General features: G+C 39.9%; 1 protein-coding gene across 1 annotated transcript; it reads right to left on the bottom strand.

Annotated features, from left to right (window-relative positions):
- Positions 1–15,660: 15,660 nt before the first annotated feature.
- Positions 15,661–27,847, bottom strand: LOC140203743 (homeobox protein ARX-like). The gene is made up of 5 exons (XM_072269777.1): positions 27,484–27,847; positions 26,753–27,224; positions 25,865–25,910; positions 23,557–23,837; positions 15,661–16,448 (listed from the first exon to the last, which is right to left on the bottom strand). The coding sequence occupies exons 1-5, from the start codon at positions 27,680–27,682 to the stop codon at positions 16,223–16,225; spliced, it is 1,224 nt and encodes a 407-aa protein (XP_072125878.1). The 5' UTR covers positions 27,683–27,847; the 3' UTR covers positions 15,661–16,222.
- Positions 27,848–72,089: the final 44,242 nt, after the last annotated feature.

Raw genomic sequence — 72,089 nt, 5'->3', positions numbered from 1 at the left:
GTCGTTGCTCTAAAAGAAATAGATCCATACATTACACTTCCTCCCTCTTTAGATGAATGCAACATAAAACTGTGTATGTACAATTTCCCTTTCATAAATCCATATTCCAAATAAACATGCTTTCACAACAACAGTCTGAAACAACTTCACAGTTCTAAAGTTGTCTTTTGGGGGCACTCTGTATCTTTCAGGATAGCACCCCTGGGCCTGTGGAGTGGCATCAGGTTTGGTCAGTGTCTTGTCTAAGGCAACGTTCTCGGTTTCCGGTGTCTTATTGCCGTCAGTGACATCATCACTGAGAGGTAAGTCCGGTGACTGTAATGTGTCCATCTTGTTGGATGCAGTCGACTCAGGTGTGTTCTTCGGTTGAGCATCCAGCATCTGGTCAACATGACATCTCCATGTCTGATCTCCAACATCCACTGTGTACATCAGTGTTCCAGCTCTTGTAGCTAACCTACTGGGTGTCCACTTATCTTCTTGGTAATCATGCGCTGTCCAATATTGAAGTTCCTTGCTGCTTCACTTGGCAACTGACTGAACTGTTTATTCTGTACTTCCCTCCAGAAGTCTGGTTTCTGGAGGTCTATGCGAGGTCTCAGATTCCTGTTCGTGAATAGCTTTGCAGGTATTTGATTTGTTGTCACATGAACAAAGTTCCAATACACAAAAAGGAAATTGTTCACCTTGCACTGTAGAGGAACGTCCTCCATGTCCACCGCTTTAATGGACTTCTTGAAGGTTTGGATAAACCTTTCAGCTCACCCATTCATTGCTAGGTTGTGAGGAGCTGACTTGAAATGTCTGATGCCATTTTTCTTCATGAATAGTCAGAATTCTTCTGATGTGTATTATGGTCTGTTGTCACTCACAGTTTGTACTGGTAAGCCGCTTCTGGCAAAGGTAGTCCTCAGAGCGGAGACAGTCTTTTCTGATGTGGTTGACTCCATTGGTATGACCTCCGGCCATTTCAAATGAACATCCACAGCAATCAGAAACATGGAGTCCATGAATGGCCCAACAAAGTCAATATGTACTTTTTGCCATGGTGATGATGGCCACTCCCATGGGTGTAATGGTGCCTGTGAGGGTGCTTTTTAAACTTTTTGGCAGCCCAAGCAGCTTTAGGCTGTCTTCGATCTGTTTATCTATTCCCTTCTGAAACACCTTCTGATTAGCATTAAGCAGCCATGACAGCCTCTGGTTAGTGCTACCATTTGGGCTGCCATTGCCTGTTGATGCCTCACTGAGAGCTTTGACTGTGTGTTAGTCTAGTTAGATTTTTCTCAGCCATTCACATCCGAAAATTGCTGGCCCACTTTTCAATACATAAAGCTCTATGTGTCATATTTACCTTCATTTTGCCTTTGGGAGACACTTTTTCATCTGTGTAGATCTTTAGCATCATCGAGGTCTTCTGTAATGGTATCTTAGAAAACAGTTTGTTGTAGTCAGCCTCTGAAATTATATTCAAAGCTGACCCTGTGTCAGTTCCATTTTCAGTTTTACACCAGACACATCTATAGTGATCCATATGATTTTGCGATCTGCTTCAGTAATACTATGCAATTCTCGGCATAACAACTCACCTTCGTACAGGCAGAGACTGAAAACTGCAGAATGATTAGAAAGGCTGGCTCTGTTATAGGAGCCAAACTGGACACACTGGAGGCTGTGGTTGAACAAAGGACGCTCCAGAAAACCCTGGCAATTCTGGACAATGTTTCTCGCCCTCTGCATACCACCTTTAGCTGAACAGAGAAGGGTTTTCAGTTATAGACTAAGACAACTGTACTTCTCCAAAGAGTTGATTGTGGATTTCAGGAAGGGTAAGATGAGGGGACATGAACCAATCCTCACAAAGGGATCAGAAATGGAGAGAATGAGCAATTTCAAGTTCCTGGGTGTCATTATCTCTGACGATCTAACTTGGTACCAACATATTGATGCAGCTATAAAGAAGGCAAGACAGCCGCTATATTTCATTAGGAGTGTGAGGAGATTTGGTTTTTCACCTAAAACACTCGAAGGCTTCTACAGATGTATTGTGGAGAGCATTCAGACAGGACTGAAAGAAGCTACAGAAAGTTGTGAAGTTAGTCAGCTCCATCATGGCCTCTGTAATATCCAAGATATCTTCAAGGATAGTACATCCTTGAAAGGTGGCATCCATTATTAAGGACCCCCATCACTTAGGACATGCCCTCTTCTCATTGTTACCATTAGGAAGGAGGTACAGAAGCCTGAAGGCACACACTCTGTGATTCAGGAACAGTTTCTTCTTCCCCTCTGCCATCCGATTCCTAAATAGATATTGAACCCATGAACAGTACCTCACTTTTTTACTATTTCTATTTTTGCACGACTATATTTTATTTAACTATTTAATATATACTGTATACAGTGCCTATAAAAAGTACTCACCCCCTTTGGAAGTTTGCATGTTTTATTGTTATACAACTGTAAGGGGTTTCGTCTTTTATGTTACTGCGGAGGCTAATTAAAATGGCTTCTTTGTTATGTTATAATCGGGAATCCTTCTTTGTTATGTTAAACGCTGAGAAAGCTTTGCGCTAGCAGCTTGTTGTGGGCTTAGGGGGTGATAAGAGGATGTTATGAACCAATTGGGATAGTTGTTATGACTTTGGTGTATCTGGAAGATATGCATGAGCGGGGTTTTGAGGCAGAAGGCGAGAGAGCGAGATAGAGAATGGACCAGGTACTGTGATGTCCGCTAACGGGGTCGGACCCTGAGGAGGGTGTTTGGCGAGGAGACAGAGACGGACTCGTGTGGAGCGTCTGGTCGACCACCGTTGTTGGTCCCAGGCGGCCGGTCAAGGTGGTCCGAGGGGCCGCAGGGTGAAGAAGAAGGTTCTAGAGCTCCAACTGTTTTGTGCACAAAGAGATTGAACTTTGATAAGTGTGGTGCCTTTTATTTTCCTTTTATATTTTATTCTGTATTAATTATATAGTTCCAGTAATATCTATAAACTGTAAATCATTTAATTGCACCTGGTGTATTGTCTATTATTTGGGCGGGGTGGGGTACATCACACAGCATCCACACAAACTAATTACCCAGTTTGGCGGGGCCAAGGCTGTTTCCCTAGACGACAGCGAGCCGAGCGACCCTGTGGGTGGCCGGCGGGGGGGCTACACAACACTGAATCACAGTGGATTTAATTTGGCTTTTTTTGGACACTGATCAACAGAAAAAGACTTTTCCATATCAAGTAAAAACAAATCTCTACAAAGTGATCTAAATTTAATTACAAATATAAAACACAAAATAGTTGATTGCATTAAGTATTCACCCCCTTTAATATGACACACCAAATCATCACTAGCGTAGTTAATTAGTTTCAGAAGTCACATTAGTATCGTGGCGCAAAAACTACACCATAAAGACAAAAGAACACTCCAAGCAACTCCATGAAAAGGGATTGAAAAGCACAAGTCAGGAGGGGGGTATAAGTAAATTTCCAAGGAACTGTATATCCCTTGGAGTACAGTTAAGTCAATCATCAAGTGAGCTATGACAGCTCTGGAGGGGTTACAAGCTTCAGTGGCTGAGATGGGAGAGACTGCTAATACAACAGCTGTTGTCTGGGTGCTTCACCAGTCGCAGCTTTATGGACGAGTGGCAAAGAAAAAGCCACTGTTGAAAAAGACTCACATGAAATCTTGGATAGTTTGCCAGAAGGCATGTGGGAGACTCTGAAGAGGTTCTATATCTGATGAGACCAAAATTGAGCTTTTTGGCTATCAGACTAGGTGCAATGTTTATCATAAGCCAAACACCACACATCATCAAAAACACACCATGCCTACTCTGAAGGATGGTGGTGGCTGTATCATGCTGTGAGGATGCTTTTTTTTTTTTTAAGTACAGCACAGTACAGGCCCTTCGGCGCATAATGTTGTGCCAACTCTCAAACCCTGCCTCCCATATAACCCCCCACCTTCCAATTCCTCCATATACCTGTCTAGTAGTCTCTTAAACTTCACTAGTGTATCTGCCTCCACCACTGACTCAGGGTGTGCATTCCATGCACCAACCACTCTCTGAGTAAAAAAACCTTCCTCTAATACCCCCCTTGAACTTCCCACCCCTTACCTTAAAACCATGTCCTCTTGTATTCAGCAGTGGTGCCCTGGGGAAGAGGCGCTGGCTATCCACTCTATCTATTCCTCTTATTATCTTGTACACCTCTATCATGTCTCCTCTCATCCTCCTTTTCTCCAAAGAGTAAAGCCCTAGCTCCCTTAATCTCTGATCATAATGCATACTCTCTAAACCAGGCAGCATCCTGGTAAATCTCCTCTGTACCCTTTCCAATGCTTCCACATCCTTCCTATAGTGAGGCGACCAGAACTGGACACAGTACTCCAAGTGTGGCCTAACCAGAGTTCTATAGAGCTGCATCGCGACTCTTAAACTCTATCCCTTGTCTTATGAAAGCTAACACCCCATAAGCTTTCTTGACTACCCTATCCAGCTGTGAGGCAACTTTCAGGGATCTGTGGACATGTACCCCAGATCCCTCTGCTCCTCCACACTACCAAGTATCCTGCCATTTACTTTGTACTCTGCCTTGGAGTTTGTCCTTCCAAAGTGTACCACCTCACACTTCTCCGGGTTGAACTCCATCTGCCACTTCTCAGCCCACTTCTGCATCCTATCAATGTCTCTCTGCAATCTTCGACAATCCTCTACACTATCTACAACACCACCAACCTAGTGTTGTCTGCAAACTTGCCAACCCACCCTCCTACCCCAACATCCAGGTCGTTAATAAAAATCACGAAAGTAGAGGTCCCAGAACAGATCCTTGTGGGACACCAATAGTCACAATCCTCCAATCTGAATGTACTCCCTCCACCATGACCCTCTGCCTTCTGCAGGCAAGCCAATTCTGAATCTACCTGGCCAAACCTCCCTGGATCCCATGCCTTCTGACTTTCTGAATAAGCCTACCATGTGGAACCTTGTCAAATGCCTTACTAAAATCCATATAGATCACATCCACTGCACTACCCTCATCTATATGCCTGGTCACCTCCTCAAAGAACTCTATCAGGCTTGTTAGACACGATCTGCCCTTCACAAAGCCATGCTGACTGTCCCTGATCAGACCATGATTTTCTAAATGCTTATAGATCCTATCCCTAAGAATCTTTTCCAACAGCTTTCCCACCACAGATGTAAGGCTTACTGGTCTATGATTACCCGGACTATCCTTACTACCTTTTTTGAACAAGGGGACAACATTCGCCTCCCTCCAGTCCTCCGGTACCATTCTCATGGACAATAAGGACATAAAGATCCTAGCCAGAACAATCTCCTCCCTCACCTCGTGGAGCAGCCTGGGGAATATTCCGTCAGGCCCCGGGACTTATCCGTCCTAATGTATTTTAACAATCCTAACACCTGCTCTCCCTTAATATCAACATGCTCCAGAACATCAACCTCACTCATATTGTCCTCACCATCATCAAGTTCCCTCTCATTGGTGAATACCGAAGAGAAGTATTCATTGAGGACCTCACTCACTTCCACAGCTTCCAGGCACATCTTCCCACCTTTATCTCTAATCGGTCCTACCTTCACTCCTGTCATCCTTTTTTTCTTCACATAATTTAAGAATATCTTGGGGTTTTCCTTTACCCTACTCGCCAAGACCTTCTCATGCCCCCTTCTTGCTCTTCCCAGCCCCTTCTTAAACTCTTTTCTTGCTTCCCTATATTCCTCAATAGACCCATCTGATTCTTGCTTCCTAAACCTCATGTATGCTGCCTTCTTCCACCTGACTAGATTTTCCACCTCACTTGTCACCCATGGTTCCTTCACCCTACCATTCTTTATCTTCCTCACCGGGACAAATTTATCCCTAACATCCTGCAAGAGATCTCTAAACATCGACATGTCCATAGTACATTTCCCTGCAAGAACATCATCCCAATTCACACCAACAAGTTCAACCGCAGCAGGTGCTGCAAGGCTTGTGAAGGTAGAGGGTAAAGTGAATGTGGCAAAGTACCATGGAAATCCTGGTGCAGTCTGCAAGAGAACTGTGACTTGGGAGAAGATGTGTGTTCCAGCAAGATAGCGGTCCCAATCACCAGCCAAAGCTACACAGGAATGGCTTAAAAACAACAAACATGATGTCCTGGAGTGGCCAAGTCAGACCTATCCACACAGACTCAATCAAGGCTGTAATTGCTGTCAAAGTTGCATTTGACTTGAAGGGGTTGAATAATTATGCAATCAATTATTTTATGTTTTATATTTGTAATTAATTTAGAGTACTTTGTTTTCACTTTGACATGGAAGAGCCTTTTTTCTGTTGATCAGTGTCAAAAAAAATTAAATCCACTGTGATTCAATGTTGTAAAACAATAAAACATGAAAACTTCCAAGGGATGGTGAACACTTTTTACGGGCACTTTTTTTCTATATTTATCATGTATTGCATTGTACTGTTGCTGCTAATTTAACAAATTTCATGACATATGTCGGTGATACTAAACCTGATTCTGACCTTCCAGGCCATCAACAGATGATATAGAAGATGATCAGATGATACTACATCTGCATGAAGTGCACTGAACTGCTGCTCCTTAGAGACCATGTTAAGGAACTGGAGCTGCGGATCGAAGACCTTCAGCTCATACAGAAGAATGAGGAGGTGATAGATAGGATCTACAGGGAAGTAGTCACCTTAAGTTGCAGGAGGCAGGTTCCTGGATGACTGTCAGAGAGGGAAGGGGAATAGGCAGTCAGTGTGGAGTATCCCATGGCAATTCCTCTCACTAAGTATACTGCATAGGATACTGTTAAGGAGGACAACCTTTCGAAGGGGGAACTGTGGCCACTGAATCTGGCACTGTGATAGGGGATTCCATAGTTAGAGAAATAGACATGAGATTCTGCGGATGTGAAGGAGACACCCAGTGACATAGGATTGGAAAATGTAGAACCCTTGGTAGAGTTAAGAAACTGCAAGGATAAAAAGACCCTGATGGGAGTTATATACAGGTGTCCAAGTAGCCAGGATGTGGACTATACATTTTAACAGAAGAAAGAAAAGGCATGTAAAAAAGGGTAATGTTACTATAGTCATAGGGGATTTCAATATGTATGTAGTTTGGGAAAATCAGGTTGGTGCCGGTTTCCAAGAGGGGGAATTTGTAGAATGCATATGAAATGGTTTTTAGAGCAGCTTATGATTGAGCCACTAGGGGATCAGATATCCTGGATTAGGGAGCTTCAAGCAGTGATCATAATATGATAGAATTCACTCTGTAGTTTGAGAAGAGAAAGTAAAAACTGATGTATCGGTATTACAGTGGAGCAAAGGCATGAGAGGAGGAGCTGGCCAAAGTTGATTGGAAGGGGACTCTAGCCAGGGATGGCAGACAGTAATGACTGGAGTTTCTGGGTGCAACTCGGACGGCGCAGGATAGATACTTCACAAGGACGATGAAGTATTCTAAAGGGAGGATGAATCAACTATGGCTAACAAGCAAAGTCAAAGAAAGCATAAAAGGTAAAGTTAGGGCATATAATATAGCATAAATTAGTGGGAAGGTAGAGATTGGGAAGCTTTTAAAAACCAACAGAAGGCAACTAAAAAAAAGCCATAAAGAGAGACATGATGAAATATGAAGGATATAAAAGACGATGCAAGAAGTTTCTTCAGTTATATAAAGTATGAAAGAGAGGCAAGAGTAGATACCAGACCCCTAGAAAATGATGCTGGAGTGGTAGCAATGGGGTAAGAAGAAATGGTATACAAACTTAATGATAATGTCTCCACTGTGGAAGACACTAGCAGAGAGCCAGAAATGCAATAGCATCAGGGAGTGGAAGTGAGTGCAGTTGTTATTACTAGGGAGAAGGGTGTTTGTGTGGCTGAAAGATGTTAAGGTAGATAAGTCACCTGGGGACAGTGGACTACAACCCAGTGTTCTGAAATAGGCTGCTGAAGAGTTTGAGGCGTTATTAATAATCTTTCAAGAATCACAAGATTCTGTAATGGTTCCTGGGGGGGGGCTAGACAATTACAAAAGTCACCCTATTGTTTAAGAAGGGAGGGAGTCAAAAGAAAGGAAATTAAATGGGTCAGTTAGCCTCACTTCAGTTGTTGTAAAGATGTTGGAGTCTATTATTAAGGATGAGGTTTCGGGGTACTTGGAGACGCATGACAAAATAGCCAAAGTCTGCATGGTTTCCTGAAGGGAAAATCTTGTCTGAAAAATCTGTTGGAATTCTTTGAGGAAATAACAAGCAGGATAGACAAAGGAGAAACAGTGGATGTTGTTTATTTGGATTTCCAGAAGGCATATGAGAAGGTGCTGCAAATCAAGCTGCTTAACAAAATAAAAGCCCATTGTATTACAAAAAAGACATTAGTGTGGATGTAAGATTGGCTGACAGGCAAGAGACAGAGTGGCAATAAAGGGGGCCTTTTCTGGTTGGCTGCCTGTGACTAGTGATATTCTGCAGCGGTAGGCGTTAGGACTGCTTCTTTTCATGTTATATGTCAATCAATTGGATGATGGAATTGATGACTTTGTGGCCAAGTATGTGGATGATATGAAGATAGATGGAGGGGTAGGTAGCACTGAGGGAGTAGGGTGCCTGCAGAAGGAGTTAGACAAATTGAGAGAATGGTATTGCACTTTGGTAGAAGGAATAAAGGCATGGACTATTTTCTGAATGTGGGAGGAAAAAAATCAGAGGTGCAAAGGGACCTGGGCGTCCTTGTGCAGGATTCCCTAAAAGTTAATTTACAGGTTGAGTTGGTGGTAAAGAAGGCAAATGCAATGTTAGCATTCATTTTAACAAGACTAGAATACAAAAGCTAAAATGTGATGCTGGGTACTTACAAGGCATTGGTCAGATGGCACTTGGAATATTGTGAGCAGTTTTGGGCCCCTAATCTAAGAAAGGGTATGTTGGCATTCGAGAGGGTCCAAAGGAGGTTCAAGAGAATGATCTCAGGAATGAAAAGGTTAACAGATGAGGGGCATTTCATGGCTGGTCCTGTACTGGCTGGTATTTAGAAGAATGAGAGGGAATCCCATTGAAACTTAGTAAATATTGAAAGGCCTAAATAATGTTTCCAATAGTTGGGGAGTCTAAGACCAGAGCACACAGCCTCAGAATAGAGGGATGTCCATTTAGAACAGAGATGAGGAAATATTTTAGTCAGAAGGTGGTGAATCTGTGGAATTGTCAGTGATAGCTATGCAGGCCAAGTCATTGGGTATATTAAAGATGGAGGTTGATAGGATCCTAATTAATCAGGGTGTCAATTGTTACAAGGGGAAGGCAGGAGAATGGGGTTGTGGTGCATGATAAATCAGCTGTGATGGAATGGTAGAGAGACTCGATGGGCCAATTGACCTAATAGTGCTATAGTCTTAAAAGGAAGGTCGTTTCCAAAGAAAATGCCTATCAATATTTTTGTAAAGGTTACATAGAACATAGAATAGTACAGCACAGTACAGGCCCTTCAGCCCACAATGTTGTGCCGGCCCTCAAACCCTGCCTCCCATATAAACCCCCACCTTCCAATTCCTCCATATACCTGTCTAGTAGTCTCTTAAACTTCACTAGTGTATCTGCCTCCACCACTGACTCAGGCAGTGCATTCCACGCACCAACCGCTCTCTGAGTAAAAAACCTTCCCCTAATATCCCCCTTGAACTTCCCACCCCTTACCTTAAAGCCATGTCCTCTTGTATTGAGCAGTGGTGCCCTGGGGAAGAGGCGCTGGCTATCCACTCTATCTATTCTTCCTATTATCTTGTACACCTCTATCATGTCTCCTCTCATCCTCCTTCTCTCCAAAGAGTAAAGCCCTAGCTCCCTTAATTTCTGATCATAATGCATACTCTCTAAACCAGGCAGCATCCTGGTAAATCTCCTCTGTACCCTTTCCAATGCTTCCACATCCTTCCTATAGTGAGGTGACCAGAACTGGACACAGTACTCCAAGTGTGGCCTAACCAGAGTTTTATAGAGCTGCATCATTACATCACGACTCTTAAACTCTATCCCTCGACTTATGAAAGCTAATACCCCATAAGCTTTCTTAACTATCCTATCCACCTGTGAGGCAACTTTCAGGGATCTGTGGACGTGTACCCCGAGATCCCTCTGCTCCTCCACACTACCAAGTATCCTGCCATTTACTTTGTACTCTGCCTTGGAGTTTGTCCTTCCAAAGTGTACCATCTCACACTTCTCCGGGTTGAACTCCATCTGCCACTTCTCAGCCCACTTCTGCATCCTATCAATGTCTCTCTGCAATCTTTGACAATCTTCTACACTATCTACAACACCACCAACCTTTGTGTCGTCTGCAAACTTGCTAACCCACCCTTCTACCCCCACATCCAGGTTGTTAATAAAAATCACGAAAAGTAGAGGTCCCAGAACAGATCCTTGTGGGACACCAATAGACACAATCCTCCAATCTGAATGTACTCCCTCCACCATGACCCTCTGCCTTCTGCAGGCAAGCCAATTCTGAATCTACCTGGCCAAACCTCCCTGGATCCCATGCCTTCTGACTTTCTGAATAAGCCTACCATGTGGAACCTTGTCAAATGCCTTACTAAAATCCATATAGATCACATCCACTGCACTACCCTCATCTATATGCCTGGTCACCTCCTCAAAGAACTCTATCAGGCTTGTTAGACACGATCTGCCCTTCACAAAGCCATGCTGACTGTCCCTGATCAGACCATGATTCTCTAAATGCCTATAGATCCTATCTCTAAGAATCTTTTCCAACAGCTTTCCCACCACAGACGTAAGGCTCACTGGTCTATAATTACCCGGACTATCCCTACTACCTTTTTTGAACAAGGGAACAACATTCGCCTCCCTCCAATCCTCTGGTACCATTCCCGTGGACAACGAGGACATAAAGATCCTAGCCAGAGGCTCAGCAATCTCTTCTGTCGCCTCGTGGAGCAGCCTGGGGAATATTCCGTCAACACCTCCTCTCCCTTAATATCAACATGCTCCAGAACATCAACCTCACTCATATTGTCCTCACCATCAACTAGTTCCCTCTCATTGGTGAATACCGAAGAGAAGTATTCATTGAGGACCTCGCTCACTTCCACAGCCTCCAGGCACATCTTCCCACCTTTATCTCTAATCAGTCCTACCTTCACTCCTGTCATCCTTTTTTTCTTCACATAATTGAAGAATGCCTTGGTGTTTTCCTTTACCCTACTCGCCAAAGCCTTCTCATGCCCCCTTCTTGCTCTCCTCAGCCCCTTCTTAAGCTCCTTTCTTGCTTCCCTATATTCCTCAATAGACCCATCTGATCCTTGCTTCCTAAACCTCATGTATGCTGCCTTCTTCCACCTGACTAGATTTTCCACCTCACTTGTCACCCATGGTTCCTTCACCCTACCATTCTTTATCTTCCTCACCGGGACAAATTTATCCCTTACATCCCGAAAGAGATCTCTAAACATCGACCACATGTCCATAGTACATTTCCCTGCACAAAACATCATTCCAATTCACACCCGCAAGTTCTAGCCTTATAGCCTCATAATTTGCCTTTCCCCAATTAAAAATTTTCCTGTCCTCTCTGATTCTATTCTTTTCCATGATAATGCTAAAGGCCAGGGAGCGGTGGTCACTGTCCCCCAGATGCTCATCCACTGAGATGTTAAACTTGGATGATTGATTGGCATCTCCCTAGAGTGAGAGGTTTAGATGGGGTAGAGTTTGTTAGGTGTGTTCAGGAAGGTTTCTTGACACAATATGTAGATAAGCCTACAAGAGGAGAGGCTGTACTTGATCTGGTATTGGGAAATGAACCTGGTCAGGTGTCAGGTCTCTCAGTGGGGGAGCATTTTAGAGATAGTGATCACAATTCTATCTCCTTTACCATAGCATTGTGGTGAGATAGGAACAGACAAGTGAGGGAAATGTTTAATTGGAGTAAGGGGAACTATGAGGCTATCAGGCTGGAATTTGGAAGCACAAGTTGGAAACAGATGTTGTCAGGGAAACGTACCAAAGAAATGTGGCAAATGTTCAGGGGATATTTGTGTGGGGTCCTGAGTAGGTACGTTCCAATGAGACATGGAAAGGATGGTACGGTACAAGATCCGTGGTGCATTAAGGCTGTTGTAAATCTAGTCAAGAAGACGAGCTTACCAAAAGTTCAAAAAAGTAGGTAATGATATGAACCTAGAAGATTATAAGGCTTGTAGGAAGGAGCTTAAGAATGAAATTAGGAGAGCCAGAAGGGGTCATGAGAAGGCCTTGGCAGACAGGATTAAGGAAAACCCCAAGGCATTCTACAAGTATGTGAGGAGCAAGAGGATAAAGTGTGAGAGAATAGGACCAATGAAGTGTGAAAATGGAAAAATGTATATGGAACCGGAGGAAATAGTGAAGGTACTTAATGAATACGTTGCTTCAGTATTCACTACAGAAAAGGATCTTGGCGATTGTAGGGATGACTTGCAGTGGACTGAAAAGCTTGAGAATGTAGATATTAAGAAAGAGGATGTGCTGGAGCTTTTGGAAAGCATCAGGTTGGATAAGTCACTGGGACTGGACGGAATGTTACCCCAGGCTAATATGGGAAGCGAGGGATGAGATTGGTGAGTCTCTGGCAATGATCTTTGCATCATCAATGAGGATGGGAGAGGTTCTGGAGGATTGGAGGGTTGCTGATGTTGTTCCCTTATTGAAGAAAGGGAATAGAGGTATCCCAGGAAATTATAGGCCAGTGAGTCTTACTTCAGTGGTTGGTAAGTTGATGGAGAAGATCCTGAGAGGAAGGATTTATGAGAGAGGCATAATATGATTAGGAATAGTCAGCATGGCTTTGTCAAAGGCAGGTTGTGCCTTACAAGTCTGATTGAATTTTTTGAGGATGACTAAGCACATTGATGAAGGTAGAGCCGTAGATGTAGTGTATATGTATTTTAGCAAGGCATTTGATAAGGTACCCCATGCAAGGCTTATTGAGAAAGTAAGGAGGCATGGGATCCAAGGGGACATTGCTTTGTGGATCCAGAACTGGCTTGCCCACAGAAGGCAAAGAGTGGTTGTAGATGGGTCATATTCTGCATGAAGGCTGGTGACCAGTGGTGTGCCTCAGGGATCTGTTCTGAGACCCCTACTCTTTGTGATTTTTATAAATGACCTGGATGAGGAAGTGGAAGGTTGGGTTAATAAATTTGCTGATGACACAAAGGTTGGGTGTGTTGTGGATTGTGTGGAGGGCTGTCAGAGGTTACAGCGGGACATCGATAGGATGCAAAACTGGGCTGAGAAGTGGCAGATGGAGTTCAACCCAGATAAGCGTGAGGTGGTTCATTTTGGTAGGTCCAATATGATGGCAGAATATAGTATTAATGGTAAGATTCTTGGCAGTGTGGAGGAACAGAGGGATCTTGGGGTCCGAGTCCATAGGGCACTCAAAGCTGCTACGCAGGTTGACTCTGTGGTTAAGAAGGCATACGGTGCATTGGCCTTCATTAATCGTGGGATTGAGTTTAAGAGCAGAGAGGTAATGTTACAGCTATATTGGACCCTGGTCAGACCCCACTTGGAGTACTGTTCTCAATTCTGGTCGCCTCATTATAGGATGGACGTGGAAACGATAGAAAGGGTGCAGAGGAGATTTACAAGGATGTTGCCTGGATTGGGGAGCATGTCTTATGAGAATAGGTTGAGTGAACTCGGCCTTTTCTCCTTGGAGCGACAGAGGATGAGAGTTGACTTGATAGAGGTGTACATGATAATGAGAGGCATTGATCATGTGGATAGTCAGAGGCTTTTTCCCAGGGCTGAATTGGCTAGTACGAGCGGGCATAGTTTTAAGGTGCTTGGAAGTAGGTACAGAGGAGATGTCAGGGGTAAGTTTTTTTATGCAGAGTGGTGAGTGCATGGAATGGGCTGCCGGCGGCGGTGGTGGAGATGGAAACGATAGGGTCTTTTAAGAGACTCCTGGATGGCTGCATGGAGCTTAGAAAAATAGAGGGCCATGGGTAAAGCTTAGGTAGTTCTAAAGTAGGGACATGTTCGGCACAGCTTTGTGGGCCAAAGGGCCTGTATGTTTTCTCTGTTTCTATTTCTTTTTACTGGAAAATAATGTAAAGTCAGCTGAAAATAAAGAACTGAAAAAGTCAAACCCCAAATCTGTCAGAACATCAGAGTGAGGGGCTAAGATTAGATTAGATTCAACTTTATTGTCATTGTGCTGAGTACAGATACAAAGCCAATGAGATGCAGTTGGCACCTAACCAGAAATGCAAAGAATAGTATTATTTACAAAATAACTGCAAATAAAAAGTAAGTGCTACAGCACACAAATATAAAAGTACTGAGGCAGTACAATATGGGTGCAATACTGCTTAGCACTGTGATGTGAGGTTCAGCAGGGTCACAGCCTCAGGGAACAAGCTCTTCCTGTGACTGCTGGTGCAAGAGCGGAGGCTCCTGTAGCGCCTACCGGATGGGAGAACAGTAAAAAGTCCATGGTTAGGGTGAGATGCATGCTTGATAATGCATTTCGCCCTGACCAGGCAACGTTTATGGTAGGTATGCTTAATGGTGGGCAATTGGGTGCCGATAATCCACCGGGTAGTTTTCACCACACGCTGGAGTTCTTTGCGGTCTGATACAGGACAATTGCCATACCACACTGAGATGCAATTGATCAGTATGCTCTCAATGGTACAGTGGTAAAAATCCATCAGTATCCTGGGACAGAGGTGAGCTTTCTTGATGCTCCACAGGAAATAAAGGCGCTGTTGCACCTTTTTGATCAGGATGGAGGAGTTCAGGGACCAGGTGAGATGCTCGGAAATGTGGACACCAAGGAATTTGAAGCTTGATACATACTTCACTACAGCTCCGTTGATGTAGATGGGGACATCAGTGTGGCTCCTAGCATGCCTGTAGTCCACAATGATCTCCTTGGTCTTCTGGGTGTTAAGGGTCAGGTTGTTGTCGGCACACTACGTGGGTCAGGTGCTGGACCTCGTCCCTGTAGGCCGTCTCGTCATCCCCTCTGATAAGGCCAACCACCGTGGTGTCGTCTGCGAACTTGATTATGGAGTTAGAATCATGTACAGGAATGCAGTCATAGGTGAAAAGGGAGTACAGAAGAGGGCTCAGCACACAGCCTTGAGGCACTCTTTCTGTAGATGCTCAAGTGTTTCCAGTTTATTTTCTGTATTAGTTTCAGATTTCCAGCACTCCATTGAGGACATCTTCAAATGGTAATGTCCTAAGAAGGCAGCATCCGTAATTACAGACCCTCTATCATGCACGACATGACCTCATCTCATTGCTACCATTAGAGAGGAGGTGCAGGAGTCTGAAGAGAAACATTGAACATTTTAGGAACAGCTTCCTCCCTCCTCCAGCAGATTTCTCAATGCTCTGTGAATACATGTACATCACCTCACCTTTTTGCTCTCTTCTTGCACTAATACTTAGTTTTTTCATATTTCTAATTGTAACGTGTGGTAATTTTTAAATGTATTGTATTGCTGTCACAAAACAACAAATTTCATGATATATATCAAATACCTGATTCTGATTCAATGTAAAGAATGACCTCTCATAACCAGCAGTATCATTGACACCATCATTAAATCAACATTTATTTGTATAAATCTCATAAACCACAAGGGACACATTACTTACTGTTAAAATACTATAATTCTGTTGTACCATTATATAAATTAAATAGATCTTCATCAGTAGTGATCTGTGTACTAAAACTCCTATCTATACAGATACAAGCCCTAAAGAAAGACATCTTTCCCCCCTAGAAGCGATATTACAGCCTTGAATGTACATGGCATCTCTTTAACAATGACTTTGGCTTTTTTTTCAAAAACAATGTTAACAACAAGGCAGCTCTGCATTAGAGATTTCTAGATGTCAAATGTGACTAAAGATCACAGACATAAGGGTTTATTAAGTTAAAACAAAGCCTATATAATTGTCTGCCCACCATCCCAGATAAGTGGCAATGCAACGTGACTTGCTATTATCTGGACTCTCCCCCCAAAAGTTTCAATGCATTTGTAAGTAGCAGCCATTTCTTGATAGGTGCATTTGGGGTCAGTCTCTTGAGGTGCTTTCTCTTTCAGTATCGGCCTTCTGGCCACTGTACCACAGTCCCATTGTTAAAGGGCTGCTCGCCTCTTAACAGACCTGTTTGCCTGTATTTGTCAGATTAGGGAGCAAGCTGATGGGAGGGCTGTGTGTCGCATGTTCTTTAGCTTTCAGTCTCAGACTGGCAATGCTGCTGGACTTTCTGTCCATGGCTGTCGAGTGCGAGTGAGCTGGGAAGACACCGGGGTCCACCGCAGAGACTGAAGGCTTCACAATCAGGGATGTTGCCATCAGAGGGTTCATTGTTGTGAAGAACCTGAAAACCACAAATTTAATAAGCTAAAGGAATAAAGCACAATAGATTCTGATCACACCCTCCCCACAATGTCCACATTGGACACTGACAAAGCAAATGCACCTTACTTATTTTAAGAGATACAGCATGGAACAGACCCTTCTGGCCCAATGAGTCACACCACCCCACAACTCACCTATTTAACTCTACCTTAACGGAAAATTTACAATGACAAATTTACCTACCAACTGGTAGGTCTTTGGATAGTGGGAGGAAACTGGAGCACCTGGAGAAAACTCATACACTCATGGGAAAAATGTACAAATTTTCTTCCACAGGATGTCAGAATTAAACTTCCAATTCCAGAGTGCCCTGAGCTGTAATAGCATTGCCCTAACCACTGCGATACTTTGGTGTCTCTAGTTGGTGAATGTACTGTAAAATATTAAAGAGTCTGGTGAGATCTGTAAAGTAAGTAGTATAGTTTCAGGTGATTGATCTAGAGGTATATAAAATCATGAGGACCACAGGTAAGGCCATGACGTCATGGAACATTTCAGCACAGATACGAGACCTTTGGTCCAATGAGTCTGTAGTTGTCCACTCACCTAGCCCAATTTCCAGTGCTTTCCCAAATCCATCTAAGTCCCACCCCTTCATATATCTACTAAGTGTGTCTTAAATGATGTCATTGTACCTGCCTTAATCACATCCCCTGGCAGCTGGTTCCATATACTTACCACTTGAAAAAGTTGCAAAACTGATCCACACATAGCCTCACTAACAGCTTACTATATTGTCCATCTCCAATATTCAATGCTATGAAACATCAACTCCTTCCAGCACAGGGGAGTCTATAATCAGAGGTATCAGCTGTCCCTAATAAAGTCGCCACTGAGTGTATGTTCGTGATTTTTTGCTGCTGTAGCCCATCCACTTCAAGGTTGTGCATTCAGCGATGCTCTTCCGCACAGCACCCGTTGTAATGTGTAGTTATTTGAGTTACTGTCACCTTCCTGTCAGTTTGAATTAGTCTGGCCTTTCTCCTCTGACCTCTCTCATTAACAACATGTTTTCACCCACAGAACTACCACTCACTAGATGATTTTTGTTTTTTGCCCCAGTCTCTGTAAACCCTAGAGAGTGTTGTGCTTGAAAACCCCAGGAGATCAGCAGTTTCCAAGATACTCAACCACACTGTCTTTCACCAACAATTATTCCACCGTGGTCAAAGTTACTTATATCACATTTCTTCCCCATTCTGATGTTTGTTCTGAAGAAGAACTCTTGAGAATGTCCATATGCTTTTATGCATTGAGTTGCAGCCACATGATTGGCTGATCAGATACTTGCATAACAAATAGGTGTGTCTAATAAAGTAGCCATGCACTGTACAGCATGGTAACAGGTCTTTTTGTCCCGTTGAGCCTAGGCAATCCATTTACACCCATGTGTCTAACTGACCTGCTTACCCAAATGTCTTTGGACCTTAGAAGGAAACCAAAGCACCTGGAAAAAAAACCCACGTGGAAACATGGAGAATGAACACTCTCCTTACAGACAGAGGTGGAATTGAACTCTGGTTGAGGATGCTGTAATAGCATTATAGTCAGGTTGCTCATCTGAGTGCTACTGGTACCATGTAACCCAGTACTACCTGTCACATGGTCAGGTAGTCAGCGACTAAACCGGCTCCCCCACCAGGCCTGCCTGGTGAGGAGGGTGGCTAGACCCTGCAGGACAAAGAAACAAGACATGTCAAAGGGCGGATGAACACTCTCATAGGGTCAACAGCCATCTAGCAAACACGTGCCGTGAAGCATGGAAAGGGCATCCCTTGCATTGAAGCTTGATCTGGGCATTCACTGCAACAGAACTTTCCCCAGCCGTCTTGGACCCCACCATGCTGCTGGATCCGGGAGGGGATATCAAGAGGGTGGACCTGGACCTGTGCAACCCCCTACTCACCTAAAATCCATTCACACACACATAGTTCCTTTCTGAGGAGTGGGGTACCAACTCCACTAACTGACTGAAAGGAACTATCATCATGGGATGGACAGCCAGAGAGAGAGAGCATTATGCCAACCACTGTGCTATTGTACCTGTCTACATTTAGGCATGTACGTGGGTAGGAAAGGATTAGCGAGATGTGGGCTAAATACAGGCAAGTGGGATGAGCTGAGGTACGCATCTTGTTTGGCATGGATAAGATGGTCTGAAGGGTCTGTTTCCCTATCACTTTACAGCGTCAGTCACTCATGTTCAGCACTTGGAGATGAAATGTTTTGCCCTCTCCACACGGTTTCCCACTGACCTGTTAGTTACCATCCAATTTCTTCTTTAAAATAAAGAACAAAAATATTAATAAAATGATGGGGATAAAACCAATTATTGCAGTAGATAAGTTAATAACCTTCCATTTATTATAAATCAAACTTTTTCTCAGATGTGAATACAATTTATGGCAATGATAAAGCATTTAATGTTAAGACTGCAAATATTTCTTGCGTTTGTAAACACAAGAGATTCTGCAGATGTTGGAAATCCAAAGCAACAGACACAACACACAAAATGCTGGAGGAACTCAGCAGGTAAGGCAATATCTATGGAGAGGAAGAAAGAGCTGATGTTTCAGGCTAAGACCTTTCATCAGGACTGGAAAGGAGAAGAGCCCAGATTAAGAAGGCGAGGAGGATGGGAAGGAGTTCAAGTTTCAAGGAGGAACACATGGCTGTGATAGTGAGATTGGGTGAGCACATGGTCAAAGAGTTGGAGAGAAGCAGAGACCACAGAAGGGGCTTAGTGACAGAGGGTCTCACTGAACTAATGTTAAAGTGAAGATTTAAGCTTCTTCAGGGTAGGCATACCTCAAAGAGACTTCACAGTGGAGCAGCAAATCATAAACATAAGAGATCGTGCAAATGCTGGAAATCTGAGCAACAAACACAAAATGCTGGAGGAACTCAACAGGTTAGGCAGCATTTATGGAAAAGAATAAACTGTCAATGTTTTGGGCTGAGAACAGTACTGATGAAGTGTTTTTGCTAGAAACATTGACTGTTTATTAATTTCCAAAGATGCTGCTTGACCTGCTGAGTTCCTCCAGCATTTTATGTGTTATCCTGCATTTGAAAAAACACATTTGTCTACTTGACATAAAATATTTTGCAAGTTTTGGATATAGATCAGTAGATCAAGCTGACCTGTTTTACCTGTTGAACCGTTCCCTAGAACGTTGCTACAAAATATATGAACCCAAGCACTTTGATCTGCTGAGGAGATTTTGTTCCTCACTGGGAAGAACAGCAATGGATATACTCTGGACTGGAGTAAAATTCTGCGATGACCTGGATATTGTTTGTTCTGCAATCTGACTAAACTTTCCTTGAGGGACAATTACCCTTTGCAAAGTGATTGGTATGTGACCACTACCTCTACAAACCATTTCAGGGCGCCCGGGTAGAGTAGTGGTTAAAGTGATGCTACTCAGCTCAGGTCTTTCAGGGTTTGGAGGTTAATTCCGGTGCCATCTGTAAGGAGTTTGTACATTCTCTCTGTAAACTGTGTGGTTTCCTCCAGGTGCTTCGGTTTCCTCCCTAAGTCCAGACATACCAGTTAGTAGGTAATTGTACTGTGAATAGTTTACAGTTAAATCAGTGGGTTAACAGGCAGTGCTGGAAGGACCAGTTCCACACTGTATCTCTAAAGTAATAAAGTACACCCACTAGTATAATTTGGAAACTTCTGTGCTGTAAAATTTACAGAGAATATAATGGAAAACTACAAAAAAAAAGACATACTTTGTTTCATTAACAGGGAAGAAAACCTTTAAGATGGAGGTGGGCTGTATTTGAGTAATACAAATTATTTGGATAATTACAGACTAATACCACCACCATATTTCCATATTACTAATAGTTACATTAGTCATGTCTCCCCAAACAGATCCTTTACTCCCAGTTGAAGGAAGGTCAGTGAGTTCCTGATGGGCAAAGGAAACGCTTCAAAGATAACATCAAAATCAGCCTGAAGAAATTCAACATTCCATCTAAAAACTGGGAAGACATTGCACTCGACAGATAGACCTAGAGGAAATCTGTTCAAAAGGGAGCTGCACTACTTGAGAACGAACTCCGTTGTGCCGCAGAAAAAGGATAGACTGAACAACCAAAAGACCCAAACACTATCCACACCCACCACTTGCTCTTTTCCACACTGCACCAGAATATGTGACTCCCAGATCTGTCTCGACAGCCACCTGAGGACTCACCAACTGACAACCTCCAAGGAGAAGATCATACTCAACTCGAATGATCAGACTACAATTGTTACTTAATAGAAAGTAACTAATTGAAATTACTACCATACTTTCTAGATAGCAAATAGTTATCTAGTAGGCATAGAGATTTGACTGTGCATCATAATTGGGCATAAAAATCAAATACAGGTCGACCTTCACTAATCCGACTACCTGTAATCCGGTTCCTTTTATAATCTGGCACTGATTATGCTAATTCGGCATTTTCACTAATCCAGCAGTTCTCAGGTCCCAATGGTGCCAGATCAGTGAAGGTCGACCTGTACTTAATTTACAAAACAGAGGAAATTTGCCCTTATTCAAAGAGTTGTTATTTATTGGATTGATGACCCTGCTTTGGGCAGTAACAGACGAGGCAAAGTTATGGTGTTATTCATGGAACATTAACAACAGAGAAAGAGCTTAAATGACTCATGGGGTCGCTGCCACTTCTCTGTAGGACAATACCCTCTTGAGACCCTCCGCTGGTTGGTTTGACTATGGATTTTAAGTCCTAGCTGTCTATGTATATGTAAACCAGTATGCAAGCCAAGGCAGTACAGTATGGAGAGCAACCTGTTACCCACGTAGCAGGCTCCCTTTCCACATGCAACTGATGAATCCAAAGGAACGGCAGAGACCGATATCGTATGGCACCAGCGGCACTTGCAGGAGTTGACAGTCATCGTTGAACTGCATTCAGGACTCCAGCTGGAATTTCCTCAGGGTTTATTCTCGAAGCCTTCCCTATGAGTAGGTGTAGCACAAGGCGGTGGAGGGTTGAGATCAGAGCTTTCCTTCTCCTAGATGAACTGCCAACCACAGCTGGTGAGTCCCATCTGCCCAAGGCGACTGGTTTTAAGGTGCCAGTAACCTGCCTTTGTCCCTTCTGTCAGTAGAAATGGTTTCATCAGGATTAGTAGCTAAATCACATGTGAAGGTCTGAAGCTGGATTTAGGAGTCAGAGGCTATTTGAGATGCACACCATTGGCAGCACTTAGTAGGTAGTGGGAGCTCATCATCACTACCCCTCCCAGCTAGAACAACCTTAAAGTCAAGTTATCTGTCTGCATCCCCATCTCTCCATCTCCCACCCACTTTCCTTTGAAAACCATGGCATAATCAAAACGATTTAAATCAGAGAATCAAGAGTAACATTTTCATTTCAATAATAATAGAATTCAGATTTCTATCAACTGCAGTTTTTCTTCGATTAAAAAAAAGCAAAAAATAAATTAAATATTGGGGCTTTGAAAGCTATCACTCCATTTCCGCCTGTTAATTTCTCAAAGCATGGGCTTCTTTGTATGCATTTTCAGTGTAATTTTAACCACATCCTAATAGCTTTCCATTAATCTAAAGATACATTGTCATCAATTGCAAATTTACTGTATATTTGACTCAATCAATTAATAAAACATCAAGGGCACATATACAGAAAGGTGCCAGAAAAAGGTCAATAACAAAAAAGGTCCGACCTACCCCGCTCATGGACTGCTGGTCCCAATCCTGTTAGGGAGATGGCAGTGTAGCAACTACGTCAGGACCACCAGCTCAGAAACCGTTATTTTCCTTAGGCACCAAGGCTGATCAATACCTTCACCCACTAACCAACCCCTTCACACCCATAACCATCACTACTTTATTGTTTCCTGTCAGTTACCCTATGTATAAACACTCCTATGCCGAGCATCAATTAATGGATATATCATCAATGTGTATAAGCATTCTTATGTATTGAAATGTGTGTCTTTTACTGTGTTTTTTATATTATCGTAGGTGTTTTTTTTGTGCTGCAATTATTTCGTTTGGCTTTACACTTGTGTCAGTGAAAATGACATTAAAATATCTTGAATGACTCTAAAGAGGGGCTAGTTAATTGAAACATGGCAATATTATACCCACATCTTCAACTTAAAATAACAGATGCAGTAGCTATGAACCAGTCTTGAATTACTTTCGTTGAATTTTAATGGCCACGAATCGTAAATGTTGGGATTTCACGCAAATTTGAATGAGAATTTGCAGAAGCCGTGTCACGTGCTCGTCTTAACTCCGATGTCGAGATGATAATGCCTTTATTAAGGTATTGCTCAGACTGCACTTGGAATGCTGTGAGCAGTTTTCAGGTGAGTTTTGGACTAAGAAAGGATGTGTTGGCATTAGAGAGGGTCCAGAGTAAATTCATGAGAATAATCCCTGGAATGAAAACATATAAGGAGCGTTTGTTGGTTCTGGGTATGTACTCGCTGGAGTTTGAAAGAATGAGGCAGGATCTCATTGAAAACCTGTCGAATATTGAAAGGCCCAGATAGAGTGGATGTGGAGAGGATGCCCCCTATAGTGGGTGAGTCTAGGACCACAGGGCACAGCCTCAGACAAGAGGGACGTCGATTTAGAACAGAAATGAGGCGGAATTTCTTTAGCCAGAGGGTGTTGAATCCATGGAATTCATTGCCACAACTGCTTGTGGATGCCAAGTCACTGGAGATATTTAAAGCAGAGGCTGATAGGTTCTTGGTTAAAGACACCAAAGGTTACGGTGAGAAGGCAGGAAAATAAGGTTGAGAGGGTTAATAAGTCAGCTATGATGGTACAGTACAGCAGACTGAGGAGTTGAATGGCTCAGTTCTGCTCCTCTGCCTTATGACTTTGTTATAAACAACGGAGTAATGTTTACTCCAGTGTTTTCCTTAGAGGGAAAAAAAACCTGCATTAGTTGCATGTTAAATTAAGCACGTACTCTATAAACACAACGGTCTAACATCGAACAGTCATGACAATTAGTGTTTAAAATGTGAGAACGGATCTCGAAGTGTTTATACCAACCTTCCAAAGTGTGGGTTGAGTAAGGGGTGTCTGAAGAAAGTGGTCCCGATGAAGGTGCTGATTCCTAGCTGGGCTGCTGGGCTGTAGGCGTTGGTGCCTGTCGCCGCGGAAAGAGCAGGGATAGATGATGACCTCCAGCTCGACTCCAAGCCAGTGGACTGGGCCAACGGCACGTCCAGGTAGAGCCCCAGAGGGCTGGTCAGAGACAAACCGTGCGGATGGCTCAGGCTTCCAGCCTTCTCACGCTTCCTCCATTTGGCTCTGCGGTTTTGGAACCACACCTAGTACGGAACAGCAGTGTAAGAGCGTCCAATTAGTCAAAGCTCGCCAAGAAACTGCGCACCCCGAGCAAGAGCACAACCATCCAACCACACCCTGGAGGCATTTCCAATCATTGTCGAGTATTGGAAATAAACTGGTCTTCATTGTACGTCACTAAAGCGTTAAAAAGTTAGATTCTGAATGATATGATTAGGAAAGCGCTAAATTTTCCCTCCGGAGAACCAAAATAAACAAAAAATAATCATTAATAAACCAGAAAATGCTGCAAACACTCAGCGGGTCAGTGAGTGTGGGCCAGAGTTTCCGGTGGACGACTCTTCATTTGACTCAACAACTGTTTCTTGAGAAACGAACACAAAATGCTCGAGGAACTCAGCAGGTCAGGAGGCAAAGATTAAACAGTCTACGTTTCTGGCCGAGATCCCTCGAGGACTTTACTTTTCTCTTCACACACGACCTGCTAAATGGTTCCTGTATTTTCAGCCTTTTTAACGATTTCCAGTTTATTTTCATCAACTTTTAAATAGGGGTTATTTATTTTAAAATAGTTAACTTGTGATTGGCTGAATTATTTGTACTATGAGAAGTTCTAATTAATGTGCCGGTGTACAGAACCACAGATTTAAGATTATTGCCAAATTGTTTTTTAGTGCTTCCAAAGAACTCCCCATCCGCTGGTGGTTCATGCCATTGCGAGGATATTCCAACCCAGATTACACAGGTGTGCGATCCCCAACATTTAAATTCCCTTATATGTTCTCTTTAACACAAACCGAAATGAAATTTCGAAGGTAGACGCAAACGCCGCGGGTCACCCCAGTTCCTAATCGAGGTGCCCATTCTTGAAATCAGCGGGAATCTTAGGTTACCCAAAGACGTCGAACATCTCCAGCGATTTATTTGAAATTAGCGCGTGTTTAAAATGGACCCGAATTGTTGCTAAATTTCCAGAGCGAAGATGCACTCTATGGGCAGGGAGCCTTACGCGAAGGTTGCCTGTTCAGATATCAGGCTATTTCTAAGTGTAGAATTTTAACACGATATATCAGAAATTAAACGTCTTGGTACGTGGGTGTAACAACAATCACAGAACGCGCGAACAAACTTGACAGTTATCGATTCTTAATTTATCCTTGTGGATGAATTAATTCCGTCTCAGCTTTTTAAAAAAGTTTCTTCCCCTTTGCCATCAGATTTCTGAATGGACAATGAATTTATAAACACTACCTCAATTCCTCTCTTTTCGCACAATTTAATTTATATCGTATTGTAATTTATAGTGTTTTATTACGTATTGCACTGTACTGCTGGCGCATGACATGCCAGTGAGATTAAACCTGATTCTGATTCAAATTCTGTGATAATCGTTACGATGCAGTAATACGTGTTTCACCAAACAAGGGGGTATGACAGTAAAACCTTATTATTTGTTCTTAAATAAAAATATAGACTTATGCTATAATAACTGGATTTATTTTAACGTCTTAATTACTTATTTGCGATAAGGCGAAAATCGTTGAAATTCTCATTTGCCCAGCAAGGCAAAGGGTTATGTTTTAATTAAATAAACTTCTCCAGACAGCCCAGTGCCAGTGTTGCTGTACGCCAGATGGTTTTTGTTCCCGGACACTCCCCAGAGCCCTTTGTAACTTCATCACTCCCTGGAGATCTGAAAGTGAGTGAGTATTTACTGAATGCAGACGATTTAACTTTGGTCTGCATCGTACTTCACGAGTTGCCGCAGGAATGGCGAATGTGTGGCTTAATCTGATGGAACAAATGGATATTTAAATTCTATGGTTTAAAACTGGTTTCATTTTCTTCCTAACTCCCTCACGAAGATCTCTCCGATTTAGATGTTTACAACATGGTGTACAATCCGAAGATTTAACGAGCACGTCGAATATCGTCGAAGGCCCATTCCACACACCGTTACCTGCAGGAGCAAATTAACGCAATTTTGCATCTGTCACTGGCTCCGCGATTTAACCCCGCCATGCCAAATTAAAGGATTAAGAACACACACCTGGACCCGCGCTTCGGTTAAATCGAGTCGCATTGCCAGGTCTTCCCTGCGAAGAAACACAGAACATTATTATCCACTTTTATATTGTAGACACAACACTGCAATGTCCAGCTGACTTTAAATAAAACTGACTTGCCCAGTGCTTTCGCCAGTTTCTTGACTCAGATTCCCAAAACTGGCAGGATATTCATATCGTATCAGAAAACAGGTGCTTTCCATGCTATTTCGGTGCTGAGCATTTATTTGTTTATATAGTCGATATATTTAACAAAGTAACTTCATTTTAAAATGTTACAATTTGGACACTTAATCCGTTACCAGTCACCATGACTCCATCGAAACGGTAATAAACCCCCGAGAGAAGGGGTAGAGATTTTTTAAAAATGTGGTGTATTTTTAATCATGTTTTTATGTTAAATGCAGCCTACTTTTTAAACGATTTAGAAATTACCTCTCAATCTGGGAGGCTCAATTTTGTTTTGCTATATATTTTTGTAAGAGAGATTTATAAACTTTCTTTTGTGTAGTTTTCCATTGAATTTCTTTCTTCTGCTATGATACCCTCAGCAAGAAAATGTAGTATTTGGTGATGTATATACTTTGATAATAAATTTACTTTGAACTTTGATTCAAAAATTACTTATTTTGTTAGACACAATATATGTTATTGTAAGAGAGACTTACAAACTTTAGCGAGAACTTTTATACGGGCTGAATTTTAATCAACCTGTTTTGAAAATTCTTATTTATTTCCTTGTGATGTGGTTTGGTTTAATGTAGAGCCGGAGTTGATTAACTTTGGTTCTTTCAGGAGCCGCTGAGGGTAGGGCTACTGATATTGCGGGTGCTGGCAGTCGCCCACAGTTTCCTGCGCTGAGCTCCAGTTACCTTGTGAAGACATCGGGGTAGTGGGTTTTCCGGAAAGCTCTCTCCAACTCCTCCAGCTGAAAGTTAGTGAAGGTAGTTCTGTAGCGACGCTGTTTCCGTTTGAAAGACCCGTCCTCCTGTTCACTAACGCAAGGGAAGTACTGAAGATTCGTGCTTTCCCCGACACACTCCCTCTGATCCGCGACTTCTTTCGACCTCTCCTCATCAGCCCCCGTTCCCAGTGACTGGCTTTCCGAGACTCTTCCTCTCTCCCCACAAGTTTTCGCACCCCGTTCTCCTAACATCGAAGGCAAAGCGTTTTCCACCGGCGGTAAAAGCTTCACATCGCCCCGTCGCTCCCCCTGTGTCGGCACGGGGCTGGTATCGGTTTTCGTTTCGCTCGAAGGAAATTCATTGCCCTTGATTCCCCCTCGTCCCGAGCGTGTGTGTTGAAGCCAACCCCGTTCTTGGTTCCTGATGCCTGCTGAATGATCTCAAGAAAAAAAAATAAAATTTAATCATAATAATTCACCTGGATTAATTCCATACAATTGCAAAAAGGTAATTTGCGTAAACATTTTAACTATGTGGCGCATTTCCCCCTTTTTTTAAGCATTGCTGTTTTAGAAATATTAATTATACAATACAAAGCACAATTCCGGCAATTCTTCACAAACGAATGGACAGAATTATTTTGTTTTTGAGGGGGGAGTACAAGAAGGCTTGTTCGGAAGGAAGCCCTACCAACTTACCCGCATTTTCCTCGATTTCCCCCTGGAGGTTTCTGACGCCAGGTGAGGGAGCATCACCCCGTTTGACAGGCCGACTGGTGCGCCCCAAGATACTGTCAATGAGATAGGAAGAGAGCAGAGGAAAAGGCTGAGGCTTCTCAGTAACGGCGGCATCCAAGCTCCCCGGACAAGGCGGCGAGCTGTTCCCTTGAGTTTGCATGGCGCTCCCGCTTCTCCGCAAATGTCAGAAGACCAACTTCCCCCCCGAAAGCATCAACATGTCTAACGAGCGCATTAATGACGCTCTGCAATTTGAGCGCGCACCACTTTAAGTAAACATCTCCAGCCACACTTCCCATTGGTACATAGTGTGACCAGCGAGATATCATTACATAACCCAAAATCTGCGATGGATCTCTCCTTTGCAAAGACCTTCATATAAATCAGCTAACTGACACGAACCATATTATGAGTTTCATCGGGCACGTTTTGGCTCAGAATCAGAATTAAGTTTAATACCACTGACGCATGTCGAAATTTGTGGTTTTCTGGCAGCAGTACATTGCAACACTTAAAAATATAAAATGAAATAAGTAGCACAAAAATAGTGACGGCGATCTAAATTGAAATTAGCTCTATGCCTGGTAAAATTACACCTCTCCATGTACGTTTTATTTAAGTGCATTTATCAACCATTCTCAAAATGACACCTATGTCTATAGCGGTTAGCGCAATCACCGGTCGGAGTTCGATTCCCACCACTGTCTATGAGGAGTTTATACTTTCTCCTCGGGTCCGCGTGGGTTTCCTCCGGGCGCTCCAGCTTCCTCCCAGATTCCAAAGGGTTAGTTGTGGACGTGCTATGTAGGCACCTGAAGCATGGCAACACTTGTTACTACACTGCACTGTAAACATTTAAACTGCTTTAAATGATGCTGTTTATATTGTAAATACATGCTGGTATTTATGCATTTATGCACATTTTATTCCATATCCATAATTTAACCTCCAACTTTATTAGCTTTTTTATTTGTATATAATTCTTAATTTTGTGTATAACTTCCTATCCTTTATAATAGTTGCATGTTTTTGTTGTGTTGTGCCCTGACCAATACTCTACAGCAAATTCATAATACATTTAAATGTATGAGGTGAATAAAGTTGATCCTTAAATATCCTTATGAAAATATTGACACAGGGATCAAGTACTAAGATACCATGTACACACAACAGATCCTACAGATGCCGGAAATCTTGACGAACTCAGCACTTCATGTAGTATCTATGAAGGGAATAACAGTCAATGTTTTGGACATTGATTAAAATGAGAGGGGAAGGAAGCTGAGGGGAATGTTCTTCACACAGAGGGTGATGAATATCTAAAACGTGCTGTCAGAGGAAGCTGTATGAAGCGAGTATACTTACAATATTTGAAAGATGTTTGGACAGGTACATGAATAGTAAAGTTTCAGAGGGATTTCAAAGTTCGAAGTCCAAAGTTCAATTTAAATTTATCAAAGTACTATCTGTTTCCATACACTACCTTGACATTCATTTTCTTGCAGGCATTTACAGGAAAAATAAAGGTTATAAGGGTCTAACCTGTATGTTATAGAATAGTGCAAGTACTTTGGCCCACAATGTTGTTCCAACCTTTTAACTTAATCCAAAATCAATCTAACCCTTCCCTCCCACATAGTCCTCCATTTTTCTTTTAGCCACAAACCTATCTAAGAGCCTGTTAAATGTCCCTAAGGTATCTGGCTCTACTACTGCCCCCGGCACCCTTGTAAATTTTCTTTGTACTCTTTTAAAAAAAAGTCAAAGTAAATTTATTATTAAAGTACATTGGGTGCCACAATAGCATTGCAGTTAGCATGACGCTATTTCAGGTCAGGGTGTCAGAGACTGGATTTCATTCCGGTGTTTCCTGTAAGGAGTTTGTACATTCTGCCCACGAACTATGTGAGTTTTCTCTGGGTACTCTGATTTCCTCCCATCTACCTTACGATTCATTTACCCCCAGGTATTTTCAGCCAAGAAATGAAAAAACTGAAGCTTATTAATATATGGAGTGACTGGACAGGCTTGGGACTATATTCCAAGAAAGTAATGCTGGAGATCTAGTTCCCCCCCCCCCCCACCAAATTAACCATGCTCTTGGTGACATGGGCAGGTTCAAGGGCTACAAGATCCACTCCTGTTCCTAATTTTCACGCTCTGGAATCTGCTTAAGTGTTGTGTGGAAGACCACAGACAAGATTCTGAATGTTCACTAATTTTGATGGAACTTAAGATGGATAGAGCAATGACAGAAGGAATTTAATCCTGAAAAATGTGAGTTGATGCCTTTTATCAGATCTAATTATACTAGGAAATACATAATGGTAGGACTCATGGAAGTACTGTGTCACAACCACGGATTCAGCAGCACAGCAAATTCGGCAATTACGCTCATGGATATGCACGTGTCAGCTAATTATTATTTCATTGTGATAGTATTTAACTCCATTCATTCCGTCATAGTATTTATCAAGACTTGGACACAGCAATGCTTTGCTGCCTGCTTGCATTCCGTCTTGCCTGAGAAATTGGACTGTCAAGTCAACTGACTCTGAAGACTAGCGGTATTCATTTTATTCTTAGTTGTTCCTTTCAGCCACAGTGTAGGCTTTGTTTTCCATTTGAGAGTTTTAGTTAACAGCCCTGTTTGGCCTAATACGCATTGTTTTCTTTTCTCTTTAATACTGTTCACATTAAAGTCTGTGAACTATTGACCTGCTTCAGTCTCTCACTCTGCACTTGGGCCATATCTGAACCTGGTGACATACTGGGAAACAAAGAGATCTTATACATGTCCAAGGGTCCTTGAAATGTCATGGTCTGGTCTGTAAAGTCCGCATTCCGGTTCACGGTCCGGTCCATCGATCCTTATTCCAGGTTTTCCAGTTTTCCCTGGTTCCATTGGGACACCTGATTCTCGTTTCGGGCTGGAGATAAAAACCTCTGCAAACCAGGGATTGGGTGCTGGACTGTTTTCTCTCTCTCTCGCTCCCTCTCCCTTCCCATCTGATCCCCGTCTGAAACTTATCTGCAACCTTCATCTGCAACTTCATCAGTATCCCCGTCAAGTTCAACCACCAGAGTGAGACTGGAGTCTTGCCACGCCAATATAAGGAACTATCTATTGTTGAGTTTGGAACTACCTCTTTGTGTCCCTGTGTTTAGTGTCCATGTCAAAGACGAGTCCTGGCCCTAGGTCCTGTTCCCAAGGAGGGGTCCTGGCTCTGTGTTCCATGTTCCTGTGCTCAAGTCCAAGGCTCCATGTTCCTGTGCTCCAAGACCAAGTCCAGGCGCCGTGTTCCAGCCCTGTCCAAGTCTGAGCTTCGTGTCCTTATTCAGTTCTGGTGCCTTGCCCAGCCCAGGAGTTCCTCGTCCAGCCTGGTGCTGGAGATTCCTCGTCCTGTGCTGGGGTACCTCGTCCTATCCTTGCCAAGATCCTAGTCCCGAGTCCTAGCCTAGACCCGAGTTCTGGGTTCTTGTCCAGGCTCTGGTTCTGGAGTTTCGTGTTCCTAGTCCAGGCTCCTTGTTCCTAGTTCCACGGTCAGGTCCTGTGTTTCTAGTCCAAGTCCTTGCCCAGGTCCTGAATCCTAGTCTCGTCCAGGGCCTGTGTCTGGGTCCAGCGTCATTTCTTCCTGACTCACCTTGCTATCTCGATAACCCTAGTCCTGTTCCTAGTTCTTCAGTGTCTGTGTCTTGCATTTGGGTCCACTATCAACACCCACCTTATAACATGAAAGTACTAGTACAGGCATATAGGGAGAGCATTCTGATTGGCTGCATCATTGCCTGGTATGAAGTTTCCTATGCATTAGATCAAAAGAGGCTGCAGAGGGCTGTAGGGACAGCCAGCTCCATCATATGCACACAACTGTCAAGGACGTCTTCAAGAAGCGGTACCTCAAGAAGACTGCATCCATGATGAAGGACACTTACCATCCAGGACACACCCCCTTTTCATTACTACCATTGTGGAGGAAGAGGCTGAAGCTCACACTCAATATTTTAGAAACAGCTTCCTCTCCTCTGCCATCAGATTTCTGAACTGTCCATGAACATCACATCACCATTCCTCCTTTGCACCATTTATTTTTGTGACTTATAGTAACTTCTGTGTTTTGTACAGTATTGCTGTCGCAAAATAATAAATTTCATGACATACGTCAGTGATAAGAAACGTGATTCTGATTCTGAAGTCTGATTCTATACAGGCATATAGGATACTATCTGGAAGCATAATGTCAGAACAGGAAGGTTCATGTTACACATTGGGTAGGTAACAGTCAACTACTATGTAGAGTTCTATTCATGATAGGATGTATTTCTTCCTAATGAAAGAAGTCACTCTGCCAACTGGCTTCACATGCCTATTGTTTTTTCTCTTATTTGTGTTTACCTATCTCCTTCAAGCTTCTGTCTCAACCCTCCCAACCTCCCTATACCACTTTGTCACCTCCACCCATCACCTCCCAGCTTCTGGCACTATATCCACTCTCACCTCTTGTATCTGCCTATCACCCTCCCCTAATCTGGTTCTACCTATCACCTTCTAGGCATCGTCTCACCCCTCCCTCAAAGTTTCAAAGAACATTTATTATCAATGTATACAGTATACAACCCTGAGATTCGTCATTCCGCAGGCAGCCACCAAACAAAGAAACACCATGGAACCCATTTATAGAAAGCATCAAACACCCAACATGAAAAAAAGAATAACTCATGTAAACAGCAAAATGCGAGCAAATAACAGAGGATAACTGCGGGGTCCCTGAGAGGATGCAGGAGTGACAGCCACTGTGTCAGTTCAAAATGCCTTGATCAAATTACATTAAAAGCAAAAAAGAATAACCAGAAACACAGGGAACATGAACCACAGAGTTCCCCAAAAATGAGTCGACCACCATAGAGTGCTTTCAGCACTGAGGACATTAAAAATTAGACTGTGAAGTCCCCTGAAAACAGTCCCACAGCTACGAGCCCCGCCACCAAGGTGAGCAAACCTGCACCCTTCCCCAGCAGCAGCGAGATGTAGACCAGTCAAACACAGGCTCACAGCTTTGAAAACCCACTCACCTTCTGCTTTCATTTGATTTCAATCTTACTCGACACTTCAATCAGAAAGGAGTAATGGAGCCATCCATAGGTTCACATTCTGTCATTAAGAAACAAGGGCCGCACACTCTGCTCCCACTCCAGGAGATACCCACCAGATTGCTCAATGAGTCCAAAACATGTCAACAAAATGGAAATTACAGGCTGAGATCAAATGCAATTCAAGAGAAGAAGCATACTTAAAAGAAGAAGAAAACGTATAAGTAGTTTTGTGAGCTGTCTGCAAGATGTCACCACTGGTCATGTTGATCACTGGCACCGTCTTGTCTTGCCTCTCACTTTTAGAAACTTTTAGGCTCTTTTCCCTCAACGCTCTCAACCCTATGTAGGGTCTCAACCTGAAACATTGATCATCGTTTTGCTTCCACAGATGATGTCTGAGCCAGAGTTCTTCCAGCAGTGTGCTTCTTGCTCCAGATTCCAGCATCCAGTCTCTTGTGTTCTCATAGGAAAGAGGAGATTGCATTGGAGAGGATTCAGAGGAGGTTCAGTTATTATTCTAAATACATACAGTACTGTATATGTCACCATATACAACACAGAGATTCGTGGCCTAAGGTAGAAGGAGATGAGTTAGTAACTTCAGACTTTCTGCATAATCAAAGAGTTGAACTGCACATGCATGTAACGAGATCTGCCTAACTCATTACCTTCTACTTTAGGCCACAAACTTATTAATCACCCCTGCTGTGGACCACTTCTAAAGGTCCAAGACGCTGACTTCTGCAAAGAAGGGATCCGTATGCTCCACGACTACTGGACTAAGTGTGTAAATGTGGTGGGGGACTATATTCAAAAATAAATGTGCTAGGTTTTCTAAAATTGACTCTTTATACCTTAGGCCACAAACTTATCGATCACCCCTTGTACATACAGTATATTAAACATATTGAAAGGTGCAATTAAGCTAACAGAAATATCTGGGAAATCAACGAGCAAAGAAAATAGATCATAATGCAATAAAGGGAAAACTTATCACAGAATTTACTTAATGGCTGAAGAAAACCTGCCGAGCCCAGCTCAATAGTAAAAATATAGCATAGGCAATGAACCCTTTTTGCTGCACCCATATTAACATATTCTTTGTTCATAATATCTTTTTCCCGATCTGATCAAGAATACAGAATAAAAGGCAAATTCAAGATAATAAATGCAGAAAATACCTAGATAAATCAGAAACAATCCAACACATTACAGCATCCAGCAACCGGTTATGTCAATAGGCACAATCTAGAAGCAAACATCAAATCAGTAAAGTCATGCATTAAAATACAAACTCATAAAAGGCTCCATATGCTATTATAAATACAAGACTGATCCAGTTGTAGACTCAGGGTCCTACAAATTATATTACGACTGATCCACTGCTACATTGGAGAATCCATACTCACCCTCTAGATGTAATATGAAAGAATGTTGTTGTTGTTCGTCCAACGTCGACGTTGATGAGGACCTCAACACCATTTTAATGCTGTCAAGACTAGCACGTGATTTGGATTTAAGTGAGGGAGAGTTGCGCAGTGTCAGCCTCACTCTCTCTTCCCAATTCCCATCTGGATCCAGTGGCAAGACAGACTCGAGACGGCTGGAGATGGGACTAGGCGCAGTGGATGACCAGGACGCCTTCTATGTCTTGTCCTACTCTACACGTTCCACGATGCTTGCAGAGACTGCCTTCTTGACAGTTGGACCTTCCATTGGTCTCGTCCGCTCAATCTGCCAGAGTCTGTCTTCACATGCTGAATATTAAAGAATAAACAAGCAAGAACAACCTAATTTATAGATATAGACATTCCAAACACTCATAACGTACAGTAATAAGGGAAAACACCAAAAATATACTGAATTATAATAAGAAATTGAAAGACTGAGGAACATGAACTGTCTGTACATTTTCTCAATACAGGTTTCCCCCGCCATCCAAAGGTACAGCGTTCCTATGAAACAGTTCATAAGCCAAAATGTCATAAAGCGAAGAAGCAATTACCATTTATTTATATGGGAAAAATTTGTGAGCGTTCGTAGACCCAAAAATAACCTACCAAATCATGCCAAATAACACATAAAACCTAAAATAACAGTAACATATAGTAAAAGCAGGAATGATACGAGAAATACACAGCCTATATAAAGTAGAAATACTTTTCCACAATCATTACTGCACTGTTCTGCGTAGCGAAAATCTCGCGCAAGCGCTGTCAGCAAAAACACGGCGCAAGTGGTCTCCAGTAAACTTTAAGCTATGAAGCTGCCAAATCATACCAAATAACACGTAAAAATACGCAGCCGATATAAAGTAGAAATAATGTATGTACAGTGTAGTATCACTTACCGGAATTGGTTCAGTGCCGAGCACACTGATGATGATGTGTTAGACTGAGTCGTAGCAGGTTGGGTGGTGCAGTGGCCCCACCCTCCAGGCCGCCGACAGATACTGACCCGCAAAGCATGCAGGGGTGCAGCGGTAGCCAGGAGGCACCCAACACATCTTTAAGAAAAAAGCCGAAATAAACATGCTAATTAATTAGGTGCCACCCGGCACATAATTGTCGGCCCAGATCAGTGCTGATTTCCAATTGCGTCGTCTCTGATCTGGGCCGACAATTACGTGTCGGGCGGTACCTAAGTAATTAGCATGTTTATTTCGGCTTTTTTCTTAAAGATGTGCTGTGTGCGTCCCGGCTACCGCTGCTTTCTCCGCGAATCGCGGGGTGGTGGGACACTGGGGTGTCATCTCGTCGTCTGTTTCCATTAGAGCAGGCAGCTCATCTTCTCCTATGACTGCCCACCTCGATGTTGAAGGTCGAGGTTCGTCGTCTGCTGTGGCTGATGCGGAAGGCTTGCTTGACTGCTGAGTCTTGCGCATTTTTCTATCATACAGTTCTTTGCAAGGACTCAAACCATCCTGAAAATATCCCCTAAACCTACGTACCCTTTCAAAATTAAAGTCGTACTTTATTATTTCAGCGAAAATCTCACGCAGTTGCTTCACGTTCAGTTCCTGGACGACTTCACTTCTGGTCTGTTTGCTACTGCATTCAGTTTCAATTGTTATCCTTTCCTCTTCCAGTTGCATCAGCTCTTCATCTATCAGTTCTTGGTCATGGAATGCCAAAACCTCTTCAACATCATGTTCGTCAGCTTCCACATGCCAAACTCACTTAGTCCTTACTTCGTTCACCATGATCGAAATGCTTAATTATGTCTAGTTTTATGCTAAGTGTAACACCCTTATGAGTTCTTTTAGGCTTTTCCAATACCTTAGAACTCATCTTGCTAACGACTGCTCATAGGCACTTTTAAGCAATGCCGGTGAGAATGCAGTTCCGAATCCGGGGGACAGCGGCTGCTCAGGGCGCACGCTGCTTTTTTTTCGTAACAGTGAAAACACCTTCTGAAAGCGAAAACAGGGTACTAATGTATGTCTTTCGTAACAATGAGGGTTTGTAAAGCGAACGTTTGAAAAGCAGGGGACACCTACAGAAATATGTACAGCTGGTTTCATCCTAAACTAACTACACCATGGCATTAAACAATTAGGCCTATGCAGTATTATTTATGTCAATATCAAGAAAGTCACAATACTAAACACAACTAGAATACTCCAAAAGTACTTAACCATTGAGAAATGAGTGTGGTTGGCTATGCCCCTACCTCAGGTTTTACCAGCTTGAACAGAGAAAAAATAAAATACAATAACAATAATAGTAATGAATAATGATCAATCAAATGAGAACACCAAAATGGTAGAAGACACGAATGAAACAAAATTGAGAACTAAAGAACTAACTCGCCTAATAGAGTATAAAATGGATAACCCGAGCAAGGAAGTTGAGAGATAAGCTAAGGAAAAACTCAACAAATGTATGGACCATACAAGATATGATCAGCATTACAAAAGCATTGTAGAATTTATAGATACACTAAAACAAAAAGTTGATGCATACAACACCAAACTAAATACATAAACGAAATGCACCAGACATAGAAAACAGAATTATCAGTCGAGGAACAATGAAAAAGGTTTATATGGAATATTTAAAGTAAATTCAATACATCAAAATTTTAACAGGCCTAACACAGAATTACCAACAAACTCAGAGCTAATGAACTTTTGGTCTAATATCTGGCCAAACAGGATGATGATCGATCACCGAGCAAGCTGAATCAGGGAAGAGAAAGAATGCACTCACACAATTTAAGACATACAAACACTTGAAATTACAATGGATAGGCTAAAAGTAGTAATAAAAATACGCACAACTGGAAAAGTACTGGCAGTGATAATATTCATAATTAATGGTACAAAAAATTCACTTGCCTTCAACTGTACCTATTAATACATATCAACAATTTGCTTAAAAATCCTGGAAAAGTGCTCAAAGTTTTGACAGAAGGTAAAACAATACTTTAACAAAGGAAAAATTCCAAAAGACTCTTCAAACTTTTGTTCTATTACTATTTTTTTTACAAACTACATATAAAATTGTAACATCATGCATCTTGCAACTAATAACTACTGACTTAGATAACCACAATATACTCACAGAAGGGCAGAAAGAATGCAGTAAGGGTGTGAAAGGATGTAAAGACCAACTGATAATAGATTCTGTAATTCTGAATCAAGCCCGGTGGAAAAGCATTTGATTCAGTCCCACATTCATGGTTAATAAAAGCTCTTAAAAAATATATATATACTGTTACATACCCCGTAACTGGGTTACCAACCAGCAGAAATGGAACACTTGTTGGAGTCTGGATTACTAGGAACTAATGAAGTTTTATTAAAGAAACAAATAATACAGTACTCTAATCGTAAGGATATAAATGTAGCAGGTTAGCAATGATAATACACACCTATACACAGAACTAGGGTAATAGGAATCAACCAAGCTCTATCGCAGTCTAGGGGTAAAATGATGAGTCTTATAGTGACGCAGAGTTCATTTCAGCTTAGTGCAGTTCGCAGTAATCGCTGTTGTACCGTTGGAGGGGGAGGGAGTATCTTCGCAGTTGGTTTTGGGCAGGCCCTTTTTGATGTCTTCTATCCCGCTGTGGTCACCGACTGTGACCCCTCCGTTCCGGATACGATCGTTCTTCCGCGGTGAACCCGGCACCCAGGCAAGGGTGGACACACACACCAGGTTCCCACCAATCGTACCTTTACACCCTGTGAGCCAATGGTCGGTTCCCGCGAACCAGACCTCCAAACTCTCACCACTTGTGGGGGCACACCGCTCTTTCCAGGGTCTCGTTGTCTCGTGATGTCCCGTGCCTTAGCAAACCTGCTCTTTTTATCCCCCTGCTGGGGTATCACCTGTCCATCAAACTTCAAACAGTTTCGGTTCAAAGCAACCGGTCTGTCAATATTCTGAATTGTATTTCTTTTCTGTTAATCCCTCTCTCCTCTCTTATTAGCATTTTGAATGCTTCTCCATTGTCTATCTTATCTCTCTCATTAGCAGCAATCATCCGATAGCTTGGTTTCGCGTCACAATACATATACATCTTTTAACAACCTAAAAAGAACAACCACTGTTATCAAAATAAAATGAGCCATTTTCAGGTTGATTCTCTATAGCTTTGTCTAGCTTTCAACCTGCTCTCTAATTACTAAATCGGATGAAAATAGGGTATCAAACCAGAGAGAGAAGCAAACAAATTATACCTTAGCACCCACTGACGATTTAAAATTGTACACTCCTTTATCAGTAAAGCTGAAGCAATTAATACAAATAGTAGAAATATTTTCTAAACATAGAAACATGAATTTAGGGCTATATAAATGCAGCATATTAAAAATAAAGGAAGTTGCAATAGAATACAAAACAGAGCAGCAGGATACGATACAACCAGTGGATGAATATCAAACATAAGTGTCTGAGATATCAAGAACCAAAGAAAACAGTGCAATAAAGTGAAACATTTTGACAGAAGTTACTTCAAAGCTTAAGAAAATCTGCCAAACAGAGCTCAATAGTAAAAATATAACAAAGACAATAAACGCTTTTGCTACACCTGTACTGCCGATTTGTTTTGGCATAATATCTTTGACCGAAACTAAACTGGAAAATTTACAAAGAAAGAACTGAAATGGCAAATTTTAGAAAATGCGATTTAAACTTGAATGTAATTAGATTAAAACTACCAGGTGCACGAGGAATAGGTATAACAGACATTAAATAAATTTTCACAACAGTCATATAAAACTTCTCAGAATATATTTTCCTCATCAACAGGATTCAGTGTGCATATGTAGTTTGTAATTCTGATAAAAGGTACGTACCACTAAATTTAAATGAAAGCACAATGCAGAAAAATGAAGAAATTATCAATTTGTTTACTCACACAGGCACAATCAAGTAGCAAACATCAATTAATAAAATCATGCATTCAAATACAAACTCATGAAAGGCCCCATACCTTACCATAAATACAAGACCGATCCAGTAGTAGAATCAGAGTCTGACAAAATATATTACAACTGATGCATTATTACATTGGAGAAATCATAATAACCATCCCAATGTAATATTAAAGAATAAACAAGCAAGAACAACAAACTTAATCAATGGAGCCATTCCAAATAATGAAGGATACTGCAAGGGCATGAAAGGACATAAAGACCAACAGATAATTGATGCTGCCATTCTAAATCAAGCTCTGTGGAAAAGCATATGTTTAGGTCCGATATTTACATTTAACAAAAGCTCTTAATATGTATAAAACACACCCAATATTTGTGAAATTCTCACAACGTCTGATGAGGCTTTGGCATACTATAAAAACCCTATCTAATAACAACCTAAAAAGAACAAACACCGTTATCAAAATGAGGTATTTTTCAGGGTAATTCTTTGAGCTTACTATGGCTTTGTCTAGCTTTCAACCCACTCTCTAAATTACTGAATCACATGAAAAAAGGGTATCGTATCAAAGAGAAGCAGATGAATAATATATTAACACAGCTTCTAAATGTGGACAATTTGAAGTTGTACACTCCATCAGTAAACCTTAGTCAATTCAAATAGTAGAAATAGTTTTGAAAGATACAAATGTAAACTTGGAACTAGATAAGTTTAGTACATTAAAGATAAAGAAAGTTGCAAAATAGCTAGTAGAATATAAAAAAGAGCAGCAGGATACAACTGGTGGATGAATATGAAACAGATAAGTATCTGGGATATCAACAAAGAAAATAGATCATAGTGCAAAAAAAGGGAACCTTTCGATAGAATTTACTTCAGTGCTCAAGGAGATCTGCCAAACAGAACTCAATAATAAAAATATAACAAAATAAATCAATGCATTCACAAAAGCTATATTAACATATTCTTGTGGCATAATATCTTGGTCCGAATCTGATCTGGAAAATTTACAAAGAAAATTAAGATGCGCAGTCACAGATTAGGTACACTTGAACACACTTCGATTAATACTACCAGGACAGAAGGAGCGAGAGAAACAACATAAACAAAATTACACAAGTCAGACAGAACTTTGAAGGATATATTTTCATCAATGAAAAGAACATTCAGTACTCCACATGAGCATATACAATTCTGATGAGAAGTGAACACCACTGAACTTAAATGAAAGCAGAACTCAAAAAAGAGAAGGAGTTATCAGCATAGAAGAAAAGAAGAAGAGGATAATAATCCATGGAAGACATTCCCATGATCTGAGCAGGCTAGATGTCAACAAGGAAGCGTTGAACACCTAACATAGATTTGGAGGTCTCTTTCCAGAATGAAGGGTTGCTTCTGTCAATACAGAACCTGGCGACTAACACAAAAAATATCAAAAATATAGAATAACACTGGCCAACAAATTTAAGACAATAAATACAGAAAATGACAAGGAATACCAGAAACAATCCAACACATTACAGTATCTTGCAGCAGTTTAACTTAATTTGATTACATTCACTGGAAAAATCAAGTGGCAAACGGAATTATTCATAAAAAGAGTAATGAACTTTTGGTCGAATATCTGGTGAAAGAGGGCGATGCACAATCAAGGAGGAAGATGGATTACGGAGGGAAAAGATCAAACTCACATGATTAAAGGTATGCAAACTCCTGAATTTACAACAGATATGCTAAACACAGTTATAAAGTATCAAGAATGTTCTTAAAGTTCCTAAAACTAAAATGCCCAAGTTTTTTTTTGTAATATAATTTTTATTGAGTTTTCAAAAAGAATACATGAAAAGATAAAATCTACCCTCCCCCCTCCTCTTAACCCTCCTCCCCCCCATATATATAGCCCTACCTAAAAAGAAAGAAAAAGAGAAAAAAAGAAAAGAACCGCCTGGGTGTTGGAAGGTTTCCACATGCTCCATGGGATTCAAAATAAATTTGGTATAATTATTCGTTACTTTCCCCGAGGGGCCAAGGTCTTTATCGGAGCACTTAAATATGCCATCCTATCTTTTGTAAATAAGGGCGCCAAGTATTCAAAAATGTTACATATTTATCTCTTAAATTATAAGTAATTTTTTCGAGTGGAATAGAACTAGCCATTTCATTATTCCAACGATCCATACTTAAATACGAATCAGATTTCCAAGTAACTGCTATAGTCTTCTTAGCTACTGCCAATGCAATTTTTATAAATCCTTTCTGATATTTATTCAATTTAAGTTTCAGTTTTATCCCTTCAATATCACCTAATAGAAATAATACAGGGTTATGTGGAAGTTGAGTTCCAGTAAGTTGTTCCAATAAGACTCTTAAATTTATCCAAAAGGGTTGAATTTTAAAACAAGACCAAGTAGATTGTAAAAAAGTACCAATTTCTTGATTACACCGAAAGCATTTATCAGATAGATTTGAATTTAATCTATTTATTTTTTGTGGTGTAATATATAATTGGTGTAAAAAATTATATTGTACTAATCTAAGTCGAACATTTATTGTATTTGTCATACTGTCAAGACGGAGTCTTGACCAATTTGTTTCATCAATATTAATATTCAAATCTGTTTCCCATTTTTGCTTTGACTTATGGGTTCCTTGTTTAATTGTCTGTTCTTGAATCAAATTATACATACAAGAAATAATTTTTTTAATTTTCCCTTTTTGAATTAAAATTTCAATTTCATTAGGTTTTGGCAAAAACATTGTTTGACCCAGCTTACCTTTTAAGTAAGCCCTTAATTGAAAGTAACAAAAGAAAGTATTATTAGATATTTTATATTTATCCTTTAATTGTTCAACTGACATCAATATACCTCGTTCAAAACAATCTCCTATAAATTTAATCCCTTTTTGGTACCAATTATATAAAAGTTGATTGTCCATTGTAAAAGGAATAAGTCTGTTTTGAAACAAAGGTCTCCTTGCTAATAGAGATTTCTGTGTTTCATTATCAACATTTATCTTATTAAATAATTCAATCAAATGTGCTAATATAGGAGATGCTTTCTTTTCCCGTATCCATTTAGATTCCCATTGATATATATAAAATCTTCAGGTCTATTTTCTCCTATCTTATCTAGTTCTATTCTAATCCATGCTGGTTTTTGATCATCAAAGAAAGATGCAATAAATCTAAGTTGATTTGCTTTATAATAGTTTTTAAAGTTTGGAAGTTGTAACCCTCTTAACCCAAATTTACATGTCAATTTTTCCAATGATATTCTTGACATTTTACCTTTCCAAAGAAATTTTCTCACACATTTACTTAACTCTTGAAAAAATTTCTGTGGCAATTGTATTGGTAATGTTTGAAACAAATACTGTAATCTAGGAAATATATTCATTTTTACAACATTGACTCTACCTACTAATGTTATTGGTAGTATCAACCATTTGTCAAAATCGTCTTGAATTTTTTTCAACAGCGGTAAATAATTAAATTTATATAAATTCTTTACATCATTATCAAGTCTTATACCTAAATACTTTATACCATTTACCAGCCATCTAAATTGGGTTACTAATCGACATTGACTATAGTCTCCTTTAGTAAGAGGTAAAATTTCACTTTTATCCCAATTTATTTTGTAACCTGATACCTTCCCATATTCATCCAATCTAGAAGATAATTTATGTAACGAATGTTGTGGGTTTGTTAAATAGATCAAAACATCATCGGCAAAAAGATTAATTTTATATTCCTCCTGATTAACTCTAAAACCCATAATATCTGGATCAATTCTGATTAGTTCTGCTAATGGCTCTATCGCCAGTACAAATAAAGCAGGTGATAATGGACAACCTTGTCTAGTTGACCTTTTTAACTGGAATGGTGTTGAAATTTGAGAATTTGTCACTACTTTAGCTTTAGGGTTAGAATTTAAAGTTTTAATCCAATTTATAAAAGATGTTCCTAACCCATATTTTTCTAATACTTTAAATAAAAAATCCCATTCTAATCTATCAAATGCTTTTTCTGCATCCAAAGCTACTACTATACTCTTCTCATCCCTTTTTTGTGCCAAATGAATTATACTGAGTAGCCGGGTTACATTATCTACCAATTGTCTATTTTTAATAAATCCTGTTTGATCCATATGTATTAATTTTGGTAAATATTTAGATAATCTATTCGATAAAATTTTTGCTATTATTTTATAATCCGTATTCAATAAAGAAATAGGCCTGTATGATGTTGGTTTCATAGGGTCTCTGTCTTTTTTTGGCAATACTATTACAATCGCTGTTGAAAAAGATTCTGGAAGTTTATGTATTTTTTCTGCTTGACGTATTAGTTCCATAAAAAGAGGAAATAATAAATCTTTAAATTTTTTATAAAATTCAGGTGGAAAACCATCTTCTCCTGGAGATCTATTACTTTGGAGTGATCCTAAAGCTTCTTCAACTTCTTTTAATGTAAAAGGCATATCTAATTCCTTCTGTTCTTCCAAATTCAATTTTGGAAGAGAAATTTGTGATAAAAACCTTTCTATCTCATTAACATCATTTTGGGATTCTGATTGATATAATTCAGAATAGAAATTTTTTAAAGTTTCATTTATTTCAAGAGGTTTATAAGATATTTTATTTGCCCTTGTTCTAATTGCATTTATTGTTTTGGAAGCTTGTTCTGTTTTCAACTGCCAGGCAAGAATTTTATGTGCTCTCTCACCTAACTCATAATACCTTCGTTTAGTTCTTATAATTGCTTTTTCCGTTCTATATGTCTGAAGCGTATTATATTGTAACTTCTTATTGACAAGTTGTCTTCGTTTTTCTTCTGACATATATCTTTGAGATTCTTTTTCTATTTTTGTAATCTCTTTTTCCAATTAATCTAGTTCTGCCATGTATTCTTTCTTAATTTTAGACGTATAACTTATTATCTAGCCCCTAAGATATGCTTTCATCGCATCTCATAATATAAATTTATCATCCACTGAATGAAAATTTGTATCCAAAAAAAATTGAATCTGCTTTTTCATAAAATCACAGAAATCTTGACGTTTTAATAATGTTGAATTAAATCTCCATCTATAAGCCACTTCTTCCTTATTAGCCATTATTATTGTCATAAATAAAGGGGAATGATCTGATAATATTCTTGCTTTATATTCCATATTTTTCACTCTATGTTGAATATGCATTGATAATAGAAACAAATTTATCCTTGAGTAAGTTTTATGTCTATGGGAATAGAACGAATAGTCTCTTTCTTTAGGATTGATTCTTCTCTATATATCAATCAAATTTAAATCCTTCATCAATGATAAAGTTAAATTTACTACCTTTGATTTTATAACAGCCTTGGTTGATCTATCTAAGACTGGGTCTAAGCAAAAATTAAAGTCTCCTCCAATTAATATTTTTTCATGTGCATCCGCCAAATTCAGAAAAGCTTCTTGTATGAATTTTGCATCATTTTCGTTTGGTGCATAAATATTCATAAAAGTCCATAATTCAGAAAAAAGTTGACAATGTATAATCACATATCTCCCCGCAGAATCAGTTATTACATTTTGTATTCTAATTGGTAACGTTTTATTGATCAAAATTGCTACTCCTCTCGTTTTTGAATTAAATGAAGCCGCAACAACACTACCCACCCAATCTCTCTTTAGTTTCTGATGTTCTGTTTCTGTTAGGTGCGTTTCCTGTAAAAAAGCTAAATCTATCTTCATTTTTTTAATATGTGTTAAGATTCTTTTTCTTTTCACTGGTCCATTAAGCCCATTAACATTAAAACTCAAAAAATTCAATAAATTAGTCATTATTCTTAACAAAGTTACTCCAATCTAAAACATTACTTATCTTCTCAACTCTCATAGTTCCTTGGGGAATCTCTTTAAACTTCACCATGTTGCTATGTGTTTCCCTCCCAACCTTCCAGGCAAAAAGAAAAGAAAAAATAAAAAGAATACAAAAAAAGAAAAAACAAAATACCCCCCCACTAATGTTGCGAATGAAAAGATACACAACACTACCCCCCTCCATTTTACGGGTCGTGGCAAAAGCCACGCTTGCACACATGATTAGCGTAGCAATCGATCAGTGCTTCTTCCAGCTCCCCCGCAACAAAAAAAATTATATATATATAGGCAAAATTATGTTACTATTCCCAACTAATATTCCTCCAGTTTTAACCTTTCTTACCCCCCTCGTATAATTAATGATATACTTATACATTCATCCAGCTTCAAAAATCCAACAAGTCCATTCCTTAACCCAATCTTCATCTTCAATCTATCTCGCTCCCCTGGATTTGTTCTTGTATCTGGTGAATATTCAGAGAATCTCGCACAAACTGCTCTGCTTTCTGGTAGTCATCAAAAAATCTTTTTTCTCCACCAGGTAAAAAAAAATCTTCAAGGTTGCAGGATAACGCAGTATAAGTTGATAACCATGATCCCGTAGGGTTTTTTTCACTGGATTAAATTTCTTCCTTCTCTTCAAAAGTTCATAACTTATATCAGGGTAGAAAAAAACTTTGTTCCCTTTAATTATCAATGGCCCTTTTCTATCCTTGGCAGCTCGAGCAGCTGCCTGTAGAATCCTTTCCTTGTCTTGAAATCTTAAGAATTTTATTAAAATCGATCGTGGATATTGGTCATCTTTTGGTTTTGGTCTTAGAGCTCTATGTGCCCGCTCAATTTCAATTGGTCGAACCTCCTCTTCCATTTGCAAAACATCCGGGATCCATTTTTGAAAAAATTCTATTGGTTTTTCTCACTCCGTACCTTCTCTAAGACCAACAATTTTAATATTATTATGTCTACTGAAATTTTCCAACATGTCCACTTTCTCCAAGAGACGATTTCTTTCCGAGTTCCAGACAAGCAGATCATTTTCTGTTTTTTCCACTCTATCATTCATATGCCCCATTGCTCTTTCCATCTTTTGAAGCTTCTTATCCATTTTGTCCTGTCTTTCCATAACTTTATTATAGCACATCTTCGTATCTCTAAGCTCTTCTTTTACCTTTCTTAGTTCAGCCGTTAATTGCAATATAGACTCCCTTATGTCTCTATCATCTCCTTTACTTCCAATCGCTTCCAATTCTTCCTCCTCTTCTTCATCTGTATTCTCTGCAGAATCCAATTCTGACTCTGAGTCATTTTCAATTGCAGTGGCTGTCGGTTCTTGTAGTTTGTGTTGTGTCGATTTGCGCATGCGCATTTCCGGTGTCTTCTTCGAAGAACCCGTTACCACCGCCATTGCTCCCTGTTCTATCGAAGGAGATCCAACCCGAGTCCGAGGCTCCATCGTTGCAGTAGGCCCTTTTTTCTTCCCCTCTCGCGGCTGCTTCGCAACAGCAGACTTCTTTTGTTGCGGTTTAGGAGGCATATCGTAAAGTAGTCTTACAAAGTTTATAAATAGTTTTCAGAAAATATTTATTAACTTTGTTTTGTTTAAACGGTACTTTACTGATTTGTTGCGGGAGAGCTGGATTTACACCTCTCAATCCCACGTCATCACGTGACGCCCCTCCCCCAAGTTTTTGACAGAAGGTAAAACCTACCTCTTTTGGTAAGAGGTGTATGTTTTATATTCTGTCAAAAATTTGAGCCATCAAAATATCATCCTCTTACATATTTACAACCTACAAATGTTTGTATATTTCAAAATGTAACATCATGCATCTTGCAACCAATCACCGCTCACTCAGATAACCGCAATATACTTAGGGAGTCAAGGGTACAGCTATTACTGCAGGGGAGCAGGTAGCCTGCTGGCTGAATGTCTGAAGCTACAGCCATCACTGCAAAGATTCTCCTGAGACGGTAGCAGCCACTACTCCCAACCCTGCTGATTCTGGCATCAAGCTGAAGGCGGACATCTTCTGGGGTAAGCGCTGATGAGGGATGAATGCCTTTGAGGATCCTGGGGCAACCGGTAATTTCCTGGATGTGGGTACTGCCCATCGGCTCAACGTACTTCTGCAGGAATTGAGCCAGCCCATAGGGTTGGAACATGCAAAGGACAGAGTGCATGCATAGTGTAGAGGAACATTGAGAGGACATCTGTTTCTATATCATTAATTCTCCTCACAAACCCGATTCTCAGGCACCCTTGTCTGTCCCAGTATAACCCTTCCATGAACTTGAAGGAAGGGAGAATCAATGCATGGGTCAGTCTTTGCAAGAGGGTATGGCTCCTTGTCCCAGGAGCACAAAGGTCATTTGTAGTGCCTTGCTGCCATTGTCTGAGGATATGGATGAGCTTTTGGGCTCTGATTTGGCTTCTGTTTCAACTGAAAACTCCACTGAACCTATGGAGGAGGTCTTCCAACTCACCCGCACTAACTAAGAAGACACAGATTCGGGTGGGGGGGGGGGGGAGTTCCAACACCCAAGCCAGTCAAAATTCCTTCTATCTGCAAGGATTTGTAAGAGGTCTTTAGCTCGGGAAAGGCTTCAACTCTTCCACTGCACCGACCCTATGACTGCGCTGTAGATCCCCTGCCTGATACTTGTCCTTTGCAGAGTCTCAGACCCAGAGAGAAGTGCTATGGAGGAGTACATGAAGGTGGCTCTTTCCATGGAATTCATTAGCCCCTCCACCTCACCAGCTAACGTAGGCCTCTTTTTCGTACAGAAAAATGACTGGAGCCTGTGGCTGTGCATTGATTATAGAGGGCCAAATCGCATAACGGCCAAAAATCTTTACCACCTTCCACTCACAAACGCTGTCTTTGAGATTCTCCAAGGGGCAAGAGTATTTCTGAAGCCGGATTTGTGGAGTGTGTACAACCTGGTCCGCATAAAGGAAGGTGATGAGAGAAAGACTGCAAAGACTGCAATTCAACACACAGACAGGGGACTATAAATACCTGGGTCTTGCCCTTCGGCCTTGCAAATGTACCAACAGTTTTACAGGCCTTTATAAACTGTGTGCTCAGGAATGCTTTCCGTAAGTACGCCTTTGTCTACTTAGACGAAATCCTAATCTTCTCGAACTCCAGGGAGCAGCATGTCACTCATGTAGGGATACCTTAAGGAGGCTTCTCGATCATGGAATTTACGTCAAGCTGGAGAAAACAGAATTTCACGTAACCACCATTTTTTTGCGTTTAATCATCTCCATAAGACAAAGGAGCAGAATTAGGTCATTTGGTCCATCAAGTCTGCTTCACCATTCAATCATGACTGATGCTTTCTTCCCCTTCTCAGGCCCTCTCCCCAGATTTCTCCCCGTAATCTTTGATGCCCTGTCCAATCAAAACTTATTAAGCACTGCCTTAAATACACCCAATGACCTGGCCTCCACAGCTTCGAGTGGTAATAAATTCTACAAATTCAACACCCTTTGGCTAAAGAAATTTCTCCGCATCTGTTTTAAATGGACACCCCTCTAATTTGAGGCTGTGCCCTCTTGTTCTTCGAGATTCTCTAAGGGGCAAGAGTATTCTTGAAGCTAGACTTGTGAACCAATTCTCCCAAGGGAGAATCCGTTTGTTCGAGATGGATTTTGAGTGACTTTCAGAAAGCGGTGTGTGCTTTCACGCAGATCGAAGGTCCAGTATGCGAGTTAAAGAAAATTGCAAGATGAGCTCCAACTTACGTGCACACATGATTGTTTAATTCTGATGGGCCCTTTTGTTTCTTTCCTTTCTTTCCTTTAATAACCGTTTGGTTAAGTTAGCATTCTTCTTCTCTATAATTGTATGCTGTGTACGATCTGTTATTTCTTGCCAACAGGTGATTGCAGGAGGCAGTATATCACACAGCAATCACACAAACTGGAGCTTGGGTGGGTGAGGCATCCCAACCTTACAGGTTTGGCGGAACCAAAGTCGTATGCACCCTAAACGTACGAAGCCTGGGAAAAGTGGGTTCCTCGCCGCGGAGACCAGTGGCTGTTAGCGAGGGGCTAACGAGCCACATTTCCAGAGACGTCCAGTTTAAAGGGATTACACAGGAAATTCACCAAATATAGAAAACTGTATTACCAGTTCAGGAACAATGGAAAAGGTTTATACAGGATATCTACAATAAAATCAACGTACCAAAATTTTACCAACCGAGCTCAGAATTACCAACAATCACGCAGATAATGAACTTTTGGTCTAATACCTTCTCAAACAGAGTGACGCATGATTAAGGAGCAAGCTGGATGAGGGAGGTAAAATAATGCACTCACACAATTTAAGACATGCAAATACCTAAAGTTACAATGGATATGAAAAAAGCAGTTATAAAAAAATACCCAAAGCTGGAAAAGAACCAGCAGTGATAATATTCATTATGATTGGGATAAAAAAAAAACTTACTTGCCTTCATCTTTTCACAATACGTATCAACAATTTTTTAAGAATCCTTAAGAAGTGCCCGAATTTTTGATGGAAGTAAAAACATAGCTCTTACTGAAGGAGAAATCACACATGTCCCATCAAAATATCGTCCGATCACTTGTTTACAAACAATATGTAAAATTGTAACATCATGCATTTCACAACTAATCAACACTCATTTAAATAACCATAATATACTTACAGAAGAGCAGAAAGGATGCTGTAAGGTATGAAAGGATGTAAAGACCAACTGATAATAGATACTGTACCATAATTTGAAATCAAGCCCAGCAGAAAAGCATTTGATTCAGCCCCACATTCATAGTGAATAGAAGCTCATATATATATATATATATATATATATATATATATATATATATATATATAAATCCAGTTATCAAAATAAAATGAAGCATTTTTCAGAATGATTCTCTAAGCCCACTATTGCTTTGTCCAGGTTTAAACCTGCTCTCTAATTTACTGAATCAGATGAAAATATGATATCAAACCAGAGAGGAGCAAATGAATTATACCTTAACACAGCTTCTTTACCTGGACGATTTGAAAATATACGCTCCTTCATCAGTAAAGTGAAAGCAATTAATTCAAATAGTAGAACTATTTTCTAAAGATATAAGCATAAACTTTGGACTACATAAGCGCAGTACATTAAACATATAGAAAGGTACAATTGAGCTAATGGAATATAAAACAGAGCAGCAATATACAAAACGACCGATGGAAGAATATGGACTATAAGTATCTGGGAAATCAACAAGAAAAGAAAATAGATCATTGTCCAATAAAGGGAAAACTTATGACAAAATTCACTTCAAGGCTGAAGAAAATCTGACAAACAGAGCTGAAGAGTAAAAATATAACAAAGGCAATATACACTTAAGCTATACCCACATCGATGTATTCCTTTGGCGTAATATCTTGGCCTGAATCCAAACTGGAAAATTTACAAAGGAAGAATTGAAATGGCAAATCTTAGAAAACACTATGTAAAAATGAACATACTCAGATTAACACTACTAAGGTGAGGAGAAGGAACAGGAATAACACAAAGAATTTACATATCAGATAAAATTTATAAGGATGTATTATCATCAACAATAATATCATTCAGCACTCCATGCGTGGATATGTACTTCTGATAAGTCGTACACACCATAAAGCACAATCCAGACAAATAAAGAAATTATCATCACAGAAAAAAAAGTAAACCCATGGAAGAACACGACCCTCAATGGAAGAGATCTGAGCAGACTAGATGTTGACAAGGAAGTGTTGAAAGCCTGGCTCAGATTTGGAGACCTCTTCCCTGAGACTTCCATCTTGCAGTATAAGACCAAGTTGTTAACACAAAAAAACTGATCTTAGAAAAGACCAACAAAATGACAGATAATGAAATGCAGAAAATGCCAAAAGAAACCTGAAACAATCCAACATACTGCATTATCCTGCAGCAGTTTAACTCAATCTGCTTACTTACACAGGAACAATCAATTAGCAAACATCAATCACCAAAAATCATGCCGTAAGACAGGGGTCCCCAACCTTTTTTGCACTGCGGACTGGTTTAATATTGACAATATTCTTGCAGACTGGACGACGGGGGGGGGGGGGGGCGGTGTTGTTAATCCCGACTAGAATATAGCTGATAAGTCAACTATTAAGTCACTTATCAGTGGTTAATACACTTAATTTTGTTTCTAAAAGGGTTTATCAAATGAATTTAATATTAAACACACAGCACATTATTTTCCTCGCACAAATATAGTGATAAGTCAATTATAAGTCATAAGGGGATCCTAATGTCCAGTCTATTCCGCAATTTAGTTTTCGTTGCACTTATTGCAGAAAACTCCACTTCGCAGAGTTATGATGTTGGAAATGGAAGCAACGTTTTCAGTGTTTTCATGGCTATCTCAGGATATTCAGCCTTGACTTTGATCCAGAATGCCGGCAGAGATGTTATGTCAAACATACTTTTCAGCCCACCATCATTTGCAAGCTTGAGGAGTTGATCTTTTTCCTGCGCTGACATGGATGATTCACCGGGGACATTCACAAATGGGTCACAGACCCATTCCTTTGCACGTATTGGGTCATTTGCAGTTGGAAAGTAACTCTCGAATTCTGTCGACAGCGAAGATAGGTGTTCGCGCACGAGCTGTGAGCCTCAGTCTCTCCCAAATTCCCAGCTAATGTTGGGAACATGTAAAATATGCCCCTGTCCACTCATCGTCCCCACAGTTCCAGTTTGGCTGTGAAAGCAGACACTTTATCCGCCAACTTGAAGACAGTTGTCATTCTCCCCTGAAGTGACAAATTGAGTTCATTGAGCAGGTTGAAGATGTCACACAGATAAGCCAATTACGTTATCCGCACTCCTCGTCACTGAAGTGTGCTGCCAGTGGTGACATTTTTCCTGAAAGAAATCTCTGTAGCTTCTCTCTTAACTCAAAAACCCTGGCCAGGACACTCCCCCTTGATAGCCACCTGACTTCAGTGTGTAAGAGAAGGCATTTGTGCTCTGCATCCATTTCCTTGCAAAGCTGCTCAAACAGATGTGAGTTAAGGGCTTTTGCTTTGATGTGATTGATAAGTTCAACAACATCACTCAAGACACTGTTAAGATCAGGTGACATTTTTCAGCTAGCCAGCATTTCCCTGTGTGTGACACAGTGTGTCGACTGGCATTCAGGAGCAACCTCTTTGATTCGGGTAGTGAAAACAGACTCGTTAAGCCGTTCCAACAACTGTGCTTCGATGTCCTCTGCTATGTCATCGATTCTCTTTGAAACTGTGGTAGCTGAAAGAGAAACCTGTGCCATCTTGTTAGCTGCAGCTTCTCCCAACATTTCACAGTACACGTCCTTGGCAGCAGGCAGAATCAATTCTTCACCAACAGTGAAAGGCTTCTTAGCCTTAGCAATACAGCTAGCCACTAAGTACAACGCTCTCACAGCAGCAGCATTTATGGAGGTGGTGGCTCTCAGCACTTGCTTTTGTTCCGCTTGCTCACATTTTTTTCCGGTCAAAAAACTCAATGGGTTTGTCTTTAAGTGCAGGGTGCGTGGACTCAAGGTGCCAAAGCAGTTTTGATAGCTTCACTGCCTCATTAGACAGCTTGTCTCCACATATATTACACACAGGGGGCTTGGAGCGTGCGAGTCACCGGTCGCAATAAAGCCATATTTTATGTAGGGCTCGTCGTTTTTTCTGTTGAAGGAAGCTTTCATTTTCTTTTGCAGTCTCGGCCTCAGCTGTCTCTGTGTTATCATCGTTAGGCCTTTTATTTTCCCTACCAGCTCTTCCAAAGAAACTCTCAAGCGACGTTTGTCTTTTACTCATCGAGTAATTGTAGGTTAATGACCGACTGATCTCCTTGCGTGGGTTATGACCTCGCGTGCATTCAAGTTCAACAGTCGGCGTGACAGGGAATGAGGAAAGGTGCAGTTGACTCATATTGTTTTCTCGCAGCCCGGTAGTGCATGCTTTGCGGCCTGGTGGTTGGGGACCACTGCCGTAAGATACAAACTTATAAAAGGTACTCACTATAAATACATCACTGATTCAGTTTTAGAATAAGTCACACAAATTATATTACGACTGATCCATTATTACATAGGACAATCCTTCCTGAGATAATATTAAAGACTAAACAAGGAAGAACATGTTACTTAATAGATATAGCCTTTGCAAACACACATAACATTTACAGTAACAAGGGAAAAATACGAGAAATATGCTGAAGTAAAAGGAAATTCAAAGACTATGGAATATGAACAGTGCATATGGAATATTACATTTTCCCAATAGTAATATCTACAAACGGCTTCATCCCAAATTTGCCACACAATACCATTAAACAATCAGGGCGATACACCATAAAGGCTATTTAAACTAAATTCAATGCACATTAAATTTTACCAAACCCAGCACAGAATAACCAACAAACTCAGAGATAATGAACCTTTGGTGTAATATCTGCTCAAACAGGGTATTGCACAATCAAGAAGCAAGCTGGATAAGGGAGGAGAAAGAACAAGTTCCCACAATTTAAGACATGCAAACACCTTAAGTTACAATGGATATGCTAAAAGCAGTCATAAAAAACTCACAACTGGCAAAGTACTGGCAGTGATAAAATTCATAATTATTCATATAAAAATTTACTTGCTTCATCCATACCCATTGATACATGTCAAGAATTTACTTAAAAATCCTGAAAAAGTGCCTGAATTTTTGACCAACGGTAAAACATAATCTCTTAGGCATTGTACCAAAAAGAGAAATCACAGATATATCAAAATATCATCCTAAAACTTGTTTACAAAATACACACAAAATTCTAACATTGTGCATCTTCAACTAATTACCACTCGTTTAGATAACCACAATATACTTACAGAAGAGCTGAAAGGCTGCTGTAAGTGTATGAAAGGATGTAAAAGCAACCGATAATCGCCTCTGTAACGCTAACTCGAGCCCAGAGGAAAAGCAGATGTCTTTCATGTTATATTGACTATCAAAAATCATTTGATTCTGTCCCACACTCATGTTATCAAACTACACCCAATATTTATGAAATTCCTGCAAGCAATGAGCTAAGATTCTGACAATAAAGCATTGGCTTACTATAATTAACCTATCTATTAACAATGATAAAACTGTATCCACCCTTAACAAAATAAACTGAGACATTTTCCAAGGTGACTCACAAAGTCCACTCTGGTTTTATCTAGCTTTAAATTCACTGCCTAATTTACGGAATTGGACAAAGATAGGGTCTTAAATCAGAGACAACAAAATGAACTACACTTTGACACAGCTTCTAGACATGGACGAACTGAAAATATATGCCCCCTTCTTCAATACAGCAAAAGCAATTAATTCAAATAATAGGACTATATTCTACAGATAGAAACATGAACTTCAGACTACATAAGTACAGTATATTAAATACATAGAAAGGTGTATCAGATCTAATAAAATATAAAACAAAGCAGCAGGATACAACACAACGAATGAATGAATATGAAACACAAGTATCTGGAATACCAAAAAGCCATGAAATTTGATCAAAACGCCATAAAAGGAAAACTTTCAAAAGAATTTACTGCACATCAAGGGTTTAGAAAATCTGCCAGAGCTCAATACTATTTCCCAGATACCAAGTGGGTTCCTTCAGGCAATACAGGACCAGATGGCTAGCTAAAAAATGATCAAAGATTCATAATAAAAGACCAACAAATTCAAGACGGTAAATGCAGAAAAACCAAGTGACACCAGAAGCAATCCATCACAATACAGGCTTCTGCATCAGTTTCACTCAATCTGATTACTTAATCAACTGGTAAACATCATTCACCAAAATCTTGCTTTATAATATAAACTCATAAAATACACCATATCTGATTATCAATACAAGCCTGATCCAGTTTTAGAGTTAGTATCCTACAAATAATATTACAACCGATCTATTATTACAGATAGGACAATCCATAGTAACAGTCTGGACATAATACTACAGGATAAACAAGCAAAAGCAATTTACTTATAGCCATACCAGACACACATAACACAAGAAAATCAGGAAGTGAGAAACACCAGAAGTATGCTGTATTAAAAGAGGAAATTGAAAGAGTATGGAATGTGAACAGGGTATGCATTGTCCCAACAGTAATATTTAGAACTGTTATCATCCCAAAGTCACTACACAATGGCATTAAACAATTAGGCCTATAGAGCATTATTCATGTCAATCTTGAGAAAGCCAAAATAATAAGCTTGGAAGCCTCACCTGTTTTCCTCCAAACATTACAATAGTCATTATGGCCAAACAGTTGAATTTTTGTTTAATCAGACCAGAGGACATTTCTCCAAAAAGTAAGATGTTTGTCCCCATGCGTACTTGCAAACTGTAGTCTGGCCTTTTTATGGCGGTTTTGGAGCAGTGGCTTCTTCCTTGCAGAGCAGCCTTTCAGGGTATGTCGATATAGAACTCGTTTTACTGTGGATTGTGACAAAAGACCAAGTTATCAGAAGATTGAGGCCGATAAGAAAGACAATGGGGGAACATTCAGAAATGTTAATGGGAGACGAGAGAGATTAACGAAAAGGAGACACAGTTCCGAGTATTGTCAGAGACCGGTTGCTTTGAACCTGAACTGTTTGAAGTTTGATGGACAGGTGATACCCCAGCAGGGGGATAAAAGGAACAGGTTCGCTAAGGCAAGACACACCATGACACCACGAGATAACGAGACCCTGGGAGTGCGGTGTGCCCCCACAAGTTGGTGAGAGTTTTGGAGGTCTGGTCGCGGGACCAACCATAGACGCACAGGGTGAAACGGTACGATCGGCGGGAACCTGGTGTGTGTGTGTCCACCCTTGCCTGGGTGCCGGGTTCAGCACAGAAAAACGATTGTATCCGGAGCGGAGGGGTCACAGTCGGTGACCTCAGAAGACATTAAAAAGGGCTCGTGCCGAAAGCTAACTGCGAGGAATATCAAAGGTCTGTTGAATCCGATTTGAATATCAGCATTCACTCTCTCTCTCTCTCTCTCTCCCCAACGGCACGACGGCGATTACTGCGAACTGAAACTGAACTGAACTCTGTGTCACTTGAGACTGATTATTTTACCCCTAGACTGCAATACAGCTTGATCGATCCTATTATCCTAGTTCTGTGTACATGTGTGTTTATTCATTGCTAACCTGTTGCATTTATATCCTTACTATTAGAGTACTGTGTTACTTATTTCTTTAATAAAACTTTCTTAGTTCCAGTAATCCAGACTCCAACTAAGTGGTCCATTTCTGCTGGTTTGGCAACCCAGTTACGGGGTACGTAACAGGATATAGATACTTGTCTATTTGGAAGACCCATTTGTGACACAGCTTTAACTTCCTGGCTGCTGTCTTGAGATGTTGCTTCAATATATCCACATCAGTTTCCTTCCTCATGATGCCATCTATTTCGTGAAGTGCACCAGTCGCTCCTACAGCAAAGCACCCCCACAACATGATGCTGCCACCCCCATGCTTCACGGTTGGGATGGTGTTTTATCATCTCCATAAGACAAAGGAGCAGAATTAGGCCATTTGGTCCACCAAGTCTGCTCCACCATTAAATCATGGCTGATCCTTTCTTCCCCTCCTCAGGCCCTCTCCCCAGATTTTTCCCCATAATCTTTGATGCCCTGTCCAATCAAAACTTATTAAGCACTGCCTTAAATACACCCAACAACCTGGCCTCCACAGCTTTGAGTGGTAATAAATTCTACAGATTCAACACCCTTTGGCTAAAGAAATTTCTCCGCATCTGTTTTAAATGGACACCCCTCTAATCTGAGGCTGTGCCCGCTTATCCTTTGAGATTCTCTAAGGGGCAAGAGTATTCTTGAAGCTAGACTTGTGAACCAATCCTCCACGGGAGAGTCAGTTTGTTCGAGATGGATTTTGAGTGACATTCAGAAAGTGGTGTGTGCTTTCACGCAGATCGAAGGTCCAGTATGCGAGTTAAAGAAAATTGCAAGATGAGCTCCAACTTACGTGCACACATGACTGTTTAATTCTGATGGGCCCTTTTGTTTCTTTCCTTTCTTTTCTTTAATAACTGTTTGGTTAAGTTAGCGTTCTTATACTTTCTCTATAATTGTATGCAGTTTACGATCTGTTGTTTCTTGCCAAAGGGCGATTGTAGGAGGCAGTAAATCACACAAGCCGGGTTTTGGTGGGTGAGACATCCTAACCTTACGAGTTTGGCGGAACTAAAGTCATATGCACTCTAAATGTACGAAGCCTGGGAAAGGTGGGTTCCTCGCCACAGAGACCAGTGGCTGTTAGTGAAGGGCTAGTGAACCACATTTCCAAAGACGCCCAGTATAAAGGGATTACACAGGAAACGCACCAAATATAGATAACTGTATTACCAGTTCAGGAACAATGAAAAAGGTTTATACAATATATCCATAATAAAATTAATGTACCAAAATTTTACCAACCGAGCTCAGAATTACCAACAAACATGGAGATTATGAACTTTTGGTCTAATATCTTTTCAAACAAGGTGACGCACGATTAAGGAGCAAGCTGGATGAGGGAGGGTAAATAATGCACTCACACAATTTAAGACATGCAAACACCTAAAGTTACAATGGATATGCAAAAAGCGGTTACAAAAAAATACCCAAAGCTGGAAAAGAAACAGCACTGATAATATTCACAATGACTGGTATAAAAAAACTTACTTGCCTTCATCTATACACAAAGCATATCAACAATTTTCTTAAGAATCCTTAAAAAGTGCCCAAATATTCGACGGAAGTAAAAACGTATCTCTTACTGAAGCAGAAATCACAAATGCCCCATCAAAATATCATCCTATCACTTGTTTACAAACCATATATAAAATTGTCACCGGCATTTCACAACTAATCAACACTCACTTAGATAACCACAATATACTTACAGAAGAGCAGAAAGCATGCTGTAAGGGTATGAAAGGATGTAAAGAAAAATTGAGAATAGATAATAGCATTTTTCAGAGTGATTCTCTGAGCCCACTACGGCGCTATCTAGGTTTAAACCTGCTGTCTAATTTACTGAATCAGATGAAAACAGGATATCCAACCAGAGAGAAGCAAATGAATTATACCTTAACACAACTTCTTTACCTGGACTATTTGAAAATATACGCTCCTTCATCAGTAAAGTGAAAGCAATTAATTCAAATAGTAGAACTATTTTCTAAAGATATAAACATAAACTTTGGACTACATAAGTGCAGTATATTAAACATATAGAAAGGTACAATTGAGCTAACGGAATATAAAACAGAGCAGCAATATACAAAACAACCGATGGAAGAATATGGACTAAGTATCTGGGAAATCAACAAGAAAATATATCATTGTGCAAGAAAGGGAAAACTTACGACAGAATTTACTTCAAGGCCGAAGAAAATCTGACAAACAGAGCCGAATAGTAAAAATACAACAACGGCAAAAAACACTTAAGCTATACCTACATCAACGTATTACTTTGGCATAATATCTTGGCCTGAATCCAAACTGGAAAATTTACAAAGGAAGAATTGAAATAGCAAATTTTAGAAAACACTATGTAAAAATGAACATACTCAGAATACCACTACCAAGGATAGAAGGAAGAGCAATAACACAAAGAATTTACACAACAATCAGGTAAAACTTCTAAGGATATATTATCAACAAAAACATGATTCAGCACTCCATATGTGGTTATGCACTTCTGATAAGACGTACACACCATAAAGCACAACCCAGACAAATAAATTATCATCACAGAAGATAAAGTAAACCAATGGAAGAACACGACCCTCAATGGAAGAGATCTGAGCAGACTACATGTTGACAAGTAAGTGTTGAAAGCCTGGCTCAGATTTAGAGACCTCTTCCCCGAAATAGAGGCTTCCATCTTGCAGTAGAAGACGAAGTTGTTAATACAAAAAAGCTGATCTGAGAAAAGACGAACAAATGCCAAATGATGAAATGCAGAAAATGCCAGAAGAAACCTGAAACAATCCAACATACTGCATTATCCTGCAGCAGTTTAACTCAATCTGATTACTTACACAGGAACAATCAATTAGGAAACAACAATCACCAAAAAACATGCCTTAAGATACAAACTCATGAAAGGTACTCACTGTAAATACACAACTGATCCAGTTTTAGAACAAGTCGCACAAATTATATTATGACTAATCCACTATTACATAGGACAATCCATCCTGAGATAATATTAAAGAGTAAACAAGGAAGAACATATTACTTAATAGATATAGCCTTTGCAAACACACATAATATTTACAGTAACAAGGGAAATATATCAGAAATATGCTGAAGTAAAAGGAAATTCAAAGACTATGGAATAAGAACAGTGTACACATTTTCCCAGTAGTAATATCTACAACTGGCCTCATCCCAAATTCACAACACAACAGCAATAAACAATTAGGTCTATACACCATAAAGGGTATTTAAACTAAATACAATGCACATTAAATTTTACCAAACCCAGCACAGAATAACCAACAAACTCAGAGATAATGTACCTTTGGTGTAATCACTGGTTAAACAGAGCATTGCACAATCAAGAAGCAAGCTGGATAAGGCAGGAAAAAGAACAAGCTCCCACAATTTAAGACATGCAAACACCTTAAGTTACAATGGATATGCTAAAAGCGGACATAAAAAACTCACAACTGACAGTGATATAATTCATAATTATTCATATAAAAATTTACTTGCTTCATTCATATCCATTGATACATGTCAACAATTTACGTAAAAAACCTGAATAAGTGCCTGAATTTTTGACCAATGGTAAAACATATCTCTCAGGCATTGTACCTAAAAGAGAAATCACAGATGAACAATCAAAATATCATCCTAATACTTGTTTACAAAATATACACAAAATTATAATATTGTGCATCTTCACCTAATCACCACTCGTTTAGATAACCACAATATTCTTATTGAAGAGCTGAAAGGCTGCTGTAAGTGTATGAAAGGATGTAAAAACAACAGATAATTGACTCTGTAACTCTAAATTGAGCCCGGAGGAAAAGCAGATATCTTTCATGTTACATTGACTATCAAAAATTATTTGATTCTGTCCCAGACTCATGTTAATAAACTACACCCAATATTTCTGAAATTCCTACAAGCATTGAGCTAAGATTCTGACAATGAAGCATTGGCTTACTATAATTAACATATCTATGAACAATGATAAAACTATAACCACCCTTAACAAATTAAACAAAGACATTTTCTAAGGTGACTCATCAAGTCCACTCTGGCTATGTCTAGCTTTAAATTCACTGCCTAATTTACTGAATTGGACAAAGATAGGGTCTTAAGTCAGAGACAATAAAATGAACTATACTTTGACACAGCTTCTAAACATGGATGAGTTGAAAATACTTTGTATATGCTCCTTCTTCAACACAGCATAAGCAATTAATTCAAATAGTAGAATTATATTCTACAGATAGAAACACGAACTTTAGACAACATAAGTACAGTACATTAAATACATAGAAAGGTGTATTAGATCTAATAAAATATAAAACAGAACAGCAGGATACAATACAATCAATGAATGAATATGAAACACAAGTATCTGGAATACCAAAAAGCCATGAAATTTGATCAAATCGCCATAAAAGGAAAACTTTTAAAATAATTTACTGTACATCAAGGCTTTAGAAAATCTGCCTGAGCTCAATACTATTTCCCAGAAACCGAGGGGTTCCTTCAGGCAATACATGACCTGGCAGCTCGCCAAAAAATGATCAAAAATACATAATAAAAGACCAACAAATTCAAGACGGTAAATGCAGAAACACCAAGAGACACCAGAAGCAATCCATCACATTACAGGCTTCTGCATCAGTTTCACTCAATCTAGTTACTTAATCAACTGGTAAACATCATTCACCAAAATCTTGCTTTATGATATAAACTCAAAATACACCATATCTGATTATCAATGCAAACCTGATCCAGTTTTAGAGTAAGTGTCCTACAAATAATATTACAACTGATCCATTATTACAGATGGGACAATCCATAGTAACAGTCTAGATATAATATTACAGGATAAAGAAGCAAAAGCAATTTACTTATAGCCATACCAGACACACAGAACACAAGAAAATCAGGAAGTGAAAAACACCAGAAGAATGCTGTATTAAAAGAGGAAATTGAAAGAGTATGGAATGTGAACACGGTACACATTGTCCCAACAGTAATATTTAGAATTGATTACATCCCAAAGTCACGACACAATGGCATTAAACAATTAGGCCTATAGAGCATTATTCATGTTAATCTTGAGAAAGCCAAAATAATAAGCACCACTAGAATAATTGAAATGAACTTTATTACCAATTGAGAAATGAGCGTGCCTGCCTATGCCTGTACCTCAGATTTTCCAAGCCTGAGCTGAGAAAATAATAAAAATACAATAGTAATAATAGTAATGAATAATCAGACATGAAAAGAGATCTCCAAGATGGCAGAAATGATACTGAAACAAAAGTGAAACCTTAAGAACAGAAATAACCCAACAAATGGAATGTAAAATGGATAATTGGAGCACAAAAGTTAAGAGGAAATATGAGATCCATACAAGATATGATTAACCTCAGAAAAACACTGTAGAATTTATAGATACTGTAAAACAAAAGCTTGGTGCATGAAAAGCCAGACTATACAGATACAGTTGAAGTCAGAAGTTTACATACACCTTAGCCAAATACATTTAAATTCAGTTTTTCACAATTCCTGACATTTAATCCTAGAAAACATTCCCTGTCTTAGGTCAGTTAGGATCACTACTTTATTTTAAGAATGTGAAATGTCAGGATAATAGTAGAGAGAATGACTTAGTTCAGCTTTTATTTCTTTCATCACTTTCCCAGTGGGTCAGAAGTTTACATACACTTTGTTAGTATTTGGTAGCATTGCCTTTAAATTGTTTAACTTGGGTCATATGTTTTGGGTAGCCTTCCACAAGCTTCTCACAGTAAGTTACTGGAACTTTGTTCCATTCCTGCAGACAGAACTGGTGTAACTTAGTCAGGTTTGTAGGCCTCCTTGCTAGCACACGCTTTTTCAGTTCTGCTCACAAATTTTCTATCGGATTGAGGTGAGGGCCTTGTGATGGCCATTCCAATACCTTGACTTTGTTGTCCTTAAGCAATTTTGCCACAAATTTGGAGGTATGCTTGGGGTCATTGTCCATTTGGAAGACCCATTTGCGACCGAGCTTTAACTTCCTGGCAGATGTCTTGAGATATTGCTTCAATATATCCACATAATTTTCCTTCCTCATGAAGCCATCTGTTTTGTGAAGTGCACAAGTCTCTCCTGCAGCAAAGCACCCCCACAACATGATGCTGCCACCCCCATGCTTCACGGTTGGGATGGTGTTCTTCGGCTTGCAAGCCTCACTCTTTTTCCTCCAAACATAACAATGGTCATTATGGCCAAACAGTTCAATTTTTGTTCCATCAGACCAGAGCACATTTCTCCACAAAGTGAGATGTTTGTCCTCATGTGCACTTGCAAACTGTAGTCTGGCTTTTTTATTGCTGTTTTGGAGCAATGGCTTCTTCCTTGCTGAGCAGCCTTTCAGGTTATGTCAATATAGGAATCGTTTTACTGTGGATATAGATACTTGTCTACCTGTTTCTTCCAGCATCTTCACAAGTTCCTTTGCTTTTGTTCTGGGATTGATTTGCACTTTTCGCGCCAAAGTACGTTCATCTCTCGGAGACAGAATGCGTCTCCTTCCTGAGCGGTATGATGGCTGCGTGATCCCACAGTCTTTATACTTGCGTACTATTGTTGTACAGATGAACGTGGTACCTTCAGGCGTTTGGAAATTGCTCCCAAGGATGAACCAGACTTGACATCATTTTCTGACCTCAATCTGATAGAAAATTTGTGGGCAGAACTGAAAAAGTGTGTGCGAGCAAGGAGGCCTACAAACCTGACTCAGTTACACCAGTTCTGTCTGGAGGAATGGCACAAAATTCCAACAACTTACTGTGAGAAGCTTGTGGAAGGTCAGCCAAAATGTTTGACTCAAGTTAAACAATTTAAAGGCAATGCTACCAAATACTAACAAAGTGTATGTAAACTTCTGACCCACTGGGAAAGTGATGAAAGAAATAAAGCTGAACTAAATCATTCTCTCTACTATTATTCTGACATTTCACATTCTTAAAATAAAGTAGTGATCCTAACTGACCTAAAACAGGGAATGTTTTCGAGGATTAAATGTCAGGAATTGCAAAAAACTGAGTTTAAATGTACAAACCCCATTTCCAGAAAAGTTGGGATATTTTCCAAAATGCAATAAAAACAAAAATCTGTGATATATTAATTCACGTGAACCTTTATTTAACTGATAAAAGTACAAAGAAAAGATCTTCCATAGTTTTACTGACCAACTTAATTGTATTTTGTAAACATATACAAATTTAGAATTTGATGGCTGCAACACACTCAACAAAAGTTGGGACAGAGGCATGTTTAGCATTGTGTTACACCACCTTTTCCTTTTAATAACACTTTTTAATCGTTTTGGAACTGAGGATACTAATTGTAGTAGATTTGCAATTGGAAATTTTGTCCATTCTTGCTTGATATAAGACTTCAGCTGCTCAACAGTCCGTGGTCTCCGTTGTCTGATTCTCCTCTTCATGATGCGCCATACATTTTCAATAGGAGATAGATCTGGACTGGAAGTAGGCCAGTCAAGCACACGCACTCTGTGTCTACAAAGCCACGCTGTTGTAGCCCGTGCGGAATGTGGTCTGGCATTGTCCTGCTGAAATAAGCATGGACGTCCCGGGACGAGACGTTGCCTTGATGGCAACATGTGATTCTCTAAAATCCTAATATACGTCTCACATACCTTCACATACATACAACTCACCCATGCCGTGGGCACTGATGCACCCCCATACCATCACAGATGCTGGCTTTTGCACCTTTCACTGAATACAATCCGGATGGTCGTTTTCATCTTTGATACGGAGAACTCGGTGCCCGTTTTTTCCGAAAACTACCTGAAATGTGGACTCATTTGACCACAGCACACGGTTCCACAGTCTTTCGGTCCATCTGAGATGAGCTCGGGCCCAGAGAACTTGCCGGCGTTTCTGCATAGAGTTGATGTATGGCTTGCTCCTTGCGTAATACACTTTCAAGTTGCAGTTCTGGATGCAGCAACAGACTGTGTTGAGTGACAATGGTTTTCCGAAGTACTCCTGAGCCCAGGTGGCTATAATTGTCACAGTAGCATGACGGTTTCTTAGGCAGTGCCGCCTGAGGGCTTGAAGATCATGCGCATTCAACAGTGGTTTCCGACCTTGCCCTTTACGCACTGAAACGTCTCTGAATTCTCTGAATCTTTTCACAATATTATGTACTGTAGATGTTGAAAGACCTAAATTCTCTGCAATCCTGTGTTGAGAAATGTTTCTTTTGAACTGACTAACAATTCTCTCATGAACTTTGGCACAAAGGGGTGAGCCACAAAAACTGAGCCTTTTATACCCAGTCATGATACCTCACCTGCTACCAATTAGCCTGCTTAATGTGGAGTCTTCCAAACCGATGTTACTTGAATATTCTGTGCACTTTTCAATCTTATTTTAACTCTGTCCCAACTTCTGTTCAGTGTGTTGCAGCCATCAAATTCTAAATTTGTGTATATTTACAAAATTCAATTAAGTTGGTCAATAAAACTATTGAAAATCTTTTCTTTGTACTTTTGTCAGTTAAATAAAGGTTCACGTGAATTAACATATCACAGATTTTTGTTCTTATTGCATTTTGGAAAATATCCCAACTTTTCTGGAAATGGGGTTTGTATTTGGCTAAGGTGTATGTAAACTTCTGACTTCAACTGTATGTGAATTGCGCCAGACATAGAAAACAGAATTATCAGTTCAGGAACTATGAAAACGTTTTATACAGGACATTGAAATTACATTTGATGCATCAAACTGTCACTAACTCTAGCACAGAATTAACAACTAACAGAGTTAATGGATTTTGGTCTAATATCTGGTTAAACAGGGCAATACGCAATCAAAAGCAAGCTGGATTAGGAAAGAGGAAAAGCACATTTTTAACTGATGCATACACCTGATTTTGAAGCGGTTATTTTGAAGAAATATTCACAACTGGAAAAGTACCAGCAGTAATATCATTCATAATTATTGGTCTAAAAATGTATTTGCCTTCATTTGTACCTATTGACATATATACATTTCTTAAAAACCCTGATGAAGTACAATAGGTCACCACTCAGTGAGATAACTACAATATGCTCACAGAAAAGCAGAAGGAATGCTGTACGAGTATGCAAGGATGAAAAAGAACAACTGATGAAAGATTTTGTAATTCTAAATCAAGCATGGCAGAAAAGCCAAAATCTTTCATTGACTACCTAAGAGCATTTGATTCTGTCCCATACTGATGGTTAACAGAGGCTATTAATATATATAAACTACACTCAACACTTGTGGAATTCCTACAACATTTGATGAAGTATTGGCAGGGTAGAATTTTAAGTCCACTTCTCATTCCCATTTTTTAAATTTAAAAATATACTTCATTCAAAAATAAAATTATGTACAATAAACGATTCAATGACTCTCAATCCTTTACAGATGTTTCCATTACGGTCTATACATTTCCACACTTTTAGCAACCCACATGGCACTCTGTTGTTTCACCTTTCCACACCATTGTTGAGGGGTATACTCCCCGCCACCTGAGCCCTCCCACTCCCGTCGTAGAAGAACTCTAGACTGTGGTCCTTCCCACCGGGCCCTTGTGGTGGCTGCACCAAGTTTCCGTACGTCCCTCAACACGTACCCCTGTAGTCGAGAATGTGGCAGTCGGCAGCAGTCTCCCACTCTGTGGCCTCCTCTACTGCTGCGATGAGGCCACACTTAGGTTGGAGGAGCAACACCTTATATTCCAGCTGGGTAGCCTTCAAACTAATGGCATGAACATCAATTTCTCGAACTTCTGATAATGGCGACCATCCCACCATCCCAACCCCTGCCCTCTCCCTTTCCCCTCTCTCTCTCTCCTCTCACCTCCTTGCCTGCCCATCGCCTCTCTCTGGTGCTCCTCCCCCTTTTCTTTTCTCCATAGCCTTCTGTCCTAATGATTGATACCTTGATACACCCCCTAAAAATGGATGATTTGAAATTATAAGCTCCTTCATCAGTAAAGTTAAAGCAATTAATTCAAATAGTAGAAATATTTTCTAAGGATACAAACATAAACTTTGGACTAGGTAAGTGCAGAATATCAAACATAGAGAAAGGTGCTATAACACTGGTCGAAGATAAAACAGAGCAGCAGGGCATCATACAACTGGTCAATATGAAACATGGAAGTATCTGGGATATAAACAAGAAAATATATCATTGTGCAATAAAGGTAAACAGTCATGGTCCAGACCGTTAATTCCTCTAATTATTCATATTCCTTTCTCCCCGTATTCTCCTGGGCTCCTTGATTGCGGCACCGGATCCTCTTCAAAACCTGCTACATAAAAACCCTGGCTTTGCATCCACTCATTGCCAGACTGTTGCTTCAGTCAGTGCGGTAATTCACATTCCCAACCGCTTAGAATGGTGTATTCTGAGTTTAACTTCAGTACAGAGGTTCCCCTGTTTAACTCTGTCTCTCCGTGTCAAGATAAGTATTCTAAGTTTTACTTCTGTACTAAGGTTTAGCTTTGTAACTTCATCTGTGTTAAGAAAAGTTATGTCTGCCGCTTGCCTTTCTACACTCCATGTAAGATAAGTTTTGCCTGCCGCCCGACTCCTGTTTGCTGCTCAGCTCCAGCAATGCTCTGTCTCACGAAAAGTATTGTCTTCTGTTTGCCCTTCCATGTCATGCTCCATGTTAAGATCAGTGTTGCCTGCCGCCTGCTTCTCCGTTCAACCACGCTCTTTGCCTGTGTTAATTGTCTCTCGGCTGCTTAGAATTGTGTATTCTAAGTTTTGTTTCCACGCTGTTTGCTTGTGTTCATTCTGTCTCTCGACCGCTTAGAATTTTGTATTCTAAGTTCTGTTCCCATGCTGTTTTCCAGTGTTAACCCTGTCTCTCGACCTCTAAGAATTGTGTTTTCCAAGTTCTGTTTCTACACTGTTTGCCCGTATTAATTCTGTCTCTTCATGTTAATCCGAACATTACATGCCGCCTGTCTTCCCGTTCACCCTTCCACCTGCTGTTCTCCTCAAGCCACACTCGCACTCTGCTCTGCCTCATTCCGCTGCCTGCCTTGGTGATTTAACGCTGCGTTCCCACCATAGCAACCCGGGTTCGATCACCGGCAATGCCTTCCTCGCTCCTTGGCTATCTTCTGCCTCATCCTCACTTGCCGGCCTTCCCTGTAACCGTTAACAAATACTTTAGATTACTCTACTTCCGTGTCTTTGTCCTGCATTTGGGCTCGGCCCGTTCCATTGCAACATAAACTTTTAGACAGAATTTACTTCAAGGCTTAAGAAAAGCAGCCAAACAGAGCTCAATAGTAAAAATATAAAAAAATGCGGTAAACACTTTTGCTCTACCCATATTAACCTAGTCTTTTGGCAAAGTATCTTGGTCTGAATCCGGTCTGGAAAATTTACAAAGCAAAGTAAGAAGTGAAATGACAAATTTTAGAAAACTCTTTATAAACATGAACATAATTAGGTAAAAAAAAAAGAGGATTAACAGACGTAAATATTGTACACAAGTCAGGTAAAACTTCTAAGGATGTAATTAATCAATGGAAACAGGATTCAGCGGTCCACATATGCATATGTAATTCTGATAAGAACACACCACTAAACTTAAATTAAATCACAACATAGAAAAATGAAGACGTTATCACCACAAAAGAAAAAGTAAATCAAAGGAATCATGGATTATCATAAGTTCATAATAAAATACCAAAAAATTAAAATGATAAATGCAGAAAATGCCAAGAAAAACCAGAAACAAATTGTACTTACTGCAGGATCTTACAGCAATTTAACTCAATCTATTTAAATAGGCACAATCAAGTAGCAAACATGAATAACCAAAATCATGCTTTAAAATACAAACTCAAAGGCACCATACCTTACTATAAATACAAGACTGATCCAGTGGTAGAATCAAAGTCCTACAAATTGCGTTATGACTAATCCATTATTATATAGGAGAATCCATAATAACTGTCCTGATATAATATGAAAGAATATGAATGAAAGATGAATGGATAGCATCCCAAATTCAAGATAATGCAGAAAATACCTAGTTAAATCAGAAACAATCCAACACATTACAGCATCCAGCAGTCAATAGGCACAATCAAGAGGCAAACATCAAATCAATAAAGTCATGCATTAAAATACAAATTCATAAAAGGCTCCATAAGTTATTATAAATACAAGACTGATCCAGTTGTAGAGTCAGGGTCCTACAAATTATATTATGGCTGATCCATTGCTACATTGGAGAATCCATACTCACCCTCCTGATGTAATATTAAAGAATAAACAAGCAAAAACAATGCAATTCATAGATATAGACATTTCAAACACTCATAACGTACAGTAAGGTAAAACACCAAAAATATGCTGAATTATAAGAAGAAATTGAAAGACTGAGGAACATGTACTGTCTGTACATTTTCTCAATAGTAATATGTACAGCTGGTTTCATCCCAAAGTTACTACACAATGGCATTAAACAATTAGGTCTATGCAGTATTATTTATGTCAATATCAACAAAGTCACAATACTAAACACAACTAGAATACTCCAAAAGTACTCACCCACTGAGAAATGAGTGTGCTTGGCTATGTCCCTACCTCAGGTTTTACCAGCTTGAACAGAGAAAAAATAAAGTACAATAATAATAGTAATGAGTAATGATCAGTGAAATGAGAACACCAAAATGGCACAAGACATTCATGAAACAAAATTGAAAACTTAAGAAATAACCCACCTAATACAGTATAAAATGGATAAAATTAGCTGAGAGACAAGCTAAGGAAATACACAACAAATGAATGGACCATACAAGATATGATCAGCATTACAAAAAGCATTGTAGAGTTTACAGATACACTAAAACAAAACGTTGATGCATTCAAAGCCATTCTGAATGGATACATGAAACGCTCCAGATATAGAAAATAGTATTATCAGTTCAGGAAGGATGAAAAAGGTTTAAAAGGGATATTTAAACTAAATTCAATGCACCAAAATTTTACCAACCCTAGCATAGAAATACCAACCATATGTTGGTACCAGCTCAGAGGTTGAACATTTGGCCTAATATCTGGTCATACAGGGTGATGCGGAATTAAGGAGCAAACTGGATTAACGAGGAAGAAGAATGCACTCACACAATTTAAGACAGGCCAACACCTTAAGTTAAAATGGATATGCTAAAAATGGTTATAAAAACACCCACAACAGGAAAAGTACCAGCAGTAATAATATTTATAATTATTGGCATAAAAATTTAATTACATTTATCAGTACCTATCGATACGTCAACAATTTTCTTAAAAATCCTGAAGGAGTGCACAAAGTTTTGACAGAAGGTACAACAGTAAGTCACCTCAACGAGAAATCACAAAAGACTCAAAATACTGTTCTATTACTTAAATTAATTAAAATAGTAGAAATATTTTCTAAAGATATAGTCTTGAATTTGGGAGTAGGTAAGTTCAGTACTTTAAAGATAAAGAAAGTTGCAATAGAGCCAACAGAATATAGAACAAAGCAACAGGATACAAATGGTGGATGAATATCAAACATATAAGTATCTGAGATATCAAAAACAAAGAAAATACTTCATAATGTGATAAAGGGAAAACTTCTGATAGAAATTACTTGGCTTCAGAAAATCAGCTAGAGCGCAATAGTAACAATATAACAAAGGCAATAAACACTTTTGTGATACCCATATTGACGTATTCTTTTGGAATAATATCTTGGTCTGAATCTAATCTAGAAAATTTACAAAGAAAAGTAAGAACTGAAATAACAAATTTTAGAAAACACAAAATAAACACAAGCATGCTTAGTTTAACATTACCAGGTACAGGAGGAGGAAGAGGAATGACTGGCATAAAAAGTTTACACAAGTCAGATAAAGCTTCTAAGGATATATTTTCATCAACAAAAACAGGATTCAACACTCCATTTGTGCAAATATAATTCTGATAAGAAGTACACACACCTGAACTTGAATGAAAGCACAATCCAGAAAAATGCAAAAAATTATCAGTGCAGAAGAAAAAGTTAACAAATCGAAGAACATGATCCTCCATGGAAAGCATCCCCATGCTCTGAGCATACGAGATGTTGACAAGGAAGCGAAGGCCTGGCTCAGAGTTGGAGAGCTCTTCCCAGAAACAGAGAACTTCCATTTGGGAATACAGGACCAGGTTGTTACCACAAAAAAATGAGCAAAGTTAAATAATAAAGTACCTACAAATTAAAGGTGATAAATGCAGAAAATGCCTAGAGAATCCAGAAAAAATCATGTATTTTTGTCTAATATCTTTTCAAACAGGGTGATACATGATTAAGAAGCAAGGTGGATGAGGGAGGAAAAATAATGCACTCACACAATTTAAGACTTGCAAACGCCTGAAGTTACAATGGATATGCAAAAGGCAGTTATAAAAAAATACCCAAAGCTGGAAAAGAACTAGCAGTGATAATATTCATCATGATTGCTATAAAAAACTAACTTGCCTTCATCTATTGTTCCTTGGACTATTGTTCCAAGGAACATAGTCATACTGTAAAGCATGACTATGACTATACACAGTACATATCAACAATTTTCTTAAGAATCCTTAAAAAGTGCCCGAATTTTCCACGGAAGTAAAAACATATCTCTTACCGAAAGAGAAATCACAAATGTGCCATCAAAATATCGTCCTATCACTTGTTTAAAAACCATATATAAAATTCTAGTATCATGCATTTCACAACTAATCAACACTCACTTAGATAACCACAATACACTTCAAGAAGAGCAGAAAGGATGCTGTAAGGGTATGAAAGGATGTAAAGACCAAATGAACATACGCAGATTAAGTATTGTCTGCCGTTTGCCTTTCCATGTAACATTGCATGTCAAGAAAAGTTTTGCCTGCCTCCTGCTCCTCCGTTCACCTGCGCTGTTTGCCTGTGTTAATTATGTCTCTCCGTGTTTAATAGGAGAATTGCATGCCGCCTGTCTAACCTTTCATCGTTCCACCTGCTGTTCTCCTCAAGCCATGCTCGCACCCCGGTCTGCATCCCTGATCTGCCTCGTTCCGCCGCCGGCCTACACTCTCCGTTGGTTCGGTGGTTTAAAGCTACGTTCCCACCGAAGTGACTCGCATTAGATTTCTGGTCAAGCCTTCCTTGCTCCTCGGCTTTCCTCTACCTAATCTTCGCTCCTCGGCCTTCCCTGTAACTGCTAATAAATACTTTAGATTACTGTACCTCAGTGTCTGTGTCCTGCGTGTGGGTTCGCCCCATTCCATTGCAACATAAATTTTTTGACATAATTTACTTCAAGGCTTAAGAAAATCTGCCAAACAGAGCTCAATAGTGAAAATATAACATAGGCAAGGAACAACTTTTGCTCTACTCATATTAATCTAGTCTTTTGGCAAAGTATCTTGGTCTGAATCCAGTCTGCAAACACTTACAAAGCAAAGAAAGAAATGAAATGACAAATTTCAGAAAACTCTCTGTAAATATGAATGTAATTAGATTAACAATACCAGGTACACAAGGTGAAAATAAAGTGGAATAACAGACATAAAAAATGTACACAAGTCAGATAAAACTTCTAAGGATGTCTTCAATCAATGAAAACAGGATTCAGCGCTCCACATGAGCATATGTAATTCTGGTAAGAACACACCACTAAACTTATACTAAAGCACAACCCAGAAAAATTAAGAAGTTATCACCACAGAAGAAAAAGTAAATCAAAGGAAGAACATGGCCCGACATGGAAGAGATCCCCATGATCTGAGCAGTCTGGATGTTGACAAGGAAGTGTCAAACTCCTGGCTCAGTGTTGGAGACCTCTTCCGAGCAACAGAGGGCTTTCTTCTGGGACTGCAGGACCAGGTG

The sequence above is a fragment of the Mobula birostris genome, chromosome 10 (genome assembly GCF_030028105.1).
Source record: "Mobula birostris isolate sMobBir1 chromosome 10, sMobBir1.hap1, whole genome shotgun sequence".
NCBI classification, from domain to species: Eukaryota; Metazoa; Chordata; class Chondrichthyes; order Myliobatiformes; family Myliobatidae; genus Mobula; species Mobula birostris.
This window is presented reverse-complemented; position numbering and strand designations above follow the sequence as displayed.

Bases quoted from the DNA above. Each gene is read 5' to 3' on its own strand.
- LOC140203743 (XM_072269777.1), bottom strand. From the start codon at position 27,682: ATGCAAACTCAAGGGAACAGCTCGCCGCCTTGTCCGGGGAGCTTGGAT. The intron at 27,225-27,483 runs GTAAGTTGGTAG...TTTTTTCTTGAG, and splicing joins GGAAATCGAGGAAAATGCGG to ATCATTCAGCAGGCATCAGG. The intron at 23,838-25,864 runs GTGTGTGTTCTT...GTTCCGTACTAG, and splicing joins TAACCGAAGCGCGGGTCCAG to GTGTGGTTCCAAAACCGCAG.